This window comes from Podarcis cretensis, assembly GCF_951804945.1.
Source record: "Podarcis cretensis genome assembly, chromosome: 3".
Classification (NCBI taxonomy): domain Eukaryota; kingdom Metazoa; phylum Chordata; class Lepidosauria; order Squamata; family Lacertidae; genus Podarcis; species Podarcis cretensis.
This window is the reverse complement of record NC_137172.1, coordinates 40,331,134-40,403,222: the sequence shown is the minus strand read 5'-3', so window position 1 is coordinate 40,403,222 and position 72,089 is coordinate 40,331,134. Positions and strand designations below refer to the sequence as shown.

Here is a 72,089-nt window from a genome sequence, read left to right as displayed (position 1 = left end):
CACTCCCCTGCCTTTTAAATTTGATATTGGATATATGCCATTCATGTGCATGATGAAAGTTCAGCCAACTGAACAGAAGCAAAGATAAATAGTAATACTGTAGATGCTTGTGTTCAAACGTCCCATAAATGCAACATGTTCGGTAATGACAGGGGCCTCTAGGGGGTGCCACTTGCCTCAAAGCATGCTTCGTTGGTCTTTGAGGATCTGGCACACTCTCATTCCTCCAGCTTTTGGATCCTTTTCAGCTGCAACAGCCCAGTTCTTTCTCTATGAAAGACGTTGGCTGGAGGATTATACACCACACCTGGAGAGCTTCCTTCTCCCAAGTCCTTACCCAGGTTGCTAGCCCGCTCTCAAGGCAGTTCACTGAGGACAAGGACATTCCATAAGGATCGCCTCAGCCTCCCCAGCTGTCCTTTCGGGAGAGCACATACAACAAGCACATGCACTGGTCACTCAGATCATGGGACGACACCCAAACCAGAACAATGAAGTGTGCAAAGGCTCACAACTTTCTCAGACCAGAGGCTGGGAGACATCCAAGGAATGCAATGAGAATATGATTCTGCTGGGGCAATGCCAGGGTCTCGGGGCTCACATGCCCACATGATGCTTAATATGCAGCGCATTTCCTCTAGGCTTCGGTTGCCACGCCAGGTCTTAATCTGTGGGCCTAGGAATTAGGAAAGAATCCAACTAAAGGGAGTCTGGGGTGTTCATAGGGGCCTTTCCGAGGCAAAAGATAGGTCTGTCTCAAAACAATATCTCTTGAATCTCTCCATTGTTTGGCATGCAGAAAGCCTTTTGGCTGTAGATCCATAGCAAATGCTGCTAGTGGTCTGCCCTGAACGTGATTTGCTCCTTTTCTTACAACTGTGTTTGTGTGGAGGAATGAGAAAACGGCCCGTGCTCTGTTCTTCTCCGGAATTGCTGGCTAGTTGCTTTGCTGAAATTGGCAGTCTTGGTGCAATTACCACATGCCTTTAATAAGGATGCAGGGGCAGCTGCGCCTGATTTGCATAATAATTTGAAATTTACATATTTCCCTCTTTGTCAAATGCCCTCCTCTTACTTCTACCCACACACCCTGACATAAACTGGGGGCGAATGTATACTACAGTAGGAAGTCAAGAGAACTCAAAACTAAGCAACTGAAGAATAAGCAAAACAAAAAAACAAAACAATTCTTTCATAGAGTTTTACCATCCCTTGGTACTTTTAAGATGACCTTAAAGACCTGAAAGACCTTAAAGACCTATCTTTCTACATTGGCTTTTAGTGGGCAATCTGTGTGGAAGTAGTGCTGTGTTTTGATTATACTGGGCTATTGTGAGTTTTGTGCCAGAAAATGAAACGTTCCTTTTAACTGTTTCATATATTATAGTACCTTGGGGGGGGGGGTGGCATATATTTATTTGTAAACAGCTTGGGGTAGAATTTCCCTTTAAAAGTGGGGTATATGTTTCTTAATCAAATTTTAATCAAATCTCTGCCAATAGGCATTTGCAAATATTTATAGATATTTTAAAGGAAAGACTTTGTTTCTGTTTTTTAAAAAAGTGTTTGTGGGGAAATAAATGCTTCTTGTAGGCAGGACTACATATATGTGTGAATCAGAACCTTCTTGCAGAACAATATTCAAAACCTTGTACTGCTAGGTTGCAACTAAGCATCTTTTCTAAATGGAGATGGAGAACCTATGACCCACCAGATGTTACTGGGCTCTGTCAATACCTCAGCTAGTATGGCCAATGATCAAAGATTATGGGAGCTGCAGTCCAACAACATCCAGAGGCTACAGGTTCCTCAACCCTGTTATACATTTTTACAGTGTTCCAGAGAAGCCTGAAATAATTTGGGACATTGGGAAAACATGGCTGGCATTCTATTCTTTCACACTTTGCATATTGTTTGGTGTTTACTTTTTACCTGCCCAGCTGGCACAATTACACATCATGAATGCAAATCAAAGCTTTGGGAGTCAGCAGTGATGCTGCTAATACTTAATATGAATACTAGGCTCACAGTCCCCTTCTAAAATACAAGGTGAGCATTAGAGCCTTTGAATTCTTCTGCAGCTCATATTTCAATCTTTGCTGGAGAAGAATTCAACTGCTTCCTCCTCCTCGTACTCAGTCCCCAACCCGCTCCCACTTTCTCACCCACTACTTTCTCAACCCTACCACCTACCCGCCTCCATAACTGCTCCAGTAGCAGCACCAGCAGGTAAGTAGGAAAGGCAGTCTCTTCTCCTCCCTTTGTCTGACTCAGCTGCTTCCTTTTTGTGAATGACAGCTTCACTCTGCTTCTGGCAAGTGGACTGTCGTCCTCTACCACTACAAACAGACCCTGTCATTTTGCACATTGCTGTAAAACTTCTTCATGCCATTTGCCTGGGGCCAAATGGGATGCGACACTATCCATGCAATTAGCAGTCCCCCTGTGCTGGCTATTTGCATCAGGAGGAAAGTTCTCCCATCAGGAGGAAAGTTTTGCCTATGGAAGTCTTCCTCCCAATGCAAATAGCAGGCACTAGCCTCCTGATCTGGATTGGGATTGCAGCCAGGGGGTGGGGATGCATTAAAGACCCCTATCTCTGCCAGGGTCCTGATCTGCATCAGGCCATCAACTTCTTACTCTCAAAAAACATACACACAATTGCTGATAACATGCCATGTCTAGTTTTGTCCACAGAGGTGAGCAAAATTGCCAGTTCTATTCATGGTGAGTAAGTGAGATGACCTTGCTGCTGTCAGCAAGAAGCTGTCAACATGAGCTCACAGAGAGAGCAGCAGCCATGATCAAGACGGTCACATACACTGGCCTTGAAAAAGTGTGGATAATTTCCTCTGCAAGGAAGGATCGTCTTCAAACTTGACACGTGCCAGCACAGTACAAGTAGTCTCTTTGTACTGCTCCAGAGTAGAGGAGAGAACAATGCCTCTCTCCATGAAAAGACCACTTCACCAGCCCAATAGAAACTGGCTGCAAAGGAGAATTCTGTTAATGATGCAATGAAAATGAAAGTTGCAAAGGGCAACACACCACACCTTTGCTTGGATTAAGATAAGTGAATTTAGGGAAGTTCACAAGGGCTTCCTGTCTGTTCCCCTCTCCGATCACCTGTATTCCCTCCTCCCAAGCCCATATTTAGAGGCTCAGGGGGTCCTCCAGAATATTTTGGGTCAGGTCATAGGATGCTATTTGGAGAGGTGGGATTAAGTGGGATCATGCCTGCTGTCAGTCTTTGCCTCTACCCTGGTCCCATATGTGCATTTGGTGTGTGAAAAGGAGCCTACACACATACAAGCTGTGCATAGCTTGCACCTATGCAATCAGGGACCTTACCAATGCAATCATTCCACATCACATGAAGAACCTACAGGTTGGGTATCATTTGTGTGCAGGTCTGCCAAATACACTTACAAGACGGGGCAGCAGCTGTGATACTACTCCCAAGTCTTGTATTGAGTTGACCACACACCTAGTACCCAAGTTCAATGAGATGATGCGGAAAGTTGTGGGAGGCAGGTTGCCGCTCTGTACAACATTGGGGAGAGGGGGACCTGGACACACCTGGCACACCCCTTTCACACCCCTACAAGCACGACATTTATGTCCTCCCTTTTTCATTTGCAAAATTCAGGACGTCAGAGTTTGACAAGGTGTGGCATTTAAGAATAGATGCAGGAGTTCAAGTGAACAGCCTGACATTAATGGAGTTTGCAGAGAATAAACAGAACGAAATCCAGTTGTACAATAGATGGTTATGGTAGGTAGCAAAGTGCACTGGGTAATCTGCAGGGCAGGGAAAGAGAAGGCAGTGCCCCATAGACTGTAATGTTGGGACTCAGCTATAAAACAAGCAGCGGAAGTCAAGCAGTTCTGAGTGTAACAAAAGCAAAGGGGCTTGACAAATAATACAATTTGTAATAGAAAACAAGCAAGTTCTCTCAGGTCCAGGAGGATTATTGCAGGATCTACAGATCCAGCCACTGAAGAGAAAATCTTTTCACAAAGCCAGTGGCGGGAGCAGAGGCTTGAGAAACTTTTCTACAAGCTCCTGAAAGCAGGAAAACCACAGTCTAAGGAAACTTGGGAGAGGAAAAAAAACTATATGCAAAAGGATTCAAGAAGTTGGAGGTCATGCTTATGCCAAAGCGATTTTAAAAAAACAACAACTAAAACTCTCAAAAAGCACAATGCAGGTACCTACAGGTGCCAACAGGCATAGTTCCCTTTGATGTAAATGTATCAGATTCTTAAATGCCACTATCTGCTGCAAAACAAATGGGTCAACTATTGAAGTTGTTTCTGAGCTTCTGGGTTCTGTGGATTCTGCCACCACAGGCTTTATGGCTGGAGGCAGGATCAGGCATTTGGCAGGGCCAGAGGGGCACATCTGCTGTAATGTACTAATTCATACCAGAAACAGGAATATTTGGATGGCAACATGTACTACTTTGAAAAGGACAGTCCTGTAGTTGAAGGAGCCCTCTGTTTGAAAGGCTTCCCAGTCCAAGTTTCATTTCAATACAGTGGTACCTCGGGTTACATACGCTTCAGGTTACAGACTCCACTAACCCAGAAATAGTGCTTCAGGTTAAGAACTTTGCTTCAGGATGAGAACAGAAATTGTGCTCTGGCGGCGCGGCGGCAGCGGGAGGCCCCATTAGCTAAAGTGGTGCTTCAGTTTAAGAACAGTTTCAGGTTACGAACGGACCTCTGGAACGAATTAAGTACTTAACCCGAAGTACCACTGTATAAAGAACTGTGAGATTTGTTGTATTTCTATTTAATTTATAGTAATTATTTCTAAGTTGGCATCTATACATGCAAACTGACACATGCAGGTTTTATGCATATCTGTGGCCTCATTCTGGTTGATGCATTTTCTCTTTTGAGGCAATGTATAGGTGTCAGCCCTAGTTAAAATGTGGTCCCCCTGGAGAAAGTAACAGATATTTCCCCTATTTTCAGATGCTTATGGTTGTGTACCATAAAGGAGATCAGTTTGTATATTTGAAGGGATGGTCTATTTTTCATTCACCCAGAGATGAAAGAGGACTGTCTTCTTGCAGAAGGGCCCACAACAACCTGGAGCTGGTTGTGGCAGATATTTCTGCAGAGGTCTGTATCATGGGGGTTCTGCTTCAGGATCCCTCCATGTCAGACTAATATCTAGTCTTTCCAAAACAATGGAGCAAACTCCTCTTTAACTGAGGATGCTCAGTTTTTGACATATCACCATGCAACATATGAGAAATACATGTGCATTTATAGTGCAATCACAATGCTGTGCCTCTATGGTTCCAGGGATGCCAACTTGTCTCTGTTAACTTTGCTCCTGTGCCTTTAAAGGTAGGATTATATGCAGGATTATATGCAGAAATTAACTTAACATATAATTAACATATAATTAACAATTATATGCAGAAATTACCTGCTAACCCCCCCACCCAATATTAGGCTGCTGCTGAAGATTCGAGACTGGAATGAAGTTGGCAGCCGAATGTCTCCTCCACTTGCCCTACCTCTCTCCCCAACATCTTGCTCATATCCCTAACTCAACATGTGACATTTGTGTCCCACACATTTAATAGATGAACCCTAATTGTAAACCCCATGGTCACAGCTGTGTGCAGACGTTTCAGGTTAAGAATGGACCTCTGGAACAAATTAAGTACCACTGTACAGAATCACGGGGAGAAATTCCCTGGAGTGAAGTTCACTGAATTCAATAGGACTTGCATCTTCTGAGTGGCCATGGTTAATACAGCATCATTAAGTGGTTAAAAGTAAAACCAGAGACAGGCAAGTGGTTGGGAGTTTCCGGTACCGCACCAAAAAACATGGGAGACCAGATCAATGTACATTAAGCGCTGCCCATTGACAGGTTTTCAACCCTGACCTTTGCCTTTCAAAACCCATTCAACAAGGTTTATTTAGGGCCTCTTTGTCAATCAATGCAGACATTAGCAGGATGCAAAAGAGCATGCCCCTGGTGGGAGGTATCCATAGTAACATGACACATTTATTCAGGAAAGGGCAAAGGGGGAACCTGTGTTTCCTCTCTCCAAAGTGCAAGGAGTTGAAATGTGAAGAAGTGGAATGATCAAACAATGCTGGTGGAGCATCAAGCCATGGTGATTCAGGCACTTCTTGCTCCAGAGCACCAAGTTAAACCTGTCAGTACCACAAGGTCTTGAGTTTTCATATCTGAAGGTCCACACATTTCCCCAGTTGCAGTCTTCTTTTTTTGTAGTGCCCATGTAGACACATGGATTTTTCATCCCTTTTGTAGACTAATCAGGAGGTGGATTGATTAAAACAGAGCTAGGAAACGACAGTCAACTCTTAACAAGTCCTTAGTGGCGCCTACATTTGCGCATATGCTCAGACATGTACCTTCTAAGAAGAAACCATTTGTTCCATTCTTCTCACCATTTTGTCATATAATGCTCTGCACTACAAAGGAGTTGCCAGCTTTTTAACAGTGACGTTTTCCTGACATTAAGATAACTTTATGGCGTGGGGGACAGAAACACTTTTCTAGTTAATTTCTGTATTCCAGACTGTTTTTAAAGGCACAGAAGCAGAGGCAGTAATAAAGCTTATGCCCCCATAAGGCAGCTAGTGGGTCTTTCTTCCCACATAACGATGGGGGAGAAATTTGGTTCTGTTCACATTTCAAGGTGAACCTGCCTAATTCCTATTTTCTGAAAGAATATGAGAAGCAAAACATAGCCATATCTTAGGGTGATTCACAACATAAAAATGCAATGTAAAAACACAAAATGCATAATAAAAACAAGAGCAAAAAACCACAAGCCAATAACCCCCCTTCCCTCCAGTTCATTTCTCCAGACAAGTATTGTGCACAAAAATGCATATACTAGGCTGTAGTGTGAATAAAAGTGCATATACTAGTGAACATAATATATAAAAATGCATTATACTGGAGGACATTGCTTTGCAAAAATTTGTTTATAAGGCAAATATACACAGAAACATGGAGAAATTAAGAAAAATTCACACAAAATGGTGAATTTTCATGAGGATTTACAAAAATTGAACACTGATGTGAAAACGAGAGAAATGAAATTAAGTTTGTAGAAATGAGAAACTGTTAAAATCTGAAAGTGAATAAATTTGCTTACTTCTTAGCTATCTTCAAGAGAAATTATATAAAAGAGTGTCCACAGGGAAGTTTTTAGCATTCTACGTATTAGTTTTAAATTTGATCTAATGTCAGTGTGTGCAGAGATTCTTGTACATGTTTAAGGTTATCTGCTCTCTCCAACACCCCCGTCCTGTAGCACACACAAACAGGACCATTACAAATGGGTAGCCTTGTGCATGTGTGTGTATTTTCACTTGCAACAAGCTTCTCTCCAACTCTTAGCATGACACCAATTGACAGATCTATAGGAGGAACTGAGCATGGAGGAAGGTGAGTCTGTCTGTGAGTTGGAGTGTGTGTTACATTTTGAATTGCTGGAGCAACAGAAATACTTCCCACTTGTATATATCTGTATCTGTATCTGCAAAGCCTACAAACTGTATGTATAGATCAACATCCGGAACAGCATTACTAGAGCCTGATCTTCTACAGCAGTGAACTATTTTGGATCTTAAGTTGCCTCTGTGTGGTGACTGAGAGCTGGGGACAACTTCAGCTACGTGGGTATTTCACCTCAGATTCCCAACAAGATCCTCAATAATGATTCACCATAGTTACTAGCTGCTGCTATATAATGCTCCTAGTTATAAAATAAGGAGCTGTTTCCATTATAGCAGTAGTTCCTATTTCAGAAAGTCAGATGAAAACATTTGGAAACATGTTCTGCCAGGTATAGTTCTTAAGCACTCCTCTCCTTAAAGCAGGCACTGCTTGACCTTATTTGAGTCTGTCACAAAGAAAATATAGTAGTTTCTCAAAATAAATACAACACTGGGTATTATTATTTTTACTTGTTTGTTATATTTGCTGCAGACTTGTGCACCTAAGAAACTGCTTCCCAGTCCAGTCCTAAATTGCTGAATCGGAGTTCTATTTTAATCCATGGGTTGTTGCCATGTTGAGCCAAGTGAATGAGAGACTAGCTTATGTTCATAAAATATGCTAACCGCCTTCTCTAGAACAGTCAGTATGAGCAGGGTGAGACTGGGACATAACTTTTTATTAATTTTTTTTGCACTTTAGCAATAAAGTTTTAATGGTCCTGCTATCTCTGACTTATCTCTTCCCCCTCCATGTCTCTCAGTGAGATTTGATGGCTGTTCCAGGCTTCACAACTATCCTTGGGCTGTCACTGGCACCCTCTGTCCATTGGTTCTTTGCCTGCCTATTTGACCTTGGCTCTTCCTTTGCTTTCTGATATTCCTGGGCAGCAAAGGCAAGCATGCCAATGTCTGTCAAATGTTGTCTGCTACCTGGAAGATATTAGCGAATGTTGATGGTTGCCGCATGCCAGCAAGCAGATACTGTCAAATGTTGACAGCTGCATATCAGATACTGCGCAGACATTGGTTGCTGCTGCAAAACTGTTATATGCCGATGTCAAATATTAGCCTTCCCAACCCAGTGCTGTCAGAAAGGGTAACTCAGATAAGAAGACCCCAACAGTTGCTGCCAAGGAGTGTGGTGGAGTCTCCTTCTTTGGAGGTCTTTAAGCAGAGGCTTGACAACCATATGTCAGGAGTGCTCTGATGGTGTTTCCTGCTTGGCAGGGGGTTGGACTCGATGGCCCTTGTGGTCTCTTCCAACTCTATGATTCTATGATTCTATGAGTGGTCTGCCTAGCCCAGTATCCTGTTCTCACAGTGGCCAAGCTGGCTAGCAGAATCTGAGTGCAACAGCACTCTTGCCTCCTGTAGCAGCTGGTTTTCAGAAGCATACTTCCTCCAGCTGTGGAGGCAGAACATATCTATAATGGTTAGTAGCCTTTTTCTCCATAAATCTTCCTTTTGAAACCAGAGCAGGCTTATCTAGGATGTGACCAAATCTGATAGGGTCATAGAAACCTCATATCCATTTTCCACCTTTGTAAGCAAAAGGAACTGCCAACCCCAAGTTCCCAGGGTCTCAAGAAAAATTGGGGGAATAATTTGTTAAAATAATACATGGGGTGTTCCTGCAGCATGCTAAGGGTTAAGGCTTTGCGCGGCGTGTAATGGCATTCCAATGTCTACTAATGAGTGGGAAGACCGTTGTATTGTTCTGAGTTTGTTGTTGTTAACTGTGAGTTTATTTAGTTTAAATAAATACGACATTTGCAAAAAAACCTTCTTACATCTAGAGAATGACTGCTATCAAAATGCACTTAGGAAAAATGAAAGGTGGATTAATTTCAGCTCTAAATAAATACAGCATTTATTTTGATGGCTTGTGAATACTGTATGCTGCTTCATATATGAGTACTGTGATTTTTGGAGTAAATGGCGACAATGCACTAGACTTGGACCATAAGCAGCAATCATTCTCAGATGGCCAAATAATTTCTGTGTTTATTGCACCTGGCGCAATTATTTAGTATAATTCGGTCTTTAACGTCCCTTGAAGGACAGCCAAATTTAAATAACAATCTGACACACAGCTGTGAGGCATTTGCGAGCTTTTTTGCGGAGAAGGTCCTGTTGCTCCGCCATGACCTCCCTGCCAATTTGGATACAATAAAGGAACTGGAGGCCCCTCGACTATCCTCGGGTCCAGTATTGGACCACTTTGACCGGATATCTCCAGCCGATGTGGACAGACTCCTCCGAGCTGGAAAGCCCACCACCTGTCCTCTTGACCCGTGCCCATCATGGCTGATTAGAGCGTGTCCAGACGAGGTGCAGGCCCCCCTGGGGGATATCATCAATTTGTCCCTTGGCACCGGGACATTCCCAGGGGAACTGAAGGAGGCAGTGGTGCGTCCGCTCTTAAAGAAAACATCATTAGATCCCTTAGATCTATCCAATTACCGCCCGGTCTCGAATCTTCCATTCCTGGGTAAGGTGATTGAGAGAGCGGTTGCTGAACAGCTTGGTAGGTTTCTGGATGAAACATCTGCTCTGGATCCATTCCAGTCCGGCTTCCGCGCTGGTCATGGGACCGAGACGGCTCTGGTCGCCCTAACAGATGATCTCCGCAGGCAGCTGGATCGAGGCGGGTCGGGGCTGCTGATTCTTCTAGATCTGTCAGCAGCCTTCGACATGGTCGATCACGAACTCCTGGACCACCGCCTTGCCAACGTGGGGATCCAGGGCACAGTCCTTCAATGGCTGCGCTCGTTTCTCTCTGGTCGGGGACAGAGGGTGGCGCTTGGGGGGGAATTGTCATCGCGCCACTCCTTGGTGTGTGGAGTGCCTCAGGGTGCGATTCTCTCCCCAATGCTTTTTAACATCTTTATGCGCCCCCTCGCCCAGCTTGTCCGGAGTTTTGGGCTGGGCTGCCATCAGTATGCTGATGACACCCAACTCTATCTGTTGATGGATGGCCATCCTGACTCGGCCCCAGACACACTGGCAAGATGTCTGGAAGCTGTGGCTGGATGGTTACGTGGGAGCCGGTTGCAGTGTTAAATCCTTCGAAGACAGAGGTCCTCTGGCTGGGGCGGGACGATATGGGATTGAGGGGGCAACTCCCATCTCTTGCGGGGGTGCAATTAGTGCCAGCACCGTCCGTTAAGAGTTTGGGTGTAATCTTCGATACCTCCCTCTCTATGGAGGCACAGATTACAGCTATAACAAAGGCGGCATTTTTTCATCTCCGCCCAGCTAAGCAGTTGGCCCCTTCTCTCTCGCCCTGACCTAGCCACTGTGATCCATGCGACGGTCACCTCCAGACTGGATTATTGTAACTCGCTCTACGTGGGGCTGCCCTTGAGACTGACCCAGAAACTCCAGCGGGTGCAGAATGCCGCAGCGAGACTCCTTATGGGGTCTTCGCTGCGAGATCACATTCATCCAGTACTATACCAGCTGCACTGACTCCCGGTGGAGTACAGGATCAGGTTTAAGGTGCTGGTTTTAACCTTTAAAGCCCTATACGGCCTAGGACCCTCGTACCTACGGGACCGCCTCTCCTGGTATGCCCCACAGAGAAACCTACGGTCTGCAAATAATAACATCCTCAAGGTCCCAGGCCTCAGAGAGGTTAGGCTGGCCTCAACTAGAGCCAGGGCCTTCTCGGCTGCGGCTCCAATCTGGTGGAACGCTCTGTCACAAGAGACTAGGGCCCTGCGGGACCTGACATCTTTCCGCAGGGCCTGCAAGACAGAGTTGTTCCACCAGGCCTTTGGTCAGGGCGCAACCTGACTCCCTCCTCTGGCAACCTGCACAGAATCTTGCTTAATCGGTTGCCATTAATTTGATTTTAATTAATTTTTATAATGAAATATTTTGAATGTGTGATTATTTGATTGCTTGATTATTTGATTATTGTTAGCCGCCCTGAGCCCGGCTTCGGCTGGGGAGGGCGGGATATAAATAAAATTTATTATTATTTATTATTATTATTATTAGGTAGTATTTGAACTTGCATTGCTCATATGATTAGCAATCTCACTGATCTTCGCTTACATAGTCTATGGTGGATGCACAGAGGTAGAAAACGGAAGATGAACTTGTTTTTAGTGGCTCCATTTGGGGTCCAGACCTGTTAGGAACATAGGAGCATAGGAATCTGCCTTATACCGTTGGGCCATTGGTTCATCTAGCTTAGTACATGGAGATGCCAGGGATTGAATTTGGGACCTTCGGCATGCAAAGCAGATCCTATAGCTGTTATGACATTAGTTCACTATTAGATGGAGTCACATCCCCTATTTCTCTTCAAACATATCCTGAAAGGGGCTCTGTGAATCTGATTCTGTGCTTCAAACTTCAGCTGCCAGTAGAAGAAGCCAGTTCCTTTGAGTAACCATTTAGTCAAGCCCAGCCTTTAAAGAAAACTTCTACTTGCAAGTGTGATCGGATGCAGAGACAGAATTCTTCCTCTTAATCACACTATTGCTCTCCTCGGTCTAAGGACCAGTTAGCTGTTCTTCACAATCTTCTCTTTTGATGATCTAAATCCATGACATAAAGTGATTGTTTCCTGATAATTAATGGGGCCTTTTTGATCAGAAGATTTTAAGCCTCTGTTGTCAAGGGTTGGTTAAGAACCAGGATGCACCCAGGCAAATGGAATGCATCCAGAGAGGGAGGTGAAATCCAAAACCAGAGGTTTAGGACACCATCCTAGTCTGAGACATATGCACACAGTGACCCTTAATAGGCCCAGCTCCCAGCTGTTGATAAATGGTGGATTTCTGTTTATTTATTTTTCCTGCCTGTTGCAATACTGGCCAGGGAAACCTGTCCCACCAGTGCTGTGATTCCAGTTTCTCATTTATCCTTGGTTTCCAGTCTCTCAAGAAAGTCAACAGTAGTCAATGGAACAATAATGGGAGAGGAGGACCAGGATTAGTGGCAGGGCTTGTCTCTCACCAGAAGACATGTGACCCGGGGGCTGAGTGCTAGCTGCTAATTATTATTAACAAAAGCAACGGAGGGTGGAAGGAAATCTGATCTTCCTGTACTGTGGTTTCCAAGTGCTATTCTTGAGTACACGTACAGAAAAAGTAACCCTTTAAGGGGTGAAGAAGAAAGGAAGGCTCCATTTTCACGCCCATTTCATTTTAATCATTGTACCAGCAGGCTGCAGAAAAGCTTTCCATTTTTGTCTATTTGCTTGCACCAAGTTTAGGTTACTTGGGTACACAGTGTAAACAGCTTCAGGATATAGGTAAGAGAAGCAAGGCCCAGAAAACAAGGCTGGGATATAGACTAAGAGCTGGTTACACTGTGTAGGCACTTAAATACTGTTGATTGTATTCAACAAACTTTTACTCAGAGCAGACCCATTGAAATTAATGGAGTTAAGTTAATTGTGGCCATTCATTTTACTGGGTTTACTCTGAGCAAATGGACACGGGTGGCGCTTGCCGATCAGAAGGTTGGCAGGGCTTGCCGATCAGAAGGTTGGCAGTTTGAATCGCCACAACGGGGTAAGCTCCTGTTGCTCGGTCCCTGCTCCTGCCAGCCTAGCAGTTCGAAAGCACGTCAAAGTGCAAGTAGATAAATAGGTACCACTCCAGCGGGAAGTTAAACGGCGTTTCCATGCACTGCTCTGGTTCGCCAGAAGCTGGCCACATGACCCGGAAGCTGTACACTGGCTCCCTCGGCCAATAAAGCGAGATGAGCACCGCAACTCCAGAGTTGGCCACGACTGGACCTAATGGCCAGGGGTCCCTTTACCTTTACTCTGAGCAAAAGTTGGCTGAATACAACCCTTTTTCTTTAAGTGTGTTGTTTTATTGTTTATTTTACTTATGAGCATCTATTTTTTAATGTACATGCAGCTGGCTTTTACATTTTGTAAGCTGTTTCAAAGCCTATTTTGATATTGAGAGATATATAAATTAAAAACAAAAAAACGCTTGGCAGGTAAATGTTGTCAGTCATTGTTCTCTAATGAGTACATCTGTATCACGGGGGGGGGGGGGAAACGACATTTGACCATCCAGCTGTTGCTGAGCTGCATTTCCCACCATCCCAGATGGGCCAGGCTGGCTGGGTTTATTGAGAACTGGAGGCTAATTCAAGAGACCTACATTAGCCTCCAGTTCTCATCCCAAATTCTTATAAGACTGAAACCTCAAAGCAGCCTTTGCCAGTTTGGTGTCCTTCCAGATTTTCTGGGCTACACCTCCCAGCAGTGCCAGTTCACACAGTTGTCCCGACTCTGGGACTGATAGGAGCTGTGGTCCAGAACATCTGGAAATTACCAGATTGGCAAAGGCTGCTTGAAAACAGTGGGAAAGCCCAAGACCAAAATGAATCCATTGTTGAATAGGGGTATTTATTTAAGCATTTCTGTCCCCTCCATCTAAGGCAAATGCATCACTCAGGGCGGTTTGCAACAAGTTTAAAACAACAATTTCACAAAATAGCAATATAGTTCCTGCTTTTCCAAGAGCAAATCCAGCATACTTGCCAAGGTTCCCAATGGCAGCCTAGTATTTTGTGCTGGTTTCAAATGTTATCAACACCTTTGGTTCCAAAGAAGCTAATAATCCAAAAGAATTTGGAAGAAAGTTCAGCAGGATTGAGTGAAAGAGTATTGTGTACACAGTGCCTGGCCATAATATATTTTATCTGTTCTCAGAGTTTAAAAAAACAAAACAGCTTTGAAAGTATACCAGCTGAAATGTCAACTGTCTTCCTCAAATGAGCTGTGATCATTCCTATCAACCAAGGATTTGTCTAGAAGTTCAATGACCTCGTGGAAGACCATATGCCAGACACAAGGAAGTCATAATAAGACCTTTATCCCCTAAGGCTGGGCTGGGCAACCTGTGGCCCTCCAGAGGTTTCTAGAGTCCAACTCTCATCAGCCCCAGCTTGCAAGGTCAGGATTGTGGGAGTTGTAGTGCAGCAACAGAAAAGCAATGACAAACCTAGACAACATCTTAAAAAGCAAAGACATCACCTTGCCAACAAAGGTCCGTATAGTTAAAAGTATGGTTTTCCCAGTAGTGATGTATGGAAGTGAGAGCTGAACCATGAAGAAGGCTGATCGCCGAAGAATTGATACTTTTGAATTATGGTGCTGGAGGAGACTCTTAAGAGTCCCATGGACTGCAAGAAGATCAAACCTCTCCATTCTTAAGGAAATCAGCCCTGAGTGCTCACTATTTATTAAATTAGCTATCCATTGTATTTTAATTCTTCCCTTTTTTTCAATTTGAAGCCCACAAGCAACTGGGGTGCTTGGTAGAGCTAAGGACAGAGGAGAAAATAATTCATTCACATTTTAGTAAGAATTTACCTAGTTCCCACATTCTGAACCAATGAAAACTGAAGTGCATCTGCTCTTCAAAATTCACACTTCTTCAAATATTTTGAAGTCACTTTCCAGATAGTAAATGCATTTTAAAAGCATATATTAGGTGGACAAAAAATAATATTAGTAGAAAAGCACACCATTAGGCACACCGTTGGCCAAGATTGCATACAAAAACAAGCACATCAGGATGATTGTGCACCAATGAAAATGACCACAAACTTCCTTAAAAAAAAAAGCTAGTTGATGCAGAACTGAACTTGAGACTCTAAAAATGAAGAACTTAGAAACAGCTAAACTGACAGATGTCTGCGTCCCTAGGAGAACTGGATATAAGTCAGACACTGAAAAAATAGATAAACTCAGGTGAAGGCTGCAGTTTCGTGCCTACTTACTTGGGCGTAGGCCCCATTGAGCATAGTGGGATTTACTTTGGAGTTGAAAAGTTTCTCTTACCTATTTACCTGTTTATCTCTCTGTTTATTTATTACAGTAGACAAATGAAGGAGTGGGACTGAAGTCTGTTATGCAACAAAGGCCTCAGAATAAGGTTACAGTCATATGAGAAATGCAAATGAAGAGAGGGAGGTTGTTAAGGGAACTATAGCACAGACGACAGTACAAAGGATGAGACAAAGGAAAAGGTGGGAGAGGGGAAGGAACAAAGTTGGAAATGCAAAAGCACAAAAAGAAAGAAGGCAGGCCACCCCCACCCCCCTCCCATGCTCAGTATTTATCATCCTGCACTCGTACAATATAAGGGAAGAAAAAAATGCATTGGGGTGTGTGTGTGTGTGTGTGTAAACATACACACACACAATTTTTGTCCACTATTTTTATCTGCTGTTTAAAATGGAACACGGCAAAAATAAAATGAAAATCACAATATTCGTTTGCCAAGATCAATACAATTAGAGATTGGCTGAACTATTTTTAAAACAATAAATAAATAGTCCTCTTTGCTGGAGTCTTCCCTGCACTTCATTCCAGGGCCTTTTGTCCTTTCTGGTCAGAGTTTTTGATCCAAAAATACGCAAGGATCTGCCAAACCACTAAATGCAACCAACATAAAGTAGAATGGCAACTGAGCTGAGCGAGCTTGTATATGAGGGTGATTTGACTTTATGTTTGTTTAAATCACATTTCAATTTCTCGAAGTATGGCTTGACAATATTTTAAGTTAAAATTCTGTTTTCCTAGGCTGACCGCACAGGTCACCAATGGGACTGTTTGTTTTACAGACATAAGAAGAAACAATGAAATTAATTTATGTGTCAGGATGACACAGACTGATTCGCACCATCTTATTTTAACAACCCTGTAAAGTTGTGATATGTCCCTGTCCACACAGTGAGCCCCATAGCTGAGTACAGATTTGAACCCAGGTCTACATTATCACAGTGGTTCTCCAGTGTTACATGGTGACCAACACATCTCCCCCTCCCAGAAGTGTCCCTCTTCTCCCTCTGACCACTCACTGTTATCCCACCACCAATCAATCAGCTAGAAGAAGAAGCCCTTTATATTCCTTCCTCTCCAAAAAGACCCAATGGATACCTTGGGTGAGAGGATTCCGTCCAGCTCTGGAAAGTTCTTTACTGAGAAGGAGGAAGTTCTGTGAGCATTCAGCACTCACAAATCCACAGCACCTATTTATTAATGCAGGCGTTTGTCCAGTCCCAAGAACAGGCTTTCAGCCAAGTTTATCCCCCAAAAACCATCACCATGGGCCAAATGTATGACTAGAAATGAGAAGTGGAAATAATATAACACTGCTTTTCAGGGACCATTGTAGATTAGAAAATGTCCCATCGAGTTTGAACACAATTGCTTCATAAAACCTTCTTTAACTAAAGCTGTAGGCAAACACAAAACACATTTAAATCTTGAGACGTGTACATTGCCCCTCAATATACTGTTTCTGTACCATCAGGACAATGGCATCTAAACCATAAGGGAAGTAAGAGATTTAAAGAAAACCAAATGTTCTGGCAAAGATCGGCTCCCTGCATTCATAGGCTTATGGGACACTGAACGAAAACACGTGCCCCCGTTGGAATGGATGGAGCCCATGTCTGGATTCACTGCTAATTTTAATCCAGCAACAATCCCACTGAATTCCATTCAAGAAGAACATCTTGACCAAAAATGCTGTTGAGCAATTGCAATAGTTGAAAGCAATTACAGGGTCCAACATAACAAAACGACCCACTGGATGTGTATGGCCTTTATAACAAGGACCCTTTTCCTGGAGCTAGCCAGCACTCTGTTATGATGCGGGAGTTTGCGAAAATTACTAATAAAAATGTCAATCTTTTGCCTAATATATTTCATTTCAGGCAAATGGATGCCCATGTGCCTTAAAGACAAGAATATGGTAATTTCTGCAATGCACAGGGTTCAGAGTAAAAATCATAACTTGCAGTGAGTAATTTCAAATTTTACCACCCAAATGTATTATATAAATAGACACATATTATTTATGCTACATAATTTGCTTGACTTGCCATGGAACCTGGGATTACAAAACAAACAATAATTGAGTTACCATTGGTTGTGGTGCAGAAAACAGGGCTGCTGAAAGTACTAGAAGCTACAAGTGAGAAAGATCTAGAGCACATCCCCAGTGCTTGGCATCTTGTAGATTATATGCTCCATTGTTAGGAATCATTGGGTGGAAATCATTGTCGAGCTACGATGAACGTCCTGTCTGCACAAGCATTTCAGCTTGCTAGACAGAATGATCCCTCAACCCATACCCCCCCCACACACTGTTGTGGGGTTCTCCCAACTTCTCCGGAGCCAATCTTTTGATAGGGGCGGGGGAAGAAAGGGGGGAAGCCCTTGCACTGGGCTTCCACTGATGGGCCTTGTTAGGTGAATCCCACCCATCAAATTTTGCAAACTCTCAGAAAGAGGACAGACAGCAAAGACCACTCCAGTGGATCAACTGCCATTTTAGCTCCTCTTCTTCTAGAACTATATAATCAGTGGCCATTCCAACTATAAGATTATGTACATTGATAAGAAGTTGCTTTCTTTTTCTCCCCCCCATTGCTTCTTTTTTCTTTTCTGAAGCCAGGTAGCATCTTTTTTAAAACTCTGTACAATGCTTAGAAAACAATAGGTGCATTGTTTATTATTACTATTTCTTCAGGGCAAGCTGTATCAAGCACACAGCCTTCACAAACCTGATGTCCTGCATACGTTTTGTACCACAGACTCCATTATTCATAATCATTGGCCATGCTGGCTGTCATCTGTGTTGGTGTGACTCTCCTACCTGGAAAGATGTCCATGTCTATGGTCTTATGGTGGGATCTTATGAGCCAGCTCCTCATGTGAACTAAAATTGAGCTTGCCCCAGAAATATCATAGAGATTCTGTGACACAAAGTCAATTCACATGGAGACACCTCAATTTTACCCCTGTTCAACTAGGTGTTGCAAAAATCTAAACTAAAGTCAGTTCTCCTGGCTTTTGATTTTTATTATTGCCACAGTTTAGTCCAGCAAATGGTTGCCTCCCTCCATTTGATGGCATCATGCATCATAATATGTAGCTTATCCATAAATTTTAGGACCTTCTGAATGAGAGTAAAATATTCTGCAATGATGTTAGTCCACTTTTCACTAATGCATGCACTTGCTTTGATTCAGCACTAAAATGATCCATAAGTTAGTGTGCTGCTTTAAAGAAAATAAAAATTCAGACCTTGCCCTGAGGGTTCATGTGCTTCAGATTAAGTCATAGTGAAGGGTGTGACATGAATCACTTAAAAATATTCAGATATTACATTAAACTTCTGGGCTTGCGCAATTCTCAATGATTCATACTTCAAACACACCTTTTGCTAGCTATGGAGCCAACCTATTCCTTCATTTCTTCTAATGGATGCCGGGGACAGAGTGTTAGGTACTTAAGAAAAGCCTTGCTGGATTTGAGCAAAGGCCCATCTTGTTCAGCTTTCTGTTCTCACGGTGGCCAACCACTGACCTTTGCCCATTCTTTGATAGAAGCATGAGCAGCAGGTGGTACTAAATGCTCAACTGTGTTTTCCTTGCTTCTAATTCATTGCCTCAGAGGTTGCTTTTCTCTACCTGAGGAAGCTAAATCTAGCATGAGGGTCTATGCTCCCATTAAGGGAGGGAACCCAGGGGGGAAGGATTAGAAACACAAAAAGGTTGGTTGTCAAAGATAGTCATGCATCATAGATTCTGGATGTGCCTCCTCCCCATCTGTCGTCATAGGATTTAATGTTCATTGCAATTGCCTCCATTTGTGCATACACTGTTAGAAGAGCTCCGCTCTCCCAACCTGCCCTTGACTTTCTATAGCTGTCGTGAGGTCTTCTTGAATTTTCTTAGGAGCAGGAAAGGCATCCAGGTACTTTTCTACCTTGGGGCCTACATGAAATTGTTTTCAGGGGCAGCCCATGACATCTGAGTGCACAGCCAGCTGTATTTGATATTTAGAAGTATGTGTGCACACATTAACCAGACTGCAACCTCCTTCTGGCAAATGGATCATATGAGGGCACCACAAGAGACTTGGGTCATGCTTAGACAGTTCACCGCATAATGGGTTGAGTTCCAGGAGACTTTGGATGGGGGGCGGGGAGAGAGAACTTAGTTAAGATCTAGAACAGGGGTCAGCAAACTAATTTTTTTTTGAAAGAATTCCTATGCCCCACAAATAATCCAGAGATGCATTTTAAATAAAAGCACACATTCTACTCATGTTAAAACATGCTGATACCCGGACCATCCGTGGGCCGGATTTAGAAGGCGATTGGGCCGGATCCGGCCCCCGGGCATTAGTTTGCCTACTCATGATCTAGAAGCTGTTTGTCACAAGGAAACAATCATTTGGTTTCTGCATATCTCATTGAGCATCTCTCCTTGTGCAAGCTTGCTCACTTAATACTGATCTTCTGGAAACTCTGCTTTGTCTAAATGCTTTCCTCTCTCAGAAGAGGAGATATGACCTATCCTATGTATGGTCCTGGGATTGCATCCTTTATTTGTTAGCTGCTTTGTAGGGCTTTTCGGAAAATGCAGATAGGTGGGAGAACAATTTTTCTTAATAAAAGCTAAAGGAATGGAATGAAGAAGAAATAAGGGGGGAAGAATCCCATAGTTTCTACTTGTGCTATTTCTTTTGATGAAAAGGTTAGCTTTCAGTCAGCCGGTCTGGTGCTGCTGTGTTGGTTGAAAGGTGCCAGAAGACCTAGATATGTTTTTAAAGGGAATGGGGTGTGTGAGTGTGGAGAGGAGAGAGAGTGCGAGAGAGTCATGTGCTTTGCTAAAGCAAACAAAGAGAATTGGTTGGTTTACCAAGAATATTCTAAGAGTAGGATAGCTCCACCAAAAAAGAAAAGAAGAAAAGAAAAGCCATCTGAGTCAACCTTCAATTTCCCTTGTCTTGAGGGCACTGGAATGTGTTAAGAGGCATTCAGTGCCCACAAAGCCTGATGCTCACAGCCAGAGCATTCTGTGTGGCGCCAGCAGTTGCCCTGAGCTGGTCCTTTTCCGGCTCCTGGGAGGTACCGCCCTTTGGAGCTCCCAACTGCTGCTGTTCCTGCAGCTGCCAGGGATGCTGCTTTGTCTCGTCTGTCACCACCACGCCGGTCCCATTTCTTCGGCTGCAATTACACACCTTGCAAATATTGGTTTGGTGAAAGATTAGGCAGTGAGCTGTGAGTGGCTTGCCAATTGGCCAGGATTTATGGCTAGGGGTTAAATAATAGAATAATTGCACAACGCATTATGAGGCATGTGGGGGTTGGGCGAAGAGGTGGAGAGACCTTTTTTTTTTTTTTTTGGTAAGCATGCAGAAGGTATGCACAAAGAAGGTTTATAACAGGAAACCTCAAGGATCATTTAGGGAGTGCAGAGTTGGCAGACCTCATCCCTCTCCTGTCTCAGACCACACATTACTCAGGAGCACCTCAATCCTGGGTCAACTCTCCAGTTTTGTGCATTGAATAAACATGATAATAAACATTTCGATGTGCCTGGGCATCAGGGATGCATGCTAAAGGCACACATTCTTATGCTTTTAAAAGAAAGGTCACTGCCTGGCCTGTGATGACACTGAAATGCATAGATATTATGAGATATAAAGAAGTAACCACAACAGATGCTATTAATATATACTGGGTTTGAGTGTTTCTTTTGCAATTTAATCCTGGATATAATCTAAAAGTGGCCTGTAAACCTTGTTGAGAATCTAACGCCTTTCAGAAATCCACACACACACACACGCAGGAATGTTCCAAATACAGATTTTATTGTATGGTCGCTGATCTGATAAAAGCAAAATAAAATACCAAAATCATTCAATTTCTAACATGAGCCAGGTTACAATCTTATAAAACTAAGGAAGGGAACAAACAAGATATGATTAAATCCACAAAATCTATTTACTGGTCTTTGCAGCAGAAACCAAGCAACTGTTTTTGTTTTTTGGTTTTTTTGTCTATGTCAGCTGATAAGTAAGTCAAACATCACCCAAAAGTCCTTTTAGTATTTTAGTAGGATGGAGGTAGATAATCTATTTTGCTCATTTCTATAAAAGTTACATACATCCCCTCCCACGTGTTAATGTTTCAGTTGCTCCACCCCCATAGAGGGCAGACCTATTTGTTTATTGTTTACCCCCAAAATGACCATTGAACAGAAAAGAAAAACACATCTAGCCCTAGAAAAGATTAGCTGATATTTGGGGAGAGTCAGGCCATCCAATTAATTGGTATGACCCTTAGAAAAGTCAGAAGACAAACAAAGATGAATTGGAAAGCAGATTTTAGGAGCAGCTGACATGGAACACTTTGCATCCATATTCTTAATCAGAAGGCTAAGAATCTTTTTTTACTGGGAATGGCTTTGAGTCTGAAGGAAATTTACAGAAAGGCCCAATAAATGTAGTTTATTATTAAAAGCTTTGAACCACGAGCTAACACAAATATCCTTCTGTAGAAGGTACAGATGTCCTGAGAATGTGTTTGCATAAACCATCTTTAGCCAAAATCGTAAAGCTTGAGACTTGCTTTCAAAGGAAGAACGAGTGCTCCTAGATAAAGCACTTACAGATATACAATAGCCTCACCCTCCTGTTTCATGAAGCTGATTTCAGAATGCAGTGGACAGTCTTGATGGTCATTACAAAAGAGAGGTTTGGACTGGCCCATCACTCATGCTGAATAAATACCACTTATAACAGTTCAAAGAAACATAGTTGTGGGGATTAAATGAGGAGGGGGAGAACCATGTCCATCACTTTGAGCTCTTTGGAGAAAAAGCTGGGATAAAACTGCAGCAGCAGCAGCAGCAGCAACCACAACAGTTATTCTTGTTGTGGTTAAGAGCAATGTTCTTAAAGGGACCAGGGGAGATCTGTGTACAGTTTTACCCCACCATTGATTTGTTTTTGTCTTTGCAAAAAAATAAAATGGGTACAACCCAATTTAGCAAGATCCAGTTTTGCAAAGCTTTCACACACACCACATGCCCAGTTAAACCTGTCCTGAAGCACGTGACTCATTCTGATTACTATTGCTGCAGTCCAGCTGTAGTCCGAAGCAACTGGTGCTCTGGATGTGCATGCCCATTTATATCACAAAGCAGTGAGTCATTGCGCTGTAGTGGGCTTTATATGGAACAACATGGAGCCCAGAGCTTGTTTGCTCCAGTAACTGCACACAGGCCACTAAAGATGATTCTGCATAAAGCAGAATACAATTGTGCCCTGGTGAAGAGGACAGTAGGTCAAGGCTGGGTTGCTTATTTTATTTCCCCTGCATTACATCACTGTTCCTTTTCTAACACTCATCCGCTCTGATCTGCCCCCCTCAAGAATAGGATGGCTTACCTAATTTTAGATGCCTAGAGCTATATGTAGGCAGATGGGTTGCATACATGAGGCTAACACCAGTAAATGTTAGCCTTGCCTAAAAATGGTACAGAGGAGTGGTGAGCGCTTGTACTTTGCTCCATAAAGGCGATGGCTTTGTGGTTCTGAATATGACGTTGAATTCAGAGGTGTCCAAGTACAAATTGAAGAAGGGAGCACTGCCCTCCCAAACACCCATTCTGGCCTGTAACTTTCCCTCAAGCTATTGCAGCACCATTGTCTCTACCTTTTGGGCCTACTCAAAAACACAGACCTATTGTTGTTTAGTCCTTTAGTTGTGTCCGACTCTTCGTGACCCCATGGACCAGAGCACGCCAGGCACTCCTGTCTTCCACTGCCTCTCGCAGCTCAGTTAAACTCATGTTTGTAGCTTCGAGAACACTGTCCAACCATCTCGTCCTCTGTCGCCCCCTTCTCCTTGTGCCCTCCATCTTTCCCAACATCTTCTGTTCTGCAAGCCCAAGAGGCTCAGTGGTTTGGACCCATTCCCTTTCTCCTGTAGTAGTAGTAATATTATTCAACTTATATCTTGCCCTTCCTTCTGAAGGAGCCCAGGCAGCAAATACATTGATACTGTATCAGAAAAGCATTTACAAAGCATTCTAAAAACAGTTAAAAACAGTCTCACAATCAGGGTTTTTAGGTACTTCCTGAAAGTCAGCAAAGGGGAGATCTTATCAGGGAGAGCATTCCACAGATGGGGATCCACCACTCAAAAGGCCCTGTGGCAGGTCAATACCAACTGGAAAACTCCCAGCTGCAGCAGCAACAAGACCCTACTTCAAAATTACCCTAGTGAAGTAATTAACTATCTTTCCTCTGAGTAACTTGCTTCAAAATAAGGGCAGAAAACCTGGAAGGGGGAAAAACAACAAATGAAAAAGAGGAATGATAATTTCCTCAGGGGAAAATACCCAAAGGTTCAGGGGAATGGATTTGGAGACATTTGTTTGAACAACCAAGGAGGCAAGTAGTGTTGTTTGTTACAGGACAGTATCATCTCTAGAAAGGATAATTCTTCCTTTGAAAGCCACCACCACCTGCAGAAAGTGGAACATGTCAGAGGCAGAGTTCTATCCCAACTTTCTTTCTGATGTGCTGGCTTTGCATATAAAACAGGGGTGGGAAACATTTTTCAGCCTGGGGGCCACATTCCCTTCTGGGCAACCTTCTGAGGGCCATGTGTCAGTGGTGGGTGGAGGCAGGGGCAAAGCAGGCAGAGCAATGGATGTAAACTTTGTAGAGTAGGTTAGTTTCTACATACATTTACAAACTCCTCTCTATCCTTCATCTGAACCAGAGCCACCCACACATTTTTTGTTTTTAACCCCAAATATAGCACATTGGCTTTAAAATGTAGAATTACCCCTGGATGGGCATGTAGGACCACCAAAAGAGGACGTGCCCAGGAATTCCTGGATGTATGGCAACCCTATATTTCACTGACACTGAACTTAACATGGCTTTATTTTTACAGCTCCATTTGATTCGGCTTTAGCTTTCTGTATTGCCACCATTTCAAGATTGCCACTAAAAGTGGAACAACCATTTCCATGAACTAAACCCCTTGTAATAAAAGCAACTTCCTTTAAGATGATTTTGGCATTTACAAATATAAACCTATATTTTTAGACTGTAAGAAAAGGGACTGCTCACAGCTCAGAAAACAGTCTTTTCCCTGGGAAAATGGAGACAGTTTTCTTATTATAATTTTTTTAAGGAATGTTTTTGGTTATTTTTGTATTATACACTTAGAAATAAACTCAGATTGCTGTTTCAGATTTATTTTGGTTGTCATTTCTTCTTGGTGTGTTTTAAGCATGTGCTGTATATGAATTAATTTTATAGAGGTTTAGAAGAAGTTGCTGGGATGAGTAGGAGTCTAGAAAGACAAATATGAAGTTCCTTGGATTTATGGTTCGTTCACCTGCTAGCAGAGGGCCAGATGAGGTAAAGTCACTTGAAAGTGTGTTCTTAATGGCAGCATTTTCTGGATGAGGGCCCAGTGTAGGCAAGACAGGTTGTCTGGTCTGTCAACAGAACAGACACCCATAGGTGACCTTCATGGATTGCAACGAGCAATTCTCAAGTAGTTGGAAATGGCACAGATCATTCTGGTGGAATTGAAACATGTGAACCAATTAAAAGAGGTGCCTGTGGTGTGAAAAAGGGTATGAGTAGAGGGGGTTAAAATCAGAAGACGGCCTGGCTTACAAAGGGCAAATGCTGTATAACATAATTGGGCTTTGTTTTAAACCTAAAGTCATATTACTTGCCCCAAAGAACATTCGTCTATCATCAGTGAGTGGGGAAAGCAATTTTTTTTTTGCAGGGTTTGTTGTTTCTTTTGTTCTTCATGCTGTTTGGATCCTCCAAAGAAATAGGCTGTAGCTCAGGGGGATAGAGCCCATTTGTTGTCATACAAAGGGCACAAGGTATTCCTCAGCATCTCCAGGAGGGCTGGGAAATATTTCCATTGGAAATCCTGGAGAAGAGCTGCCAATCAGTATACACAATACTGAGCAAGATGGACCAATGATCAGGCTTGGTACAAGGCAAATTCCTATGTCTCCCTTTCCAACTACAGTGGTACCTCGGGTTACAGACACTTCAGGTTACAGATGCTTCAGGTTACAGACTCCGCTAACCCAGAAATAGTACCTCGGGTTAAGAACTTTGCTTCTGGATGAGAACAGAAATCACATGGCGGAGGTGTGACGGCAGTGGGAGGCCCCATTAGCTAAAGTGGTACCTCGGGTTAAGAACAGTTTCAGGTTAAGAACGGACCTCCAGAACAAATTAAGTTCTTAAGCCAAGGTACCACTGTAATGCTAATCCGGAAAAAGATGGGGTGCTTTTAGTAGTTTATTTTTAGATTATGAATGTCTCAATCTGATATCAATGGATAGAGTTCTGATGAAAATATAGGATAGGGGTGTTTAGTTCTTCAGACTCAACATGCCTTTGGGCTGATCAATGTGGCAGGGGAGAGGAGACTCATTGAAAAATGTGGGTCAATTTGGCTGCATTGTCTCCTCTTACTTTCTCAGAAGAAACCTGCTGGTTCACTGGAGGAAAGCAACAATGACAGGGTTAGTGTGGGGAATCCTGCACAGAGAGAGGGAACTCAGATGAAGAACACATGTACATATCAATCTGTAGATGTCCATCAACAAAGTATCTATGCCCAAGTCCACCTGCTTTGCAGAACACATTTAAAGCAATGCTACACCCCCTTAGGAATACAGCCCTAAGAGTAAGAATGGGGAGAAATTCAGCTTTAATATGAGCATGCCTAATCTGCACTTCCTGAAACAATGCATGAAACAAAATGCAGATATCCTTTGAATATTTCAGTTGTATGAATTTTGCAATGCAGGCTTCCGAGCCAAAAATGTGAATCACAAGTGTTAATGTTAGGGGGAAGTGTCCATTAAAATACATATAGTTGAGAAAATACATTATATTAGGCAAAACTGGATACAAAATGTGCATATTGGGAGCAACGTGCACTAAATTGCTGGTGGATCTTACGAGTACCGTTTTTTTAAAAAAAGAAAATAATAATACAGAAATGTGGCGAAATGAACTTAATATTGGAGAGATGAGAAACTGAGAGAAACCCAAATTGACCCATTTGTCGGATGGAAGATTCAGGACAGACTAAAGGAAATATTTTTCACACAGGATATAATTAAACTATGATATTTGCTACAGCAAAATGTAGTAATGGCCACTAACTTGGATGGCTTCAAAAAGGAGATTAGACTAATTCCTGGAGAATGAGGCTATCAATGGCTACTACAGGGCTACTAACATGGATTTGCCTTTTCCCAAACTGCATATGGGGTTGACATTTTCATTGAGAGATTCAGCTAGGTGCCAGGCAGGGATTTAGATAGCTAAGATCAATTCAAGACCAACGATCAGAATCCTGTGTTGTTGTTATTCCCCAGGCTTAATATTGCACCAGCCCTGGGAGGCAGGCAAGCAAATGAATCTGTATGTGCAAAATAGGGTTTGTTTGTTCAGTTTGTATCCTGACTTTCAGCCTAATGGTGCTCAAGGTGACTAATAGCAATAAAATATAAACACATTAAGTTGATTAAATATAGTAAAGCAGCAATAAAATGCAAAATTACAAATACACAAAGCAGATAAGACACATCAGTAAAACTGACAAAAATGAGTTAAAACAAGTGCACTAACATAGAATGTGCATAACAAGTCGAAAAATCTGTCTGGATAAAATGTCTTTGTCTGCAGTCAGATGACAATTAGAGATGTGATAAGATGCCTTAGACAGAAGCTGCAGAGCCTATGACCAAGACAGCCCTCTGTTGCATTCCTGCCAACTCTGTTCAGATGTCGGTGGGATAGAAAGAAAGACCTTACACAATATTTTCATCACATAATTTGCTTAGGTAAAAAAAAGGCGGGGGTGAGTTTTACTCCCAGGAAGTTCCACGTGTTTACTGGGGACATCCTTTGGGTTCACTGTGCTTAGCACTTCCTCATTCAAGAAGTATGCAAAAGAGTAAACAGGTGTTCCATATCCCCATTTTCTACACTTTTTTGCTGTTTTTAATCTATTTCAGTCATGCCCTTTCTGAGCCGGCACTTTTCTAGACTCAAGAGATCTAATCTGAAGAAATTACAAAAGGGGTTTTAACCTCAAGATGAACTTTCCAACATATACACGTCATTGGAAACTGTCGTATTAAGCTCCCTCATTACCTCCTCGAAGCTGAGGCCCACAGCTTGGATGCCATTACAGACCTGATTGTCTTTCATTTTAGTTCTGCTTTGCATCCCCCACGTATCTGAGGAATTGTGAAAAGGCCTCTCTCACCTCCCAGAGTCATTACCCACTCTGACTGATAGACACGGTGTGAAGAGGAATCTTAATTTAACAAATGGCTTTGGCTGCAAAACAATGTCTTCCAAGTGCAAGAAAATGCCAGAGCAAAACAAAAACAAAAACAAAAACCACAGCACAGCACAGCACAGCACCTCCCCAATGCTTTCACAATCCTTGGACTGTGAAGCAGAAATCAAGAGGAGCCTGCCAAGAAGGGCAGAGTGGCTGCAGTTGTGTTGGCAGGGAAGAAACGATCCCCTGAATCCAGTCCTGCTTTTGATCTTGTCCCAAACTCTAAAAGATACGCAATAAAGAAGAAGGCGTGAACAGGGACGAGCATCACATTGGCTGGAACACCTTCCCAGACCAGCTATGCGGTGCCATCCTTCCATCTCGCTCCTTAGAATAGATCTCATTCATGGTTGAATTATCCCCTTTGCTCTTGGGCTCAGCTGAAGCAGAACCTAATTACCTGTAGCTGCCTGTAGCTTTTTCCTCATAATCTTTGCATCTGTCCCTGTGCCTTCCTCTGCCCCTGTCCCGCTCCCACCTCCAGAGATAAAACCGTAAGACTCTCAGGCATTTGGTGCTTCTAACTCTGTAAAACACGGAGTACAACGATGATGTTTTAGGAAACTTACAAACCACATGCTCTAACAACAACAACCCCCTCAGAACCTCCAGTGATGATGTCCCCAAGAGGAAGGGACACAGGAGAGGCTAGGGAAAGAAGGGATTATTCACAATCAAGAAACTAGAAGATGACCTCTGGGATAGCCAATTGGTTCCCAAAATGTCCTGGTATAAAGTATCCAGGAGCCTGCTTAATCCTTTCAGAAGGCTGTAATTCCAATAAACAGGTTGCAGGTCTTTCAAACCATTGGGAGGTTTTGTTATAATCAAGCAGTATATAAATGTTGTTAAATAAAGAGAAATAAAAACAAAAAACTCCAGATCCCGTAGCCCCCAGTGACTTTATTAAGTGTAAACCCGTGTCCAGTTTGTAGACCTTCCTAATTAGCGCACACAAGGGAATGGTGGAATGCGAAATGATTCTCCCTCCTTCTCGGTGTCTTCTGATCCAAGTTGTTTCTGTGTCCTTGTGTACACTGTCCTTCCTGTGGCTATTTTGTTTAGCTCTTTGAATTACCAAGGCTTCTTAGTACGTAAACTTCATTCAGTGCAGCGGTCTAATCTTCCTTCCACAATGGAGGTCTGGTCATGTTGGTGGTCTGTAAACCCTGCTGCAATAAGAATGATTTATCCTCTTATCAGTCACGAATGGTGTTTCAGATTTGCTGTGCCTTGTAACTTGATTAATTTCCCCATGTTTATTCCTGGTCCAGAGATACATTTCCAGATGCTTCCCTGCATTCCTACCTGGCTTTGCTCCAGTGCACAGGAATTTGTCTAAGTGAACTGTATTTTGTTTGTGGCCATCCAGGTGGGATGCAGATACAAACACCAGACACCTTTGTACACATCTTTCTGCTCCACAGATGATTGATTCATTGCTTTCTCCCTTATCTGCCTTTGTTTCTCATCCCGGAGGGGTCGTCTTGCACGGACCAACACCTCTGGTGTCATTATTTCCTACACATCAACTTCATTGACTTCCTATTATCTCTACCTGATCTGAACCTTTGTTCGATTCAAGAGGTAATTAAACTCAAAGCCAAAACAAATGTCAGGGTGATAGTGAGAGAGATAAGCTGTCTAAAAAAAGAGTCAGAGACGGGGGAAACATCTTTACACACATGTGAAATCCTTACTGGCCAAGCGCCAGTGGAAAGTTACCTTCAGAGTTTGGATATAATCAAAGAACTGACCGAGTATCAATAGCGCCATGTGCCTGCTGCCTAGAAAGATCTCAACTCACTGAGCACACATGCACAGGAGCGAGGCAACAGACTCACATGATTAACCATGTGCTTAAAATACGTGTTTAAAAGCTCTACTGGAAAAGACATAAATGAAACACCTGGTTTGATCACCTGTCACATCCACATTAGAAACACTTGCCTCCCCTCAAAGAATTCTGGGAACTTACTGCCATGAAACGATGCACAGGACTGCAGTCACACTGATTTTCATAAGTTGCTTATTGTGCTATGCATAGCTACTCTTTGGGTGGGTGGGGCTGTTGTTTAATTCAGAGCTTCCTGAATTTTGGGCTGTCCTTGGAAGCATAGTTATGGAAACTGTCATGATCAACTCCTGCACTTCAAAATTTACTACTACACCACTAGCTTCCAGGAAGATCTACTGGTATGATGCTACTCATAATAATCAGAGGTACAGATTGTGGAAACTTTCCATTGTGGGAGTGATTTGATCCATTAACACTGTTCCACGCACCGCAGTATTAACAACTACTGTTTAAACCTACTCTAATGATCTGCGCCCAACAAGAGTTCACACTACCAGTGGTAATGCCATCAGTTTTATTATGATCGAGAAATTGTTACATGGGTGAAGAAGCCTCAGGGTGAAAGCAGGATTCCTGACTGGTATTTACTCACTGCTAAATGTGCGCCCATTGACTTTCTGCACCCGTTGACTTTCTTCTTTGCTTCTTTCTAAGGTGGAATTGCCCATATATTTAAGTGGAATTGTACAGCAATTAGCACAAGGTGAATTAATCCATTCCTACCTGGCTGGCACTGATGTGATTCACTCCCAGTGCAAGTTAGCACATGATGGGAAGGGAATTTAGGCATCTGCCAAGATGCCGACTGGGTGCAACCTTTACAGATGGAATGAATTTATGCTCTGAGGAGCATCACACCTCTTCTGTAATTACCACCAGGCAGGAGCAGGAGGAAGGGTTGGGGGGGGGGGAGAGGCAACAAATGTGGAAAGGACTGGCTCTGCAACAGTGGAATGGAATCAGAGGCCTGGGAAGCAGTACAGCCTGTAAGGGATGCACATGTCACTGGTGCCACACTCCACCCTGGTTAATGTTTTATTCATGCAGATACATCACCCCCCCCCCAGTATTTTTATCACTTGCAGTCTACAGTAGTTGGCAGTTTACTGTAAATATCCGTTTCTCACACATGACTCTTTACCGGTTTGGGAAACATGGCTCCTTTCATTGTTGCTATGATGCCTTAACCTAAAATTTAAAAAAAACAACAAATATGCAATTCATAATTAGTTTCGCCCTCTTTTAGACCACCACCATACCAAGGGCTTGAGGTAGGTACGGTAATTAGCACCAGTTCGAAAGCACGTCAAAGTGCAAGTAGATAAATAGGTACCAATCTAGCGGAAAGGTAAACGGCGTTTCCGTGCGCTGCTCTGGTTCACCAGAAGGGGCTTAGTCATGCTGGCCACATGACCCGAAGCTGTATGCCGGCTCCCTCGGCCAATAAAGCGAGATGAGCGCCACAACCCCAGAGTCGGCCACGACTGGACCTAATGGTCAGGGGTCCCTTTACCTTTATGTTCATGCTCTGCTCCATGGGGTCACGAAAAGTCGGACACAACTAAATAACAACAACAACAACAATGTGCCAAAATGGAAGAACCGTGTGCTATAATATTTTGCTTCACCCTGTGTTGCAGTAGGCAGGCAAAACAGAATTGATTGCAATCTTAACTGAAATATGTATCTACTTGTACTCCCTCCCTGCCCAGTGGCATGAAAGGAAAGCAGGATCTCCAAAGCTAAGGAGATCTGTAAATTTACAGTGGTGTTGATTGCATTTGGACACTTGGATCTAAAGATTTACTGGCCATCTCTGGTGCTGCTGATAGCTGCATGTTGTAAATAATCTTCTTGCCTATCAGCTGCCTTTACCTAACAATAACATGTGTGCTACCTCCTCAAGTAGGCACATTCCACAGCACAAGGCCACCCTTGTGATTTACCGCCTGTTAAAGAACTCACACGGTGCTCAAGAAGATGCTGTGAGGCTTTCCAACCAGTTCCAGCATCTTTGCGCACATCTGCTTTTGTTTGCTTCTTTGTGCATCACATTTCAGAAATCATCTGCACTGGTTACAATATCTATTACAACAGGGGAGGTGAACCTGTGGCCTTAGAGATGTTGTTAGATTCATATCAGCCCCAATAGATAGGGAGGGAGGAAGATGCAATCCAGAAATATCTGGAGGGCTGCAGGTTCCCCACTCCTGTCTTGCAAGATGGTCCAGCCAAAAACAAATAATGGAGAGGACAAAATCCATGGGTTGAACTCAACTAAACCCTATTCACAGCAGACCCATTAAAATCAATGAACGTACGCATTCACTTCAATGGGTCTACTCTGTGTAGGACTAGTGTTGAATACTACCCTATAGTATGATTTATGGCTGAATAAGTTTTTATGACAATGTCTATTATTTCGTCTAGGTCACATCCAAACCATTCAATTAAAATACATGGCTTTCTCCAAAAAAATCATGTGAATAGTTCCCAAGATTCTTTGAGGGAAGGCATGTGCTTTAAATGTGTGGTGAGGGTGTGATTATAGCCAAAATGCTACCAGATTGCCAAAGGGGTGAAGTGTAGCTGTTTCAATTCACATATTGATCTAGGAAGTTATGTATAATAATAGGTAGCTACAAACCTGAACAAATTTCTCCCTCATACCTACTTCAGATTCATCCAGGCCCTGCACAAAATGAGAATGCTTCTTCTCGGGATTCTAAAGTGATCTCTTGGTTAAATCATCATCTGCTCCACAAAGCCAGCTCCTCTAAACTCCCTTCAAAACTCTGCCCAAGAAATAGCCTGGAGCCTTCTCTCCCTTACTTAACATCTTTGAAAGAATTAGACGTGTACTATACTATCCTAAGGGACGCGGGTGGCGCTGTGGGTAAAACCTCAGTGCCTAGGACTTGCCGATCGTATGGTCGGCGGTTCGAATCCCCGCGGTGGGGTGAGCTCCCGTCTTTTGGTCCCAGCTCCTGCCCACCTAGCAGTTCGAAAGCACCCCTAAGTGCAAGTAGATACATAGGTACCGCTTTATAGCGGGAAGGTAAACGGCATTTCCGTGTGCTGCGCTGGTGCTGGCTTGCCAGAGCAGCTTCGTCATGCTGGCCACGTGACCCGGAAGTGTCTCCGGACAGCGCTGGCTCCCGGCCTCTTAAGTGAGATGGGCGCACAACCCTAGAGTCGGACACGACTGGCCCATACGGGCAGGGGTACCTTTACCTTTATACTATCCTAACAGGCATAGCTGGGGGATAGAGGTGGCAACCATGTTAGTGAGAAATGAAGCTGAGCTGACATTTCTCATAAAACAATTATCTGAGAAATTCCCAGGGAATACTCTTATTTGGAAGGATGGGCCCTCCCAAAACTACTAGAGACTTTTCCTTGGGAATACAGGGCTAAATGGATTCCATTTCACCATGTGCAAATAGGGTGAAGAATTTGGGGAGGCCGTTTTCAGTCAGCCCTAAGAGAAATCCCTTATTCTGATGGCGGCCTCAGCACTGATGCAGGACAAATATATTAGAGAGGTTAGCTTCACATGGAAATGTGCTAGCTAATGATTTGCCAACTGAGACGTCATGTGATGAAGAAAGGCAATCACCTCATTCCACATTTGAGTTACAAGAGTCTGGCTGTACGGCTTGGTTGTATATACCTTGGCTGCATGGCTGACCTGCAGCTATAATATTATGCCTAATCACGTCATCAGCTACTGGGATGTTCCTGGGTGTGTTTAAAAAGGTGGCCTCATTTTCCATGGGAGGAGTCTCCAAGTTTCGTGTCAGAAGCAAACTGCAAGGTCAGCTGTGGGACACCAAGTAGGTAAGGTCAATCATTTGGTTTATTGGCTTGCATTGTATTTATTCACCTTTCTCTTTCTCACATAGTGGTTAGTCATAGTAATAAAAATAGTCCCAAAACTGTTAGCATAATTCAGAGGCAGGTGCTCGTTGGTCCAGCAATAAAAGTTAACTGCTGACAATAAAGGCATACTTGCCATAAAGCTACAAAAGAATAATAATAATTTACAGTGGTACCTTGGTTTATGAACTTAATCCATTCTGCGAGTCCATTCTTAAACTGAAACCATTCTTAAACTGAGGCACGCTTTCCCTAACGAGGCCTCCCACCGCCAATGCCCGTCCACCATTCGGATTCTGTTCTTAGACTGAGGTAAAGTTTGCAAACCGGGACACTACTTCCGGTTTTGCAGAGTTCGTAAACCGAATAGTTCGTAAACAGGACTGTTCTTAAACCAAGATACCACTGTATTACTTATTTTATCTTATTACTTAACCCATCTGGCTGGGTTGTTGCAGCCACTCTGGACAGCTTCCAAAACACAGCAAAACATCAAGCATTAAAAATTTCCCAATATAGGGCTGCGTTCAGATGTCTTTGGAAGGTTGTGTCATTGTATATCTGTTTGACATCTGGTGGAAGGGCGTTCCACAGGGTGGGCACCACTACTGAGAAGGCCCTTTGCATGGTTCCCTGTAACTTCATTTCTCATGGTGAGGGAACTGCCAGAAGGCCCTCAGAGCTGGACACAGAGTGTCCGGGCTGAACGATGGAGGTGGAGAGGTATGCTGGGCAGAGGCCATTTAGGGCTTTAAAGGTCAGCACCAACACAGTACTTGGAAACATACTGGGCAAGATGTTCTCAGTAGCTGCCCCAGCATGAGTGCACATAACTCCTTCTCCTCGCCACCATTGTTGCTGTCTCTTTGCTTCTCATCTCTCCCTGGGGCCAGTCTACACTACCTTCCAGAAAGAGAGGGCAATCAGGCTGCTAATTTCTCCTTGCTCATTCATTCGGAGAGGACAACTGAATAGGCAACAATAGCAAGAACAGGAAGTTGCAGAGCTAGGAGGCTCTGGGAATTGGCAATGGGTCCCTGACTGGGTCAAGGGCCTTGGCAGGAGCTTGGCAATGCCATCTCCTGGTGCTGGAGTTCCCACAGGAACTCATTTCCAGAGGAGGCAGTGATGACCACCAACCTAGAAGGCTTTAAAAGAAGATTAGACAAATCCATGGAAGAGAAGATGGCTACAAACCTTGATGGCTATGCTTTGCCTCCACTGCTGGAAGCAGCAATTCTTCTGAAGAAAAGTTGTTGGAAACGACAGGAGGGCAGAGTGCTCTTCTGCTCAAATCCTTATTGTGGGTTTCCCACAGGCCACTGTGAGAACAGGATGCTGGACTAGGTGGGCCATTGACCTGATCCAGCAGGCTATTCTTGCATCTTTATGGCTCTGTGTTTGAGGTACTAATGGAAGCTCAAACAACAGTTTGAAAAGTTTGCAACCTTCTTAGTGCCCAAGGGACCACATTTTTGGGAACTTTGTATAGTACATGTTGGGGGTCTATATCCACTGCTTTTTCTGGGGGGGGGGGAAGCAGAGTACACATACCCCTAAACATTTTGCAAATCTTTGTACTTTTGTCCATTTACTGTATTTATTTTTCCTGATTTGAACTATAAAATGGTGATTTTCTTGAGTCAAAATGAGAGTAAGTACCCCTAAACTTTTTTAAAAAAAGAAAAAAAGCACTGTGTTTCAGTTGATTTGTTAAATCACTTTCCTGTATCCTTGAGGAAGTGGAAATAAATAGAAATAAATAAATACTTCTCAAACAGGTGAAATCAGGTGAGCTTTTCACATGCCACATTCAGATTGCCCTGTTAACAAGGCATCTTGAATTGGATCAAGGATTGCCTTAATGCCCTCCGCTGCTCTGTGGACTCATGTACCCCACAAATGCTGCATATCCAAAAGCAACCACTGTATATTTTAAAAAGCAAAATGAAGATGATTCTGGAAATGAGCTTAAGAGGGAAGGGAGTGAAGAGGTGAAAAGATCTTCCACTTTGATGGACAGGTGTAGCTTTTAATCACAATGAATGGCTTCCCCAGAGCAATCCAATCACAAGGATTTGGGGAAAGGAAGTTGAAGTAAGTATTTAAGTGTTAAGAAACACTTTTTAATATTTACTTCAGCGTCCCTTCCCCGCAATATTGTTCAACCACTACCACCACCTCCTCCTCCCACTATTCAAGTCAATGGAAAGATATATCTCTCTCTGGAGCTTTTGGTAACAATATCCTTGTTCAGAATGACATGTACCCCATCCAAGTCTTTCCTGGGGATATGTTGACCAAACAATGCTTTCTTATTGCATCAATGAACACGTTAACCAATAGCACTTGGGTACAAGAGATAAGGTAAAACACAAATAGATTGATATGAAACGGAACAATATTTTAATGGTTTTGGAAAGATATAGTAAGACGCCGTTCTCCCCCTCCCTTTATATAAATATTGAATTAGTGCTGCACTGATGTTTAGTTTTGGGGTTAGTTTTCTCAAAATTGGCTTTCCTGTTGCTGTCTGTCTTGCTGAATAGCAGTTATTGTGGAAATTTGGGGAAAAAAATATGTGAAGGTTCTTGCAATTATTATCTTTGTTTTCGAAAGACTGGAAAGGACACAAAGCAAGTTTGCTTTAAAGGCAGAGGCCTGCATGTGCCATAGTAAGCAGTTTTTATCCAGAGTCTGTACAATAAGTATCCACTCCATGGTTTGTGCAGCTGCTTCAGATACACTCTCCTCTGCCATCAGCACCACCATGTAACAGAGCACACATCACCGCTTGAAGTCAGGGATCTGCCAGAAAAATCAAGGTGTTGCATTATTTGCACACTTAGATTCACGTGTTCATGTTAGGCATTCCCTCCTTGTGAATTCCAGTGGAAATCAACCCAATTTGCTAATGCACTCACGTGAACACAATGAGCCAGCCTTCATACTACTCTAAGCTTTGCACCAGCATTCTCAGCTCCAAAAATTATTCCAAAATATATTTTAAATGCATATTTTAGGATAAAATTCATTTACACACACACACACACACACACACACTTTGAGATAAAATCATGTTATCAATTTTGTGCTGGGGTCAGTCTCCCCACATTCCTAAATTTAGTAAATAGTAGAATTTAGCTAATATTTGGAGGGGAAATGCCAGATCAGTGAAAAATACAGGCTGAACCTGGTGCTGTGGTCTACCACTGAGCCTCTTGGGCTTGCTGATCAGAAGGTTGGCGGTTCGAATCCCTGAGATGGGGTGAGCTCCTGTTGTTCTGTGCCGGCTTCTGCCAAGCTAGCAGTTCGAAAGCACATCAGTGCAAGTAGATAAATAGGTACCACTGTGGCAGGAAGGCAAACAGTGTTTCTGTGCACTCTGGTTTCTGTCATGCTGTTCCATTGCACCAGAAGTGGTTTAGTCCTACTGGCCACATGACCTGGAAAGCTGTCTGTGGACAAATGCCAGTTCCCTCAACCTGAAAGTGAGATGAGTGCCGCAACCCAATAATAATAATAATAATAATAGCAATAATAATAATTTATTGTTTATACCCCGCCCATCTGGCTGAGTCTCCCCAGCCACTCTGGGCGGCTTCCAATCAAGTGTTAAAAACAATACAGCATCAAATATTAAAAACTTCCCTAAACAGGGCTGCCTTTGACTGGACTTAACCATCCAGGGGTCCTTTACCTTTACCTTTTACCTTGCAGGCTGAACCAGTTATCCTGTTCAGGAGATTGTTGACAGTGGCACCATTAAGAACACAAAGAAAGCCAAGTACTGGGCTATTAAGAACAATTGACCATGCTGAAGCTGTTCTTCCCTTGGCTGAAAAGTGGACAGAAATAACAGAAATGAGAGAGGCAGTTTGCCTGGGGTAAGACCACAGGAAAAAAGGTGCCCTTTTAAAACAGAGGTTTTGGAGCATCGTCTTTTGGGAAGAAGGAGGGATCGGTCATGACTCCATGTGGCGCTGGCTGCACACAGAGACCGGGGAGCCCAGCTGGCTGCTGCTTTGCACCCAAACTTGCTGAAGCTCTGAGACAAGCAACAAGAGGCACTCATGGGGTGTAACATTCTGTACGCCATCAAAACTCAGGTTGTAAATATGTATGAAATAAACCATATTTCATAAAGACATGGCAGTCTCTGCTGTGCCTCATTCCCAAGGAATGCAAACTCAGCTTAAGTGCCAAGATCCCTGGAATCTGGCTACTGCTTGGCAGACATTTGGGTGGCCCATAACAAATATGTTTAGAAAAAATATGTTATCAAGCCATATATAAATGTTATGAAATTAATACATATTTTGTGAGAAAATACAGTCAAAGTGATTATCTATATCTATCTATCTATCTATCTATCTATCTATCATCTATCTATCTATCTATCTATCTATCTATCTATCTATCTATCTATCTATCATCTATCTATCTATCATATCTATCTATATATCAACTGGCATCTAAATACAATTTTTATGCACACTAAAAACTGTGCAGTCATGAATCAATTTGGAAATAGGACAGAATGGAGGGATGAACAAAGGGATGTGGAACTGACACAAACCTAAGTCCACGTGTGCAATTTCTCAAAAGGCTCACATAGATTCTGTACTTGTGATGCTGGACTTTGCACAGATGAGCTGTTGCACTCTATCTCCAATGGATGAATAACAAGCTAATTTAATATTATGATGGATTCAATGTCCTTTCTTCTCTTGGCAAATTGCTGGAATGTTATCATCATCATGAGATAACTGTACAATGCCATTGTTTTGCTGCCCTTCCTTTGAGCTATGGGGAGTTCTAGTCAGAAGGATCACCAAGAACAGACACAACAGTGCTGAGGATGCACATTGTAATTGTGGCCTTGGAGAGAGAGCATCTATGCACTTCTCCCTTTTTTTCCTTTTTTAAAAAAATAAGCATGATATGTTTCTGGATAATAGAGCATCTATGCACTTCTGACTACAATCACCAAGAGACAACTGGGGAGAATGAGAAAGCTTCTTTCACACAATGTTGGTTCTGAATTGCTATGGAATCCTACAGAGATACCATCAATTTTTACATGCCAAAAACCACATCACAATCACACAAACCATGACTACCTGGTTCACTGCTTGGTTGTGGAGCCTGATAGTTTGGTGCCCATCCTTGCATGAGTTCATAGGTGTCAACTCCCTGGGGCCCTGGGTGCCCAAGAGCCCACAAAATTCCCCATGAGGGGGCTGGGCACCCACAAATTTCTGTGCCAGGGCCATGCACACTGCATGGCACCCACAGCCAGGGGCACCCATGGTCGTGGGGCCAAGCCAGCACTCCTGCATGAGTTGCACCTGGCAAATATAGATTTAAATGTAAAGCTGTTTATTTACAAGCCTACGGGTAGGTAGCATTTGGACTAACTTCAAGGCAGAATCACTGAACACTCCACTCCCCAGCAACCTCAGGGCCTTCCAGACTACTCTTGCAGCACTCAAGAATGCAAGCTGGTCCACAAATTTCTCAAAATCCATGCTTTCACCCTTGTAGCTGATTTCCAGGAAATCTTGTTTCTCCTATGTTAGTTGACCAAGCACACAGTTTTTGGAGCATTTCTCAGCTTGGTGCAATGGTTCTTTTGTTAACTTGAATTTGCTGTTTTGTTCAGGGACTGACTAGCCAAACCAAGACCCCATCTGCACGGTATATTTATAGCTTCCCATAAAGCATCATCGGAATAGTAGTCTGTCAAGGGTGTTAAGAATTGTTAGGAGACCACTATTCCCCTCATAGAGCTACAATTCCCAGAGTGGTTTAACAATCAATCCCTTTTCACAGGGAACTTAGTGAAGCCTTAGTTAGTGGCTGATGGTTTAATCTGGGGAGAATATATGAGTCCCTCTAATAGTGAACTCAGAAGGTGGGTGATGACAGAAATGGAGCCAAAACAGGTCAACTGTGAAACAAGAGGAAAGTGTCAGCATGTTCAGGGAACCCAGGGGTTTGTTCAAAAAACTTGTTTACAAATCTAAGGAAGCACCCCTCCCCCAAAAACCAGCCCTATGAGGACTCCATATAGTTTTACTATCCTAGAAGAAGGTATGGCTGCCTAATACCATGAATAGGAGCACTTGTCAAGCTTTAATGGACTAGCAGGCACATCTGAAATTTTGAGAAAGTACTGTGAGCATCAGTCACAAAATGGCAGCTGTGGTGTAACACAAAATGGTGGCTGTGGGGGAATGGCATAACACAAAATGACTGTTGCAGCTAAAAGAACAGAAAAAGAGATAAGGGCACAAAAATGTACAGACCTAAGTCCCAGCCATCAATGGAGAAAAGATAATCTACAACATCTAACACCACATTCTCTCACAGAATTTTCCTCGGTTCAGAATGGAAGGGAGGATAGATTTTCAGTCCTGGCACCCCATGAAAAGCATGTATGTTTAAAAGGGCACATCAGTGTAGGAGATGACAAGCCAATGAAAATAAGAACTGAGCAGGAAAAACAAACAATGCACAGTGGATTTTTGGGAGATATTTATGTTTGTGGGCACCATAAGAAGTATTGGTCAACATACCAGAACCTGTGGGCACTGGGTTGGAGACTCTGGTCTTGGGTGGGGGGCATAGCGTGCAACATTTTGTTGCTGCGGATCACACTTTGTCTAGTAGAATTATAGGGTAGAAAGGCATCTAGCTATGCTGCCACACTAATATGATATTAATTAATGTTGGAAATCAATAGAATGCTTACATTATTATTTCCTGCAGTGGAAAATTAGGTTTTCATGTCAAGGCAAAGTTCCTTAAAAGAAACACCCCTTTCCATATTGCAACAAAAACTCTGGGCAAACTTCATTTTCCCCACTATTTGCTTTCAAACTACCACAAAAATTACCAACCTACCACCTGCCCACAATTGCCAGTATAATTAGCCTACAACCCTATGCATGTTTACTTGGGCATTAGTCCCAATGACTTTGATGTAATATGCATAGGGCCAGGCTACATATCATTGGTCAGAAGCAGGAGTGTGTGCTGTGGACAAGAACAGGAGAAAAAAACAACAGCACCCTCTTCCAGTTCCCTACCAGGTTCCCTGGAGGCCATCTGCACTTACTACAGGCGGACAGGTACATGATGTAAATACAGATCTGGTTTCATGCTAATGAACTGTGCTGAGAGCATATAAAACTGCTGTGTAGATCTGCCTCCTGAAGGTTATTCAGAGGAAATGATGTGCCTTTCACCTTTTATTTGAGTTCCTGGTACATTCCAGTTCAGACATCTCTGCAGACCACATTTTTTAAAGCAGAGTTTTACTGCTTGGCTTATGCAACATCTATTTTTAGTTTTTCACACCCCAGCTTTCCTTGTACAGAAGCCTCCTTTATTTGTTTTCTACCAGACAAGTTTTACAATGAATATTTTAAAACATCCGGCTGTGTAAATTAGCCACCGTGTTGTTTTTTCCATGATAAACTCAGTTGAATGCAACGTGGTACAAGGTGTGAGGAGCACCATTTCCCTGTTTGTCTGGGGTTTGTGCCATCATGTCTCATATTCTTCTACTCTGGGGCAATGTATTGCCGTGCAATAATTATCATCAGCTGAACTTTCTGATCTTGACTACACTGCAGACAGCTCTGTCCGATTGCATTCTAACTGGCCTGTTAAGTCATTTGAAATTAATCTGCCTAACCTTGTAAGGACCAAGTATGGCCAGGAGCCAAAGAGTGGGAACTGGTGCCTTATTACATTAAGACTGCAGTCTTTCCTAGAAAATGTGCATGCTTACCTAGAGGTAAACCCACCAAACACTCTCTTCTGAGTGAACATGACTAAGGCCGTGATGTACATGTAATTGGGACTCTTGGAAGTGACCAAAATTCTATTATTTCTGGATTTCTGCCACACTTTTCTAGCCTGGCATTAGAGCAGCAGTTAAAACAACAATTGTGCACACTTTACCAGTAGTGGGTGGTATGGTAGGGCGGTGGTGGTCACGTAACCTCCCAGCAGGAGATTTGCTGCTGCTCACTGGGAGGGAGAATAGGGAGGGCAAGGTGGTGTGGAGATTGGCCCTGGACAAAGGCACCAACACGAGTGCCGTGTTGGTTTTACCAGTGCGTTTGCACAGCACTGAGCTCCCCAGTGTTTCCCCAACTCCCACTCTCCCTCCCAGTAAGTAATAGCAACTTGATTGCCAGGAGGTCAGGTAAGGGCAGTTACCCCACCCAACTTCACCACTGAAACTGCACTTGACCCTAGTATAGTCATCTTGTACACATTACTTGGCATTGCAAAATTCAAGGGGGGGGGTGTATTTTTTTTTTTTTTTTGTGTGTGTGTGTGTGTGTGTGTGTGTTTGTGTTTGCCTTCTGTTACAGTGTAACTATGACAGGCACAATAAAAGGATATAATAAATATATTATACCAAGCAAAAACAAACACTGAAGAGAACAAAACTGATCAGAAAATGGTGGTACATTTCTATAAAGAGTAGAAGTAGAATTTATATAGTGAAAGTTACAGGTCAGTTCAGATGGTGTTCCTACTTCAGGACCTCAGAATCCAGTCTCATCAGAAGCTAGCCAAAGAATCCGATGTGTAGGAAGTGTTGTTTCCTTGAGCGACAAACTTCATGAATGGCCACCACGCTGCTGCGAAATTACCCCTTTTCACAGCACTTCTGCACAGTTTGTTTTGTTGTGTCAGCTTCTCAGAAGTGTGGGGAAGCACTCTGCAAGAGTGAGACTCTGAAACTGGGCTTGGAGCAGTCACTGTTCAGAGCTGACCAGCTCAGAGGAAACTGACCTAGCATACAGAGGCCACAAGACCAGGAAGGGTGCAAAAAGTACAGTCCACTGAATTATATTTTATAAACCCATGCAGAATCAGAAGCAATTAAGCTACACGGCCATTTTGCTCTGCGGTTGTGCTTTGGTTCACACATTGTTTCAAGAAGTATGCATTAGGTAGGTTTGCCTTTAAATGTGAACTGAACCAAATTTCTCCCACATCCCTTTTTGCCAGACCCTAGACCATGATCAAGTGGGTTCTCAACTTTTCACCTTTCCATTTAAGCTAATCTGAAGCTGCAGGAGAAGGAGGCAGAGATTCAGGAAATGAAAACATTAACAGAAAGACATAACATTATCAACGCAGGAAACACCTAGGGAGGAATCAAAGTCAGACATCCCAGAAACGGAAGAGAAATGTTGGCTTGGCAAGGGAAATGGGAAAGTTACAGGATTAAGTATAACAATTCTGGTACTGGACTGTTCTCTGAGCTCCTTCTTTGAATGCCCTCTAGCTTTTAAATTCAGCACATGAGTCAGAGTACAAGCTAGGATTTTTAAAGAGAGAGAGAGAGAGAGAGGACTAAAGAAAGATGCCAAAAGGTCATTAAAATGTTAATTGATAACTTCCCCAGGGATTCTTTTAAATCCCAGTGAAAGTTTCTGCCTGTTTGAAAGCTTGTTCCATCCCGCTTGTAGTTGTATTGTTCCTTCTTGAAAGTTGACATGCCTGACAATTAACTGTTAGGGAGCCACTGACTGTCTCAGGTGAAGACCAGGTGCAGCACATCAGCTGTTCTGCTTAAAGGTGAACTCTGTGCATAATATTTCCACCTACATTTATCAGATGCTAACAGTATAATCATAGGGGCTGGCGTCAGCAGCAAAAGAGGTAATGCAAGATCAAACAGGTTTGCTGCTTAAAAGTCAGTTGCTTCAAGAGACATAAGAACATAAGGAAAAGCTGTTGGATCAGGACAAAGACCCATTGCGTCCAAGACCCTGTTCTTACAGTGGCCATCCAGATGTTCATGGGAAGCTCCTGGGATTCTTAGGAACTAGCACGCTGCATCCAACAGTGGAGGAAGAACATGAGATCTGACGAAAAAGCAGGAACGACTTCTGCGCAGGCCACAATTTAATGAACCCTGGGAGCAGGCCCAAGTGTCCCCATTGGCCGGTTGGGCCTGCTGCCAGGGGAACACCCGAGCAAGGACTGCCGGCATTGGCCAATAGCTGGCAGCTGGGCGATCCAGCTTGCCATTGGTCTGATCACTTGCACGGCCGCAACACCGCCTACCCAGAAAGGTGAGCGGACTTTTGGCTAGACATCCAATGTTAATTTTAATTGGCTTTCTGTGCTGGTCTGTCCTGCTAACTACTAGGTGACCTAAGACTTGCATCAGAAGTAGGGCACAATAACATTTCCAGAAAAATGATGGCAGGCAACCATTTTCTTAAGAATAAAAAATGGATTAGGTAATGTCAACCCAGATTTTCCCATTTGCTTTTCTTCTGTTTTTCAACAAAAACAAACAAGATAACCCTAGTTAGAAACATATCTCTGGTGGGAAATGTAAGGAAAATGAAGGAACGTTCTTTCACCTTTGGTGGACCTGTCCTAAGGTGAAGGTCTTCTGGGAAATGATATATAATGAGCTGAAAAAGGTATTTAAGTATACCTTCCTTAAGAAACCAGAGGCCTTCCTTTTGGGTATTGTCGGCCAAGGGGTGTTAAAGAAAGACCGAACTTTTTTCATGTATGCAACAACAGCAGCAAGGATACTTATTGCTAAACACTGGAAAACCCAAGATCTACCCACACTGGAAGAATGGCAGATGCAACTGATGAACTACATGGAACTGGCTGAGATGACTGGCAGAATCCGAGACCTAGGAGAAGAAATCGTTGAAGAGGACTGGAAAAAATTTAAGCTTTATCTGCAAAAATATTGTGAACTGTATGAATGTTAAGCAGGATGCTTGATTTTAGACAAATTGGCACCATCAAAATAGATGAAGTAAATCATGAAGATAATTTAAATATAAGATGAAAAACCTATTTTTTTTTTTAGATAATTATTAGGCTAAATTAAATTTTCTTTTGTAAGGATTGGAATAAACGTATCTAAAATTTGAAATATATTCGAAATTTGACAGTAAGGATGGAGATAAGGGAATAAATTGTTGTTTTAAGTGTATTAAACTAGAACGTAGGAGCGGGAGATGTGAGGAAGTCCAGAAGTGATAAGAAAATATGTGATATGCAATGTTATGTTCATTTTTTTTTACTGTAAATGAAAAATTCTTAATAAATATTTTTTAAAAAAAGAAAAGAAAAGAAACATATCTCTGGTGTTCCTTCCAAGCCTCTTGTGTGAATCATAGCTTAAATCCGTTTTCCTGACTAATGTTGCCCACAGTGGAAAATGCTTGGAAGCTCATCTTTAAATGTTGGTAGTAAATTTTTTTATATAACAACTAACCAACAAACAAATGACCTCACTAGAAAGCTTTGGACACATGCAAGCACACACACAAGTTCTGAACACATGAGAGTGAACACAGTCTATTAAGATCATAGAATCATAGAGTTGGAAGAAACCACAAGGGCCAACCCCCTGCCAAGCAGGAAACACCATCAGAGCACTCCTGACATATGGTTGTCAAGCCTCTGCTTAAAGACCTCCAAAGAAGGAGACTCCACCATACTCCTTGGCAGCAAATTCCACTGTCGAACCCAAGATGTGGGTTTTTTAAATTTTAATTATCTTTAAAATGTAATTATCTTTAAAATGTAATTATCTTTAAAATGTAATTATCTTTAAATGCTTTTAATTGTTTTCATCTGTTTTTAGTGTAAATTTTAATATTTCTTGTAAACTGCTAAAAGGTTTTACTATAATCAGGTGGCATTAATTTTGTTAAATTAAACAAATAAAAGTCTAATTAACAAATGGACTTTGCTGCTTCAGGCTGTGGTGATGGATACTGACTTAGATGGCCAAGGGCAGCCCAGGCCTGAAGACACATGATATGGCAACCTGTCTAAAGTTAAGCAGGTCTGAGTCTCTGAGTCTAGTCATTGTCTGGATGGAGGACTCCCTTGGGAACTCCATGTCTGTCTGTCTGTCTGTTGTCAGAGCTCTGTTGAAGAAAGTGGAGGGGGATACAAGTGAAGGTATGGCTGCCTAATACCATGAATAGGAGCACTTGTCAAGCTTTAATGGACTAGCAGGCACATCTGAAATTTTGAGAAAGTACTGTGAGCATCAGTCACAAAATGGGATACAAGTGAAATAAATGCAGGGGTTGGAGAAATGAGACGCTAGATTTTTCAACAGCTATTAGCTATTGTAGCTAAATGAAAGTTGCATCTTCAGAGACAGTACAGTAAAGATGGGACACATTCATGATCACCTGTCAGACAAAAGGACCTTCTATGTCTTTTCTAACTCTGTAATTTTATTAGTCTCATGTAAAAAAACAGTTAGCAACCGAAGCTTACTTGAATGCTGGTGTCAAGATAGCATCCTTCACCATACCTGAGAGCAGCAGGCTGGCTTAGGGGATTGAGGGAAGGCCATGAGACACACAGAACAGTTGTCCTCCAACAACTCAGTGCTGTTCCAGCATCCTCCATCTCACAGGTGGCTGTAGAAATAATTTGGGGGCAGGGGGCAAGGTCTGTGAATTGTAACTGCAGGCTGTTGGCTTATGACTGATCCTCACATACCATAACAGAAGCACCGAGAAACAATAGGGATTTACTGTATTATAAGGGATTGTGCATTTCAGAATGAACAGTTCATAAGCTTCCTTATTTGCCCATTTAACAGTAACAGAGTAAGGCATTTGAAAGTTGTACAGCTTCAATCTGTAGGGCTATGAACCAAATTAAAAACCCATAAGACTGAATTTCATACCTCTTACACAAAATCTGCCTTGGCTGTAGTGAATGTCAAGCATAAGGTCTGAAACCAGTCAGAGTTTCTTGTTGATGCTAGTCTGTCCATAACATAAAGAGTGGTTCACTCTTTCTACTGAAAGTGGAGTCTTTAAGGATCTTGGTCATAAAGGTCAATAAAGTATTGTATAAATTTCTTCTTGGAACAGGTCTTCAACTTTTCTCTATGGACATTCATCAAAACACAGCCTTCACTCATTGTCAAATGCAGCCATGCCTACAGGCTGCACAAAGTGATAAAGAATTGCTCAACTATACATGTTGTAACTGGAAGGAAAAGTGGTGTAAGGATGGTCGTGTTAACAGCATGCAACTGTTGGGTGTGGTCCCACAGTTCAGTCAGGCTTATGCTGCATATGCAACACAATGATGGGTGGTGCATTTCTTCGGTACATCTTTTTTTGTCCACCATTCATACAGATTCATCACCCAACTTTTCAATGTGTAAACTTCCTGAATGGAATCAATACAGGTTGAAAGTCTTCCTCTCTAGTATGATACATCTGAGGTGGATGTAGTTTCAGCAAGCTGTAAGCAAGGCTGGTTTTCATCACACTGAAACAAAACCTCAGGGAGGTACAAAGTAAATCCAGGTAGGGAATGGATTGCTGGTAGAAATCTTCTGTGGATTGCCTGGGCCAACTGGCATGGTTTCCTTGTTGTATGGTTGATCCAAGTTCTTTAAGCTCTGCATCTACTTCATCTGCTCATTCCTTGCACTTCTCTATTATTGCATTAAAGGTCTCCTTAGCTAGTTACCCTGTATTGTTCCATCCCTCCCAGCAACTCTTGTCTATGTGCTTACATTTCCATTACAGCACTTCTACATTTCTTGTCATCACTTCTGGTTTCTATTCTTGGCCCCCGTCCTCACCTGTCCCTCAAAAAGCAGGGCCGAGCAGCAGCCAGTCTCAACAGGAGTGGTCTTAGAGATCATTCTAGACCTTGTTGACTAGCCCCCATTGTTCATCCCGGACACTGAGGTCCAGCTCCGAGAGCCTTCTGGCAGTTCCCTCACTGCGAGAAGTGAGGTTACAGGGAACCAGGTAGAGGGCCTTCTCGGTAGTGATGCCTGCCCTGTGAAACTGCCTCCCATCAGATGTCAAGGAAATAAACAACAATCTGACTTTCAGAAGACATCTTAAGGCAGCCCTGTTTAGGGAAGTTTTTAATGTTTGATGTTTTATTGTATTTATAATACTCTGTTGGGAGCCGCCCAGAGTGGCTGTGGGAAACCCAGCCAGATGGGCAGGGTAATAATAATAATAATAATAATAATAATAATAATAATAATATAGCTAGCTCTTTGTGTCTTTGTACATTAAAATGAACAAAAACATTTAGGATTTGGGGAGGAAGGAGTACCCCTTACCACCCCTGTGGACAACATGCTCCACCTCCAGCATCTGCTGCCTGAGGCGACTCTAATGGTACGGCCAGCCCTTTCCCAGGATCATCTGACAGGTCAATATTGGAAACAAAAATGCTGGACTAGACGAGGCTTTAGTCTGATCCAGCAAGGCTTTCTCTTTTACTATGGACATTGGCTGAACTTTTCCTTAAAGAAACCCAATAAGCATTTGCAGTTGTTTTTTAATCTATATATATTGGGCAAGTCTTTCTCACTAATCATCACTGCAATTGTCAACATGGTACCATATCTCAAAGCCATGCCAGCGAACATTAACAGGGGACTGAAGTGACAGCCTTGAGTTTCCTGACATGCTTTTTCATCATATTCACATGCAATCTAAGGTTTCTCCCTGTTGTCTTTCCCCTTCAAATGTATGCACAGGGAAAAGAAAGTGATGAAAAGGCTAGGAGAGCCAGGCAGAGGAGGAGTAATACAGAGAATAATTGAGAATGAAAGCACAGGAAGGGAAATGAAAAATGAAGCAGCCAGACAAAGGGAAACAGGTCTAAAATGATTGGGCTCCCTCAGCTTGAATGTTGCATTCAGCACCACAGTCACCAGCTTCCTAGAACTGCAATTGGGAATTTAATTCCTGACTATGGCTACCTAACCTGATTAAGGTCTATAGTGTCTGCCTGATAAAGTTAAGAACTCTGAAATGCTACTAGGAGTTGCTTCTCAGGTTCCTTTGCGATGACATGGGTGCAGTCCCATTTTTATATGATCCGAATTGTAATTTGGGCATGGGATGATCAGCAAGGGCACTGAGTCTCATAACTGGGGTGGTGGGGAGAGTTTCGCTTGCCCAAGCTTTAGCCCAAACTCCCCACAAAGTTTGGACCTTGTGGTGTTAAGCTGTATAAGCGCAAGGTCAGTAGGTGCAAGGAGGTTAGAAGTTGCAAGTGGGAAATGTTTGTTATTGTTTTTCCCCCCATTCCTGACATGGTGCCCTGGCTCTCAATCACTCCTGCACAGTGTCAGCAGTGGGATTTGAGCCTTGCGGACTCATAATGAGCTCTCCTCCCAGTGCCACATAAACATAATGTTGCAGTTGGGAAAGAGGGGGGTGCCACTGGGGATGGAACTGTTGTGCCATCACCGCAACAGAGCTCAATGCCAAGGCATCAGTTCCACGGAAACTTAGGGAACAGATGCTTTTGATTTCTCCTGGCTCAACAGGACAGCTTTCCCCAACCTGGGGCCCTACACGGCAGACAGCCCAGCCATTATCCAGGAGGAAGACCCATTGAACGCCTTCTGGACAAGCATAGGATTGCATGGCGGAGTGCTTTGAAGCTGAGATACCAATCAAAGAATTCACATTCCAGGTCAGTGTTAAACACTCACCATAAAAATGCTGCAGATTATTAGGTTAAGACTCTTTGTTTACCCTCAGAGGTTCCTGAGGATGGAATCTTGGCCTTCCTGACGTCAGTAGCAGGATTTCCATTAACTTTGCAGGAGCCAGGATTTTCTAGAGACATAGCGAAGGCAATCCCCTTAAAGGAAAACCATAAGCCCAGGAATCTAAAAGTTCTTACGATAAGAGGAGAGTTGCTTTTGTTCAGAGTTCTGAACCATGATTAATCTAGGGAAGGAAGTGAGTTCACAGGAGTGGCAGACAGAAAGAATGTACCCCAAGAAACTTACAGCTAGAGGTTTGACCTTATACCTAGTCAAACTATTTGCTTCTCTAGCTCAGCAGCTCTCTAGGACCTCAGGAACTCATATTTTGCATTAGCTGCTACTGGGTCCATTTTTAGGGGAGCTATGGGTCCTGATTCATAGAGGACTGTCCTCTATTTCAGGAGTGGCAACCTCCAGCCCACAGACCAAGCTTGGCCCACCAGGCCATTCTCCGGACCCCATGCCCACCTGCCCCATACCTCATGCCATATGTGATTTTAGATGTGCGGCAGGCAGAGATGTGGAGGCAGATGGCAGGATTTAACTCCCTCCACATCAGCTGTTGCAGGGGGAGTTCAGTCCTGCGCAATTCAGGTGCACCAATCAATTCCTACTGGGAATGACGCTTGCAAGCTATGCACAAAGCAGGATTGAACCCCCCACTGTGCATCGCCCTCACATCCACCCTGGCATTCCAACTTTGACAACTCACCTGTCAATCACCTGATGCCAATATTATACCAGATGATTGAGAAGTATTATGCCAGATGATTGAGATATACATTGGCACATGCAAATTCAGTGCAAGTCAGTGTCCCATTTAACCTCTTTTGGGGGGAGCGTGTAAGTGGCCAACTTATCCCAAGGATGAGGAGCTGGCAATTGAACCTGGCACCTTCTGCATGCAAAGCATCTGATCCCATCTATAGTCCCACCAATAATCTTTCTTGCAATACGCCCATTTTTTAGTTTTGATTAGAATCTCCTCAATAAAGAGAAAGGTAAAAAAAAATCTAAACAAATCGATATGTGCTAACACATGACAGCTGGTGAGAGCACTGGCTATGCCTCAGAGGCTCTCTTTTCAAATCTCATCTTGGCTATAAAGAAACTGGGTGGCCTAAGGCAGAGAACTATCAGCCTCAGCTGAGTTAATCCCCAGTCTTAAAATGCAGCTCATAGGACCAGCTACCTTACAGTAATGTAAGGATTAACAAGATAACTTGGACTTCATCAGATCTTTTGTCTCTTGTGATCTCTGGCTTTGAGAGCATCACATTCCCCAAACTCCCTTAATTCCACATAGCGCTTTCCCCCTAGAAAATAGGTGCCGCTACTGCCCCCTCACCACCCCCTCTCCCCCCGTGCCTCCAGATACCAGAGGAATAAACAAGCTTAAATCTATCTTGATTTCAGATTAAGCCTCCAAATCACCAAAGCAAATTATAGCTATTTTATCTAACTCATTTTTCTAACCTGATTTTTTTTGCAGCCAGTGCATAGAGGGCCACTCAACTGATAGTAAGGAATACAGCTTCCTGCTTTTCAGAGATTAGAAGGGTAGTTTGCATTGTCCATTAAGTTGTTAGAAAATGATGGATTCTTGCTTTGGTATATGGTTATTTAATGAAAAAAATGGTTCATCTGGAAACCCCACACTTCCTTTGTGACTATAGTAAGGGTGAAGCAACATCCCATAATGAGGTCGGGGCCTCCCTTATAAATAGTTGGGCCTTTCCCCTCTGTGCATGTGTAAATGTCAAACAAAGTGTATTACTAAGTATTTTATCAAACAAAATATTTAATCAAAATGACGGGAGAGATACATGTATGCCCCTGGAATGAAAGAAAGGCAGCCAGAATGAGAATTAAATGCTAAAGAAAGCAAACTGTGTCAAGCCAAGGTTTTAAGCAAGCAGATGCTCATTTATCATCCATTTTCCCTCTGTGTGCAGGCTTGGGATCCTGCCTTGAGCAGGTCTTTTGCAATGACAAAAGAAACAACAAAGAACATATGGCTAATAACTTGGAAATGAGTTCAATATGGACTGAAAACCTGTTGTTGGCCAAACCTGCATCCTCCTAAAAGCCATTTACAGAAATAAACAATGGCAAAAGAAGGACTATTAGTAAGAATATGATTCATTGATAACAGCATCCAGACAATGGTTTACATTATACATACTGAGCGCTCCTTCCTGCGACAGTACATTTACATCATCCTTCCATGTCTGGGTCTTATATAGCCTCGTGACTTTGTGTACCCCGAGTTTTAAAGGTGTTTTCATATAGCCATGATTGGCTGTGGCAAGGGTCAATGCTTTGATCTATCCAGGTCAGTTCTATACTTTATATGTTCATAAATCAGATGGCAAATAGTTGTGAAGAGGTTGAGAGAGCAGAACGTAGATACTGCAATCTTTTAGAGTTTTGCAGTGAGACCACCAACTGTCCTCCACCATCCAGCCTGTATCTTAACACATGTTTGGCATATGGTTAGCAAAATATACACAGCATGAAGTCAACCCAGAGCAGATGTAGGCCGAATTACTCTCAGGTCAACTTGGGCTATGTCACCTTACCCTTAAGATCCTGCTTCTTTTAGGCCTTGGGAGTTACTCATATAGTTTTCATGCATAAGGCTTAAAGAGGGTATTACTCAAAACCTCTTTGTAATGCAAACATAACATTTAATTTGGTCAGAAGGGCTGTTTGAACAGCAAATGCCACCAGATTCCTCTGTGGACTCCTCTGTGGAATTTTAGTGATTAGACACCATCCCTGTGACGGGATTTACTTTTAAGGTGCATTTTTACTAACACTGCAAAACACTTTGAAGTGAAGAATCTTGTTGTGGTAGACCTCATAGGTGACCTTTGGCCAGTCACCATCTGACCCTAACCTTAAAAAGGTAAAGGTAAAGGACCCCTGAAAGTTAAGTCCAGTCGCAGACGACTCTGAGATTGTGGTGCTCATCTCGCTTTACAGGCTAAGGGAGCCAGCGTTTGTCCGCAGTTTTTCCGGGTCATGTGGCCAGCACGACTAAGCTGCTTCTGGCGCAACGAAACACCAAAACCAGAGCAGCGCACGAAAACACTGTTTACCTTCCCGCCGGAGTGGTACCTATTTATCTACCTGCACTTTTTGGCGTGCTTTCGAACTGCTAGGTTGGCAGGAGCAGGGACTGAGCAAAGGGAGCTCACCCAGTCGTGGAGATTCTAACTGCCAACCTTCTGATTGGCAAGCCCAAGAGGCTAAGTCGTTTAGACCACAGCGCCACCCGCGTCCCTTTGATCCTAACCTACCTCCGTGCTATTATGAGGAGAAAGTAGGAAACAGCCCTTACCTATTACAGATAGGTAGCCGTGTTGGTCTGCCATAGTCAAAAAAAAAATAAAAAAAAAAATTCCTTCCAGTAGCACCTTAAAGACCAACTAAGTTAGTTCTTGGTATGAGCTTTCGTGTGCATGCACACTTTGGTATCTGAAGAAGTGTGCATGCACACGAAAGCTCATACCAAGAACTAACTTAGTTGGTCTTTAAGGTGCTACTGGAAGGAGCCCTTACCTATGTTTGCCACCATGAGCTCAGTGAAGAAAGGGTGGGATACAAATGTGAACAACTTTTAAGTGCCATGTAGTGAACTGCCTGTTAGTTCACGATGGGCGTGCACCAACTGCAAGAAGAGGTTTGGACCCCAGTTTGGCACTTTAGAAACTGCCTGACTGAGCCCAAACACTTCATAGGTTTCCAGATTCAGCATGGGGCGGTCCAAATCTGCTCTTCCCACACCCCCTTCACTATTGGGAAATGAGAAAATGACAATAACTCCCCTCCCTCATCCTGACACTAATGAATGAAATTTGCAAGCATACTAGCCTCAGACATCTTCTCCTCATCAGCCAAATTATAGGCAAATAAGTCAAGGACTTTAAAGTTTCATTTTTCTAACAAGGAAATATCTATTTCATTTTAAGGCAGAAGTGGTTGAAATTTGCAGGCAAGTATGCTCCTTATTAGAGCACAAATCTATCCCAATTTTAGAAAGAGCACTACAGTGTTTTCCTCCCAGTGGCAACCATTGCAGTTTAGGGATTCACTCAAGTCAATTCATTCAGTATTGGAACATCACAAATGGCTAATTTTTTTGGAGCGGGGGCAGGTGTGGATTCTCAGTGAACAGGTCTTCTGGAAATGATAATGGTGTACAATGAAGTGTCAGAAAATCTCTTTTCCCCCTTCTTACTAAGCCAAATCCAGAAGTGACTTGTTGGTTGAGCCGCTCATCACTCCAACTTCTAATACACTCAGAATCAAGTAAGGCAGCTGTGACATCCACGGTGATTCCTGTCCTAAGTGTAACCCTATCCAGTATATTCTATACATTTAAAAAGTGCAGCTTGCTATTTCTCAGACTTGCTGAGTCTGTTATGAAGATTTTGGGTTAAGTCTTCCAGTTTTACAGAATGATGGTGGGTGTTTTTAATGCAAGTTTTAAAATTTGATTACTGCTGTAACTTTGTAACATAATTCGTTTAGGTACTGCAGCATGTCACGTCTTGTGAAATATCATTTGAACTACTACTATGCCCTTTAAACATGCCTGTACTTTGTTGAATTATTCCCAAATCATTTCCAGATGCTTGCTGCTCTTTTATTTCTGGTAATTTCATATTGGTATCAATGTTTGAAAAGGTTAGATCACAAGCCGGAATGGAAAGTGAAGCGCTTAGTTAAAACCACAAGTGGCATTTAATGCCGACAGCTAGAGTGAAAAGTTTCCTAATGACTTCAGTCTTGTCTGGAGAGTCCCGTCCCCCCACAAAGCTAGCCCTTGATCCATTAGCTCACTCTGCTTTCCCCTCAGAAACTCTTACATTACCCTGAGTGTCAAAATCACTCACAAGCTCATAGCGAGGCAGGAAATATACTACAGAGACAGAACTGCAATTCTACAAATATCTTTCACCCAGCAGATATTGAGATGGGTGTGGGAAGTCTTGGCTATCCACGTCCATCAGAAATATTAGAGTCTAATTCGTTTGAGTTACTTAGCCAGATTGATTTTCTTTCATGAAAGGAAGCATGCTAATTATAGGATGAATTTACTAATTATTTGCCCTGTTTAGCACCAGTCATGGATTCACATTCCCACCCAGCTTTTACTGATTTGCTTTATATTTTCCAGTGTGAACTCCTGAAATTTCCACTAGATACACTATTGTGGCAAGCTCTAGTCCAGCCTTCCCCAACCTAGTGCCCTCCAGTTGGACATCAACTTCCATCAGCCCCAGCCAGCATCGCCAGTGGTCAGGGATGATGGGAGTTGAAGTTCAGCAATATTTGTAAGGACAACAGGTTGGAGGAGGCTGCTCTAGACTTCACAGGACTTAGACCACACCCTCATGACTTTACTTCTAGAGGAGAAAGACTGGCCCACTATCATAAAAAATTGACCATATTTATACATAGAGCTGGGACCAAATCTGCACTGCCTCTTCCCTTCCATTTCCCCTTTCACACCACTACTCTGTCCCAGTCTGCAGTCCCGTCAACACCTGGCAACACCCCATAATACCTCACCTGTCCTGCACATTTCCTCCTTTGGCACTTTCAGCTAGAATGCATGCTGTAACTCCCTCCCTGCAAACACCATCAACCCAGTTGGCTATTTTGCCTTGTCCTACCAAAAAAATGGTAGCCACATCAGGATTGCTAAGCAATAATAGCATTATTTAATTTATTTGGATGTGGTAATTGAGATTCCTGCATTGCAGAGGGTTGGACTAGATGACCATTGAGATGCCTTCCAATGCTACAACTCTATGATTCTATGGTTTACTAAATTAATTTTAACTCATCTTTCCAGACCCAGTACCCTCAATAACTCACCAGCTACTTCTGATTGGATCCACAGTACCGGAAAACCTTGTGTCACGGAGAGTCAAATCCCAGTTCAGACATATAAGCAAATCGATAAAAGGCTCAGCCTTGTTCTCTAGGTGTGTATTTCATGATCAACCAAACTCTTCAAACATATCCATGAAGAATATACATGCAAATTAGAGATGTGTGATCTTTTCACATTCTACTATGAACTGATCTCCTGGATCAGAACTTAGTTATCAAGCTTAGTTTAGCAAGCTTTTACACTTGCTAAATATTAGAATGTAGTTCTCATCTCAAAAAAAATTTCAAAATGCATTTGAAGAATGCTTATCTTGAGAGACACAATGTTCAAAAATTCATATATACATATGCATATCTGTTTTAAATTAAAAGACATACAAACTAATTCAGAAACTGGATTGGAAGGACTTGCATGATACTGTGAAATGGACTGCAAATATTTATATTTTTTTCTTTGCTTTCTTTGTAATATTTCTTAATGATGTTGTGGTACGGCCCAAGTCTGGAGCCTAAGTCGGTGCTGCTGTTCTGATGGCACCGTTAGGCATAGGGGACCTTCTAGCTTCCAGCTTACAAAAGCAGAGCCTTTTCCTGCCATAAGACAATGGAAGGCTTCCAAGAGATTTGATCCACTTCCATCCAATATCTAACTCTCTCTCTCTCTCTCTCTCTCTCTCTCTCTCTCTCTCATCATTTTGTTGGTTTTTACACTCCACTCAATTATTTTCAACATGGGTGCGCCTTGTTACTTGTGGCTATTCCAACAAAGCCCTTCTCTGTTAAGATGACCACAAATTGGAACAATGTGTTTCAGTGACAGCAAACGCTCCCGCTGCTCTCTTCTCCGGTTTCAACAGCCTTTGCCATGGACTCCACGTTTCCACGCTGATTGTCCGGAGTCACATCCTGGCCAGCCAGTTGGGCATATCAGGTGGCAGAAGCTGTCATGTGTGCAGACTCCTGGCATCTCATGGCTACCATGTCAGTGCCAAAAGGGAAGTAAAAAACCCTTCTACTTATTATGCTAACTGGGAAACACAAAGCTGGGATGAGTGGGGGGGGGGAGAGAGAGACTTTTAAAAACTGTTTGTACTCCTCCATTCCCACCTGACTCCTGTCTGCTTCTTAACACCATCTCTTGAACCATGTATCCAACACACCATGGCTTTTTAATGACTCAAATAGCAGGAGCCTCGAGTCTTCAATGCTGTGCAGTGCTTTATTTCTCCGGAATTGTACGCAGCGGATGTTTCAGAGTAAAGTGTTTAACGCTACGAAATGTTTGTTCTTTGAAAACATCAGCAGAGATGGTGAGGAGGGATGGGGAAGTGGAAATAATGCATGTGGCACATTTAGAATCTGGTTGTGGTTTCCGGTAAAACCTCAATAATTCTGCTTAGCTGGGAGACAGATGATGAGCACTGTGTTAACAAAGGCCATCTGCCATCTATAGCTCAGGAAGAAGGCATTTCATCTATCCACTCGCCGTTCTCAGGCTCTTGTCAGAAAAGTAGAGCTGAGGGCAAATGTCCCCTCACAGTTCTCCACCCTATTTGTGGGCAGAGAGATTGGGTGGATCACATCACCAAATTTCTCTTGGGGAGGGAAAAACCATCAGTTTCCCAGGGCAGTGGCAGTAACATTTTCTTTCTTTCTTTTTCATACTTTTCTATCTGCAAGCAGCAATAACAGTGACTGTATTGGCAGACGGGCTGCCATCTTTCTGGGCGGGTGAGTGAGAGGAAATGGTGGCTGTCGCCAAGCAATGCTGGAGAATATTCAGGGATTATTCTTCAAAATGGCCTCTTTTTCCCTAGGAGAGTGAGAAAATGAAAGAAATTTCCTCAGAAAAATATGTTGTCAGCTCTATTAGCATACAAAACTTGGCTTGGGTCACAAGTACCTAAAAAAGTGGCTGTCAGCCATCTTGGGCTCTGCAGTCAGCAGAGAGGCCCTGATGGTGGTGCCGTTGCTGGGTGCTGCCTGGCTCATGTTTACCCATGACAGAGTCTTCTCAGTTGTGGCTCACTGTTTGTGGAAGGCCCTCCCTGGGTCATCTAGTCCAACCCCCTGCAAAGCAGGAGTCTCAACTAGATAATATATGACAGGTGGGCATTCAACCTCTGCATAAAAACCTCCAAGGAAGGAGAGTCCACCACCTCTCGTGGAAGTCTGTTCCCCTGTCGAACAGCTCTTACTGCCATTGCTTAGGCTACCAAGAGATTCCATCCTCTCTCTAATGAAAGCTCTGGGGAAGCCAGTTCCACTGCCTGAGATGAAACAGGAAGGTTTCCCTGCTCCCCTACCAAAGCCTCACTTACTAGAGTCGCACAGCTGCAGCTTCCAAATTCTGGTGAGAGCTTACACGAGACCTGTGGGATCTCACCAGAACCCAGAAGCCTCAGTCGCTTCTCCTTGCTTCTCTGGTTGGCTTCAATTGCTATTTATTTTTATAGCTATTTCTGCCTTATTTCCTTCACATATATTACTTGCCATTTTGCTTTTATAGCCTTGCTAATATAGAATATGTTGTAGGAGATTTAATATTGCCTTCTCAGTGCTGCGGTTGCTATACTCTTAAGCTGGTATGCTTTGATGTTTGTTCAGTTTACATTTATGTTCCTGTATTATTGAAACACAATAAAAAAATAAAATAAGAGAAAATGTCAACCCCTGCGTGTGCTTTTGAAGGCTTGTGCTCTGGACTCTTCCTTGCAACATTCTTAGGTGCACTGTGCTGAAGCAGATACAAAATGTGATAAGCGATCTGGTCTTCCTGCCATCTCTGCCCATTGATTGATACGTTTCATACATGGTTAATATGGGGCCGTGATTGGGTGACATGTGCGCTGATGGAATTACTAGGCACCCTGTGGAAGCATTTGTTGCTGCTATGATGCCTCTTCTTCTTTTCCCCTACAGCTAGCATTGTGTTTCAACATTGGAAAGCAGAAGGTCCCAACATATGCATTAAATAAATTCCAGCCTTTTCTCTGCCGTCTCCACTTTGTGCTGCTTTCACCAGCTGAGCTGGTCTTCTCGCCCCACCCCCCACCTCCCGCTCAAGTCTTGGAATAAATCACTACAGCAGTATGGCTGCCCTGCTGCATTAACATGCATGAGGCACTGAAAACACGAACTGTGGTTTTTAAGGACCTCCTGAAGAAGAACAAACAGGTCAGATATGTTTGGCTCCTTTTTAGTATTGTGTCATTAGGCTGCTTTTTAATCTATTAGTCTCTATGCATGCAAAGCAATCAATGTTCCAGTTGTCAAAACGAAGGATGGGCAACGAATTAGAAGGGTTCGCAATCCATACTGGATTCGCCTAATCTGCATCTCCCAGACCAATGCAGCAGATCAGACTGTGACTCACTAATAGACTCCAGGCCTTACTAAATTCTTCCACAAGATGGTCCCAGGGTTTTTAAACCTACACTTATAGTCCATGGAGCAGCAGAGCTATTTCCTAGCTACTCCAGGTACTAGCTCTTCCATATAGCAGGGTGACGCAACCAGCTTCAAGAGGACCAAATATCTGGCCAGAACTGGTGTCTGAATGGTGAAGCAAGATTTGTTGGACTGTTGGGTCTAACAGGGTTAAGAGGGCTCTGCTTCAGGCATCAGAATGGTTTGAGCTGGCATTGGTTCAAAGCATTTAGAAACGCTTCATCCCCTCTACCATTTCCCAGGCTGTTTCAGTACATGGGATCAGAAGTACATTGCACTGGTTTAAGTGAAGCAGAGTCCTGCCTTAATATTCATATGTCCTCTAGAGCCAAGATTAGGGATATCAGAGAATTCTGATGGAAATGGAAGCAGAAACGGCAGGTGTTCACTTCTTCATCCCATGTCCAGAATGTAAACCAATCAAGCAGATATTATTGGTATTCATTGTTGTTGTTGTTGTTGTTGTTGTTGTTGTTGTTGTTGTTGTTGCTTTCGGTCTACATATAAATAAATAGGGTGGAATAATATGATTTATGAAATTAATTGTGTAGGTCATATAATTATTGTAAGTTATGTAATATCACCACAGCCAACAGGGAGACAAATAACATCAATTTTGGTGGAAGATTAACTGCAGCAGAATGGAAACAGTACTGCAAGTGACTAATACAGTGTGGAGTGGAAAACAATGCCTTCTTATTGCCCCTTTCAAGATACAACCAGTCTACCTGCACAAGCTTAAACTCTAGAATGATGGATGAAGGTGTGACATCCTGAAGAATCTCAGCTCTAGTGCACTTTTCACAGAAACATAGAATCGTAGAATCATGGTGCTGGAAGGGACCAGGAGGGTCATGTAGTCCAACCCGTTGCAACTCAGGAATCATTTTCCTCCAAAGAAGGGATTCCTAAAAAATCCTGAAAAGAATGAAAGTAATTTTCCTTACTAAAGCATCAAGATGCCTGGCATCTAAGAACATCAGAATATGAGTTTTATCACCAGGAGGAATTAAAACAGAAACAGCTGGCATGAAAGCAATTTCCTGTCTCATCTATGTTCTTTTGATGTCAAAAGCAGCCAATTTGGGTGTTGGACTTTTGGCTCAATCTCTCTCCCTTGTTGTCAAATTTCGCATGTTTTAACCCACGGCAGCCAAATGGTTATGTGGCTCGACAGATTCCGTGACTGTGCATTTCACAGCAAAGGAGGGGCACATGCTTTTAAAGCTGTTGGCACGCAAACTTGCACTTGATGAAGAGCATTTGCTTTCTAGCTAGACATCTCCTGGAGTTGGCTTTGCTAATCAAGATTGCAAAAAGTTGCCTATCATTGCAACACTAAATATGCTTCTTCTTCTTCTTCTGTGGAAATGAATGGGAGTTGCTGTTGAGTAAATGGTCCTAGGTCTGTAAAGGATGCACTGAAGGGAGACCACACATTGCTCCACCTGACCACAATGGAGGTGGATACAGAGAAAAATACCCCCAGCTGTGTGCAAATGGCCTCCTGAAATTCTCCATCTTGTTTGTAGATACAGATACTGCAGTGAACATTTCACCTAATTTATCCATCAGAGAATAAATTCCATGATAGTGACAAGAAAGAGCCAGCAGTAAATCACACTGATAAGGTTAGAGTTAACTCTTTATTAGCAAAAACAGGACTGGCACTCCTACACTCAGGCCTAATGAGCACAGCAACTAATCTCTGGCAGATCTTGCCCCTAAGAAGCAGTTTCTGAGATGGAAGGTCCATGCCTCCCCACAGCTGCCTAAGTCCTCTCCCCTCCAGGGTTTTCCCCAAGCAATTGGAGACTCTGCCTTTGTGAAGCTAACTTCTCCTCCACCCTTTTTATGCCTCTCCTGGTTCTGGGAGACAAGAGGAAAGGGGAGCTTGTCTCCGCAGGAGGAGACACCCATGACTCTTTACCAGCCTGACTCATTTCTGCCTCTTGGCCTTCCCTGTCTCATGCTTCAGCTTCTGGCTTCAGTTCTGGACTTCACTCTGCCACAGATTTTCCTCACTCTGTTACATCTTCAGCTTCCAACATCCCTACCGCCCAGTTTTCTCCCACTGACCACTCATTGTTGTTGCACCACAGTCTCTGAGCCTTCTTCCCTTGTGGGTTCCCCAGCTGGTTCCTCCCACCATTCTTCTGCATCTAACCAGTCCATGATGGATATTTTCTCAGGACTGGGGCTCCCCATTAGCAATGGCAAGAGCACAGATTTTCCTGGTCTCCTAAGCATCAGCAACTAAGTTGGTCATCTGGCTATTATTTTGCGCCCTCCACAACCCCCCCAGATTTAGTGTTGTTCTGGGGTTCTGGGACATTGTGGGGAGGGGGAATGCTGTTTACTACCCAAAAAAATGGTGGGGGGCAATCTGCAAAATTGCCTTCCTTTTCTAGGAAAGGAGATGGGAAGAAAAATATCACAAATGTTTTCAGCAAATTGTCTTCTGAAGAATTTCAGCTCAGCTCCAGAGAAAACTCATAGATTTTTTTTAATGGTTTTGTAATGGGGAAGTGGATAACTGAAAAGGGGGAAACCTATGGGAGATATTTAATGTTCATGACCCCAAACTGTCCATTAATCTGCAGATGAGCTGTGGATCAGATAATGTGCCCCTTGCTTTTCATCCGCAGCACCAGAATAGCCAGCAGGGGTTTTGGCAACAAGAGTATTTACCATTAAAGAGTGTCATTAAAATTTACAATTCAGCTATTTAGTAAAATGAAAGCCAACTACTCCAGGGACCAGCACTTACACAGTGCCTTTCCCATTGCTTTGGATACAGTCTTAGCCATTTTTGCAGTCTCCCTATGTCATGTGCTCTCCTGTGTTCTTTCATTCCCCAACCTGTTTCTGCATTTTATGAAATGCTCTGGGAGAAGGAAGAATGGTGCATGCACAAGGAACAGAGCTACTAAATAAGGAAAAAAAGGAGGCATTGACAAACTCAGGGGGACCCTGCGTACTAGAAGTAAAAATATATTTCAAGAATCCCCACCAAAAAACACCAACCGGCTAGTGAAGACTCAGCATGGATTGACTGTTGGAAAAGAAAATTGGAAAGCTGAGGAGGAACGGGAGGAGGATGGAATGGCTGTTTGAGCACCTTCCCCGCTGTTTCCTGGTGGAGAGCATGGCCTGCTGGAACTCTGAACAGGAATACTCCTGTTAGGGTGAGAACCTTGTGCTCCTCCAGATGTTTTGGACTACAATGTTCATTGTCCCCGATCATTGAGTATGTTGCCTGAGGCTGATGCGACTGGAGTACAGCAGCATCCGGAGGACCACAAGTTCCCCATCCATGATTTAGGGGGGGATGCTACATGGCAATATTTTATTGTAAGTCCTACTTATCGCTTAGCTCCCTTCACTATGAAGCATTTTAATTCATTGCTTCTGCTTTCTGTTTTGTGAAGTTCAGACACTGAATAACTAACTTCACCGTTAGTTTTGTCTGGTAATCTGAGTTCTCTAGCACCCCTTGTTTTATCTCTATGAAGATACCAAAAATGTAATTGAATTGTCCCAACATTCTCTTCAAACTATTAACTTTAGTTTGGCTCATATAATTTTATTCTGAGGTTCTAAAGACCCTCATATGTTAGAGGCATTTTTCAGGCCTGTGATTATTTATGTCTAACTGTGGAGGTGGACTGAGGAGACAAGAAAGAGGAAATCCAAAAACAACAAAGGCCATGTGGAAGGCTTCAGGTGGTCTTAGTTACTTTCTGATTAATTATTTTGTTAATAGAGCAGTTTCTACATGGTTGCACTTCTGTTATGTTTTAATGATAAGGCCAAAAATTTGCATGGTATTTTATGCCTAAAAAAGAGAAAGAATCATACGAGTGGGATTGCTTCAAAGCATACCGATGTCAGTAATGAAGTTGTTGTTCCAATTGCTGAAATTTCACAACCCACAACTTCTTTGCAAGGGTGCCAACTTGAATAAAATATTGGAGGGGCCCAGGTAATCCCCGCCCCACATAATCAATCACAAGATGTGGTGCATGCACGCCATTTAAATGGTAATGCACATCAACTTAGGGGTTGCCTGGCCCATTCATATATTTTATAGGAGTTGACTCCTATAACTCCTTGAAAGAAATGGAATCGTGTCTACGAGCCCAATATACTCCAATGGGCTTAGAATCAAGAATATAAATCGACAGACAAACATATCACTGGGGAAATTGACAATTAGCTATGAAGACAAATATTGAAAGCAATCAAGTCAGTATATAGAATTTCTGTAGCCAGGATTACATTGGAAACCAGACAACGTGTGGAGCAAAATGCCCAGTTTTCTGCCTGATAATCCAATCTCTCCCCTCCACCCCACACACACCATCATGCAGAGAACATGCAAAGAGTCCTCCTGGACCAGACCAGTTCCTCATCCTGTCCCCACAGGGGCCAGTCAGATGCACATAAGCAGTAAAGACACAAAGGCAATAGCGTGGCATTCTTCCAGGTTCAGGTTGCCTATGTATCCAGGGAGTTCTTGGCTTTTGACACTTTTCAAAGCTCACTCCATTATGATGATGATGATTTTTCACCGTGTGCAGGATTTGTCTTCCCCATCAAAATGTCAATGAACTGTAACATGCTACCAGCCCAGCCATGGGAGAAATGAGGATCACATGATGGAAAGTTCACTGGGGCTTATTATTATTGGAACACACCATGTAAGAACAAGGACGGCAGCCAGTAATAGAAAGCATCTCTAATGGCACGTGGATATATGTTGCTATCCATAAGTTCCTTAGCCACTCCTTACAGAAAGGTCAATGACAGAGAGGCAAGACGACGGAGCTGATTTATGTCCCAACTACTGTGATAACGGAGTCTTTCATCTAGGTTTGGCTATAGCTGTAAACAGCTTCAGTTATTCCAGCCCGATGGTGTTAAGGTCATAAAGTGTCTCAAAATTCATGCAGACTCCATGCCAACTTGGCCCCAGGCCAGCTGAATCAGTTTCAAGAATCTCCTGGAAACAGTAGGGCAAACCGATGGCAGCAGGTGGCCCGCGGGGTTGCAAACGGACAAGACATTGTATGAAATGCATCAGATGCCATTTCAACACCTCCTCATTTGGTCCCATTCTCCTGAGCCAAAACAGATCAAAATGGAACAAAGCACTTCAACTGCGCTGAGGATCTCCTTGCTGCTAAGGAGAAGGCACCCAGTGAATTGCCAATTCCTCTTTAATGACGTCTGTCTGCCTCCCACCCATCATGCAGGCCCAGGAGGTAAAAGGCTCTTTGGGTCAAGCTTTAGGGAGAGTTGACTGTGCAATGTTATTTCAAAAGTAAGCTCCTTTGAGTTGCTTTTGGACAGAAGCAGAGGCTTCGATGCATTCAGACAGCATGGAAGGCCACTCTCTTTTTCTGCAGAAGCTCATAAATGGTGACTGGCTCTCAGCCTGGCTTTAATTGGTTGTAAGCCTTAAATAAACACTTCCTAGTCAGATCACCCTTCATTCTTGACCTTTCGCTGGCAACTTTGCCCTGACTCAGAACAGAAGGGACTCCTGGGAAATCAGTCTCTCTTTTCACTCCCCTGGCCTGGGATGCTCGCCTCTGTCCAATACACAGCTGGTACAGTCTTCAGTGCTTCAAAATAGTGGCCAGCATCTGAAATAGCACTTGCTGGATTGCCGTCAATCAATTGCTCAAAGCAACCATGGAGCTACATTTCTTCAGCACCCCATTAATGGTTTGCTAAGATCATATCTCATCATTTTTGCATCACCGGCACAGTCATATGCTGACAATTATTTTGCAAAGGGTTTACATGTGGATCTGCAAGTGACTGTTGCTTCCCATTAGGGATATAGGCAGGAAAATATGAGATTGCATAGGCACAGCCGCCCCACCCCATTCCTGGCTGGTGCTGCATTAGCTTTGCTGAGCTAACAACTGAGACCAAGGCCCTTTCCCTATCTGGGGTTCTTTCATCATACTGTGGTATTAAAGGAGAACAATCAGTGGCTCTGACATGAAGGAAAAAGCAGCACACATACCCGAATTTCACATATAGAAACCAACACAAATGGCATTTCAATCTTATATCAATACAGCTGATGGGAAGGTTTCCTCTACCATAGCTGATGGCATGCAGGTTGCTTAGGGGGCACAGACTGAATGGCAGGCAGCTCTGCACTTCAACATTTCACTGCCACTCCTTGCTACCCAGCATCTGCCAATTGCCTAACAGTTGGGCTAATGCAGCCCTGCAGTGCCCATCCCTATATCAAAGGCAAAAGTGGGTGGCTCACTGCATCCACCATAACAAACCAAATTTAAACAACAACTTCAACCATTTCCTCAACTTTTTATTTTATTTACAGTGGTACCTCGGGTTAAGTACTTAATTCGTTCCGGAATTCCACCGAATTCCGACTGAAAAAAGTCCTTGTGCCATCTCCTGTGAGGGCAGCAACTCTTTAGAATTCCTCAGCTATTTTCTTCAGGTAATGTTTCGTATGCGTGGATCTGGGCTAGGAGGGGGAGATATATATTTATAGAGAGATAGAGAGATAGAGAGATAGAGAGATAGAGAGATAGAGAAATAGAGAGGTACCTCGGGTTAAGTACTTAATTTGTTCCGGAGGTCCGTTCTTAACCTGAAACTGTTCTTAACCTGAAGCACCACTTTAGCTAATGGGGCCTCCTGCTGCCGCTGCACCGCCAGAGCATGATTTCTGTTCTCATCCTGAAGCAAAGTTCTTAACCTGAAGCACTATTTCTGGGTTAGTGGAGTCTGTAACCTGAAGCGTATGTAACCCAAGGTACCACTGTATATTAGTTCACTTATGCTTCTGCATCATACAGACAAAAGTAAATTATAGAAATATGGCAAAAGCCTTCTCTTGATAAGTAGTGGGGAAGGCACAGCTCCAAGCTGTTAATTCAGGTTAAACTCCATTAATCAAAGACCAAAGTAGATGTAACCTCCATCGTGCGAATGTGTGTGTCATTTTTTTTTTTTTTTTTTGTCCTGCAAACTAACAGCTCTGGGAAACCCTAGGCAGCCTTAGGACAATTGGGAGTAGGACAGTGATCGTTTCACACTTTGTCCTGACAAAAATCACCATACAAAAGCTGCTAGTTGCATTTGGTGATAATCAGAGCTTCTCTTGAAATGCAAACAGAACTTGGGAGAGGTTATTGTTATTATTTGTTGATACCATGAGCTCCCCCTGCCACAAACCCCAGAATAAAAACCACAATAAGGTTCCATGTATATTATTTACATTCGTGTAATTAATGTCACGTCTCTCTTGGTTCCTCAGTTATTTGGCAGGGAAGAGAAAGGTAAGCAGAATTCTTCCTCTGAATTGTTGATCTGCACAATTTTAACTATTTAAAAAAGGGCCCCATGTCTTCAGGTCACTTAATTGCAGCAACGCAGCCAGGAAAAACAGCAGGGCAAGCAATGGAGAAATGTGAGACTTCACCAACTGTGTTGCATGTCTGAAAAATGGGCTGAGTGGATAACAGAGGATACACACAAATGCACCAGTTGTGAGTGGCATTATCTGGATTCTCCAGAAAACCTGTGTAAATGAATAATGTAAATTCCAGAGAAATTGTGTATGATAGTATCCAGAGGCAGGGCTGGTGACATGCATCTTGGGTAACTGAATGACTCCTCTGGAGGCAAATACTTTCCAAAGTGACTGTGAACATTAATTCCTATTTATACCCAAATTTGGGCTTCACAAAAGGTCAGGCGTGTTAGCTCCTTTATGCTTTCTGGCTATGATGAGTCTCTTACCGTTAGTTGTACTGTTGTGCTGCTGCCAAACCTCCTAAAGTCAGAACAAATCGTAACCTTCAGTTTTCAGCAGAATAGAATTGGTTACGTTTTCCAGGATCTTATACATTGGCTGAAAGTTATAGGGATGACAATTAGCCAAGAGGTATTATTTTAATTGATGATTGTGGTCATTATCTTTGCCTTTTCCTCCAGCTTTGGACTAAAATAATGTTGGCTTTGTTTCAGCTGCTGATTGCTAGCAATGAAGAACAGCCCCCAACCCAAATATTAATGGGCCAATGCCCAATTCATACCCTGCTCTTGCCAGTTCCACATAGTTTAGACAGGTGCTCCTTGTAACACTTGAGAAATGCAATCTGACTTTTTTAAAAAGTCAAGTTGTCCTGTTTGGAGCTCCCTTTTGCAAATACTCTCAGTGGCTATGAATCTGAACTATGTACAGTCCCAGCACTAAGATTCAGGAAACAATCATTGGATCCCTTTAAAATGGCTTTTTCTTCAAAAGCTACTCTATTCCATATGGTTTAATATTGCCTGAATTAGCAGCAGATAGCTAGCTGATACAGTAAATTTGCATCTCAGAAATGTGTTTTCATTTGTGGTCTGGATTAGTGTAAAATGGTCCTGGAGCTAGAAAGCTTAGTAATTCAGTATTGAATGAGCATTTGGTTGCAAGTGAGATCCACAAATAAGCAAAGAACATTCATATTGGGCAGGGTCACCTCAAGACATTTTGCTGCCTTGTAAGATGAGACCTGCAGGTATAGGGTGGTATACAGATTAATTAATTAATAGTAATCTTTCTAGAAAAAGAGGAGCAGGAACTCACCATGAACGCTTCCCTTGTTCTGTTATAATGGCAATGGTGCCCACCTGAGAGTTGCTGGAACAAGTCTTGATAGTAGCCATATCTGCTCAACCCTTTTCCTTCTTGACTAATAACAGCTAGCCAGAGGAGATTGACTGGGTGGTTCCAATGAGTAATGAATGCCTCATTGTGGCAAGGAGTGATCCTCTGTCAATCCGGAAGTGTTAGATAACTGCTGTCCTTCTTGGGCAGGATTTTTGAGAAGAGAGTGGCAGAGCAACTTCAGGTCTGCTTTGAAGAGACAGATTATCTGGCCCCATTTCAATCAGACTTGGTCTGTTTGAACTGTTTTAGTTGCTTGGTTTGATGGCTTTTGTCAAGAAAGAATCAGAGGGAGTGCAACCCAGTTGATTCTTCTTGACCTCTCAATGGTGTTTGATACCATTTGACTATGGTAGTATCCAAGAAAGCCTCCAGGGATTGGGTGTTGAGAGCCCTGCTTTGCAAGGGTCCCATTCCTATTGCCAAGGGCAGTTTCTGAGAGTAGCAATGGGAAACTTCTGCTTGGGCTGTGAGAATTGGCCAGCAGACTCTTGCAGGGTCCAGTCTTGTCTCCTGTGTTAATTAACATCTATGTTGAGCCATTGGGAGCAGTCATCAGGGAATGTGAAGTGAGGTGTTGCAATGTGAACCTAGTAATTCGCACTCTCTGAAAAATTCATGAACCAAAATGTTTGGTTCCTTCTTTGAATGCTCTTCAGAATTCACACATCTTTGAATTTGCAATTGAGTTCTTCACATAAACACACACAGAAAGTATGTTCAGGATAATGTATATTAATAGACAGTGTGCACATCAATGCATATATTAGCGAAAATAACACACAAAATATTCAGTTCAGTTCATTATATTCAAAAGTATGTCTATTAGGCAAAATTGCATTCAGAAATGTTTCTGTTGTGATGAATGTACACTGAAAAGTGATGATGGGTTTTTGTAAGGACTTTAAATAAAAATAACAACGATCACCAACCAGTATAGAAATGTGGAAAACTGAAGCGTGGAAAAAACAAGAAACTGAGAGAAATCAATATTGACTGATTTGTCCATCTCTAGTTGCAATTGGAGACCCTCCTGCTCATTCTGCTGAGTGAGGCCTTGGACTTCTGGCCCAGGTCTTGCTCTGATGGCACCTGCATCTTCTCCTTGCTCTCTGTCATTAGCCAGATCCCATCTGGTGCTGTGCACCACACCTGTCATCCCTGATGCAGCTAGTAGGCCTTGTCTTCCTCTGCCCTCTCTACTACCTGCTGCCATGCTGAACTGATGCAGCTTTAATATTATTCAAGCTAAATTATTTAAGCTTAAATAATTAACTGAGGGAAACCTACACACAAGTACCTGCTATACTGTTAGCAAGTACTGTTAGGTGCCCCTCCCTAAGTTATACAGTCGTACCTTGGTTTTCGAACAGCTTAGTTCTCAAATGTTTTGGCTCCCAAACGCCGCCAACCCAGAAGTAACTGTTCCGTTTTGCAAACTATTTTTGGAAGCTGAACATCCGACAGGGCTTCCACAACTTCCGATTGGCTGCAGGAGCTTCCTGCAGCCAATCAGAAGCCGTGCTTTGGTTTCTGAACATTTTGGAAGTCAAACAGACTTCCAGAATGGATTCCGTTCAACTTCCAAGGTACGACTGTAATTGTATGGGATCCTTGAACAATTGTACATGGAATCAAACCGAAGGAAGGCTATAACTCTTACATCCCCAGAAACAAGGAATATGGAGCTGGCAGAACTCCTCATGAATAAAAATAGACACCACGTATTAAAGAGCCGGATACTACTGAAAGCTTTGCTCCAGCCTACTCCAGAACTCTTCGTTCATGAGGGTGCCAAGCCAATCATTACTTGGCATCAAGACCTTTTTTTATATATATATACCTGTGAGATGGTGGTACGTTTAGCAAGCATGGCTTCTTGTCACATCACTCCACTACGACCTCCTGTTTGTCTGCGAACTCCGATACTGTAAGTTATGCAGGCAGATGCTGTCTCTAATTGCAAGTTTGCACAGTGCCAGCATGACTGCACATGGTGCATTACAGATCAAAGGAAGTGGCTTCATATCTTAGAAGTGTGAGCTTTTATAGCTGGACATGTAAAGCTGAGATGCTGCAGCTGAGCTGTCCCATCAAGAAATCTTGGTATGTGCAACAGACATAAAACAGGGTCAGGAATCTCCCCTCTCTCCTCCCCAGTTTTCTTTGTAACAAAGAAAGCAATATAGAATTTACAGAAATGATAAATCAGACTATCTGATCAACTTGCTGGCCAATTTTTTTCATTGTAAATTTTATTTAATGTTAACCCTAATGTTATTTGAGAAGTATTAATTTGTTCCCTTCATCCGTAAAGAATCCTATCTGTGGGACATAGTTATTATTACTATCATTGGTGTTGTTTATTATGTTGCCTTCCACATATATCTCAGGGTGATTCACATCATATAATAAAAACAGCATGGAAAATAACAGCAAATGAACTGAAAGAGCATAGAAGGAGGTGCCCATGGCAGAGACCTCTTCATCAACCTGGGAAAGCTGGTCCAAGTCAGTGCATTTATAATTGGGCTGAATTCCTGCAATCCTAAATCTTCATACTCAGAAGGGAGTCTGGCTGAAATCAATCTTTTTGAAAAGGTAAAACATCTGAGAAGCATTCAGGGTGCAAATAAGACAGCTTTGACCAGGTGCCTGAAAATCAGTAGGGGTAGTGCCTGTCTAACTTCTTGTGGGAGAGAGTTGGGCCCACAACACTGATGGCAAAACCCCTCATTGGCATGAGCTGTGCTTCTGGCCAAGAGGACACTCCTAACAGCACTTCTCTACAATCTCAGTGATCAAGTTGGTGATGATGTGTGTGGCCTGTCCACACTGATGGGACAGATACTCTCCCTCCCACAGGGCCTGGGGAGAACCTGCTGCTGCTGCTGCTGCTGCCACCTCCTTCCTTGTGCCTCAAGATACATTCCAGCAATTGGGAGCAGCAGGAGGTATTCACTTATTATACCGCCCTTCATCCAAGGATCGTGAGACAGTTTACAATATAAAAACACAAACATAGTAATAAACAAAAACTATACCTGTCCATTACAGTTTTAAAAGCCAAAGATTGTTGTTGTTGTTGTTGTTGTTATATTTTTATTGATTTTTAGATATCATTCCCGAAAATCATATAACATATTTTCTTATCTTATACAATGTTTTGGACTTCCATCAACCACATCTGCAGATTTTTCCATCTTTATCACTTAGTCTACATTTCATTAATTTCCTTATTACTTTTAATAGTCCTTAACTAATAATTCTCTTCATAATCGTCTCTGCAATATTTCGCATAGTCCTCCTTACAAAACTTCTTGCAGTCCTACTAACGTAATCTGTTTATTTTTGTTGTTGTTGTTTAGTCGTTTAGTCATGTCTGACTTTTCATGACCCCATGGACCAGAGCACTCCAGGCACTCCTGTCTTCCACTGCCTCCCGCAGTTTGGTCAAACTCACGCTGGTAGCTTCGAGAACACTGCCCAACCATCTCATCCTCTGTTGTCCCCTTCTTGTGCCCTCCATCTTTCCCAACAGCAGGGTCTTTTCCAGGGAATCTGTTTATTACAATTGCTAAAAGCCATAGATTGTTTAAGTAGCCAAAGGCCTGGGAGAGGAGGGATGCATTTGTCTGGCTCCTAATGGTATGCAATGAAGGTGCCAGGCAAGCCCACCTGGGGAGAGCATTCCACATAGAGGGAGACGCTGCAGAAAAGGCCTGTTCTCCTGTTGCTATCCTCCGGGCCTCTTGTGGAGGGGGCACACAAAGAAGTGGCAGAAGCTTCTGGAATTGGAGCAGAGCCCTGCTCATTTCTATCCTGCTCACAAGCATCCTAACAGAGTATTGTTGTATTGTAGTTATAAGAGAAAGAACATTATAAGGATTAGAAGGATTCTAAGGGATATGAGTGATTCAAAAGAGAGCATTTGCAAGCACCCAGTCCACAGCAGGCAAATGTATTTGTGCATGTGGCAGTTAGGGCAATGTTTCACAGTAGCTGATACAGCATACTCTTATTAGATGATGGTAACTAAATAAGATGGTAAGAAGTAGATGGTAAACCATTTGCATTTGTCAGTTGAAGCTGTTATCAGCTTGGCATAAACAATTATTGTTGGGCATGCCCCCAGAGAATAAGGAAAACAAAATGCATCAAGATGATGTCTCTTTTCCTGAACCACTGTTTGGTCGTCTGAAAGTTTGCATGTTCTTGCATAAAACAGGAGCTGGCTCAATAAAAAATATCCCCTTACCTATTTTGTAGCAATTATTGGGATAGCCTCTAGCAAGAGACAGAGGCTCCTTTCTATAAGGTACATGTTCAAGTGAATAATTAAGACCAGATGCTCATCTGGCATCAATCAGTAGAGCTCCCTAATAAGGATAACTATGCCCACTGACACTGCTTGAGCATCTGGATGAAAAATTCAGACAGGGTCCAATATGCGCACATGTTCAACACAGGGGATTGTTCAAATTAAGATCAGCTGTACAAATCATCACCTCGGACTTTGGAAAATACAGACAGCAGAGAAAACAGGTTGGCCTTGGGGAGTTTCTTTTCCAAATGGCAGTCCTTTCCTATAGTGGGTACTGTGGCTTTCTCTTAGTGGTTTTCTAGGCCTAGACTTGCGTGGCAATATCCTCTTCAACATATAACTGAGGGAAGGGGATGGAGACAGCGTTGCAGTCAACAAGAAGCCTTTCCTAGTGGGAGAGGTTCCTCTCAGCTCTGACAAAGGATGAACACTTGGACTCCAAGAAAATAAATGAGAAATTAAAATTGGCTTGTGCCATGTTTTGCAGTGGTGTCACAGACCCCCACATGTAACTGTAGCAGAAATGTTGGCCTCGTAGCAAAGCACCTGTGAACAATGGTGCTTGATGCCCATGGGGACTGATGGCGTAAAAGGCAGTGAGAACAACTGTAGGCGAGGCCAGAGCCAAAGAAAGACAGGAT

General features: G+C 42.9%; 1 long non-coding RNA gene across 1 annotated transcript; it reads left to right on the top strand.

Annotated features, from left to right (window-relative positions):
• Positions 1-33,224: 33,224 nt before the first annotated feature.
• On the top strand, positions 33,225-37,612 carry LOC307212260. Its single transcript, XR_013836913.1, has 2 exons — positions 33,225-33,423; positions 37,183-37,612. It is a non-coding gene; the product is annotated as an uncharacterized lncRNA (long non-coding RNA).
• The last annotated feature ends 34,477 nt before the right edge of the window (positions 37,613-72,089 follow it).